Below are 70,649 nucleotides of genomic sequence, written 5' to 3'. Positions count from 1 at the left end.
CTACAGTTCTTATCCCAAGCCTGAGGCTGTAAAAGGCAAGAGAAATCAGAATGGTCCGGTAAAACGAGAAAAGAGTAAGACATCAGGACCTTTTGGATAAAGTTCTCCATTCCCTTGGAGGCTTGGGGAAAGTTACTGCTTGATAAAGCAGTCATTCTTATCTCTAGCAAGAGGAACTCATTAACACGTGACTGGTGGTGGTGCCTACAGTCCTACAGTCGCTAGATTCCTCAAGGCCTGATCTCAAACCACACCCCAGCTCAAGTCCCCTTATCTCCTGTCCTGGTTCACCTTCAGTGTCTGCCTCCAGCCTCCCGCCCCTCTCCCCTCCACCCCGCCCCGCTGAATCTACACATCCTCTTTGGGTCTCTCACCCCCGAAACAGGTCTCCACATCACAGGCCTTGTGGAGCTGTGGTAATACTATCTTCCCCTGTCTTCCCTGTCCTCTGCTGTCCCAGCCTGCATGCAATTAGGTGGTTCCTCCGTGATGGTGGCAGCAGCAGGAAAGTGGGCATTTGGAATTGAGGAGGGTTCCTAGTCTGTGGCCAGAGCAACGGTGTTTCCAAGATCCTGCAGAGAATCCTCACTGCCTTTCCTCTCTGGTCTCTTGGTCTCTGATGTAGAATCAGGGTTGGGAAATTGCATGCCAAAGCAGAGAAAGCTCGTCACCTATTCATAGAGTGATAGGCAGGGGGCGTGCGTGTGCTTTCTCTGGAGTCAGTCCTGAATTCAGATACTATCTTTTATGATGGCAATGAAGACATCTTGGACAACTCTTCAGTGCCATAAATCTCCCTCTTCCTCTTCCTCTCTTGGAGTCACACTTGAGCAGGGTCCAATCCAATTGCCCTCTGCTGATGGAGAAGGCAGTTTGTGGCTTTTAGAGACCTGCTCTCACTGGTATGGGTGTGGCAGCAACAGAAACTGGGCGAAGGAAATGTGGAGCCTCTGAGGGTCAGGTGACTTCCTCCCTTCCCTCTCCCCCATAGACTGGAATAAGCCTTGATGTGTGAGCAAGAAGAAAACATGAGGCCTCAGACTCATGTGAGATATGGTGGAGCAAAATATCCCCCATAGGAGGCTCATATGTTTGAATACTCAGTCCCTGTTGGTGAGGTTTTGGGAGGTTGCAGAATCTTTATGAGGTAGGGCCTTACTGGAAGAAGTGGGTCACTGGGGGTAGGTTTTGAGTGAGCACAACCCCACTTCACACTGAGCTCTGAGTTCTATGTTTCCTTTCCTTTTTTTAAAAAAAAGATTTATTTATTTATTATGTATACAGTGTTCTGGCTGCATGTGTGCCTACATACCAGAAGAGGGCACCAGATCTCATTACAGATGGTTATGAGCCACCATGTGGTTGCTGGGAATTGAACTCAGGACCTCTGGAAGGAAAGTCAGTGCTCTTAAACTCTGGGCCATCGCTCCAGCCCATGTTTCCTATCCTTGACAGATATAAGCAAGCATGTGCTATAAGCCCCTGATGCCAGGAAGCCTGTAGGCTCAGAGTCTTCCCCTGCTAGGATGGGTTGAACCAGGTCAAATCATAAGTTAAAATGTATCCTTTCTCCCTTGCTGTCCAATCACAGGGAGGAGGAAAAACGAGTACAGCATCTTAATATCAAATTTTGGTTTTGGAAGCTTTAGTCACTCGGCTGTTTAAAAAATTCACCGAGGTGAATTCCCACATGCTGTTTCTCAAAGATGACTATAGGCTTTTGCTCTGGACTTGATGTGTGTGGAGGTGTAAATGAGAATGGCTTCCATAGGCTCTTTTATTTAAACACTTGGTTCCTAGTAGGTGGAACTGTTTGGGATGGGTTGGGGGATGTGGGTGGTCCTGCTGGAGGTTTGTCACTGAAGGTGAGCTTTAAGGTTTCAAAAGCCCACGCCAGGCCCAGTTAGCTCTCTTTGCCTCATGATTGTGTCTCAGGATGTGAGCCTTCAACTCCAGCTCCAGTGCCAAGCCTTCTTGCCTGATGTCATGCTTCCCGCTCATATGATCGAAACTATAAGCCTCAAATAAACACAAATAAGTTGGTCATGGTCTTATCACAGTATTGGAAAAGTAACTAAGAGAATGTGTTTTAGATTTTGAATGTTTTCCAGATTTAAAATATTTACATACACATAGTAAAACAATCTTGAAGATGGGACCTAAGTCCAAGCCAGAAGTTAATTTATGTTTCATAAACACTATATTATGTTATTTTATGTAATATTTTAGGACATTTGTGTTTTGATTGTGATAGTGTGATTTTTTAAGATTTTTTTATTATGTATAGACTCACCAGAAGAGGATACCAGATCACATTATAGATGGTTGTGTTGACTATGATAAAGTATGTCACATGGCTGTGACCACATGATCATATGTGGTCACACAATGAATTCTCCACTTCTGTCTAGAAATGAACACTGCACTCAACTTACCAGTGGTCAAAATTTGGGGGTTGGAGTATTTGGGATTTGGGGAGCACAACCTCTATGTTATTGCTAAGATGCACCTATAGAGGGCGCTCTCTTGGCCTGACTCTGGCAGATGCCACAGAAAGTGGGAAGACCTGTTAACAGCCACTGCTGTGTGACTAACAAGATGTGTGGACTTCCAAAAATATTAGCACTCACGTTCTCTGGCCTTAACCACACTGTCTGTGGGTTGCAAAGCTCAGATGTGGAGCCCACATCTTGACTTTGCAGCAGCCAAGGCTCAAAGGTGCCCAGAAAGCTTCACCAATGCACTGTATAAAGAACTTTGAGAAGATGGAATAAAATGTTTCCAGGCACAAAAGAGACACTTCTTTAGAGTCCCAAACATGTCAGTGTCTATTACTTAACTAAATAAAATACATGGGAACTAAAGAAAATACATTGGAACGATCTGGTACTGGAGGAGAAAAAAAAAACATTTGCCTGATACGTTAGAGCTGGTTCTGTGTTTCTCGGGTTGAAAGAAGTCTCTGAGTTAACTATCACTCAGACTTTTCCTACGTGTAGCTGAGAGACTAAAGGAGGCAGTGTTTCACCCCATTGTCTCTGGAGCTTAGTAATAGTAAATGACATGAAAAGAATGAGAATGTTCCTTTAAAACGTTTTTGTAGGACCCACAATACAAAAAAAAAACAATAAAATATATTTATATCAGCACTGATAGGTAAAAGACTAATTTATATTAACTAACTAGAAATACTGCTTTACTAATGTTAACTGACTACAGGAACTTGAAGTAGACTAACTTTTTTTGCCAAAGAAAATATGTATGCAAACATATATTTTCAGAATCTTGATCTTAAAAAACTTGTACGTTGATTTAAAATACAGCATAAATTAGTAATATACCAGAGCTGTAAGGAAAACCAATGTTGCCACCATAAATGATTTTGCTCTGAAAACAAAAGTATAAAAACAATGGGAGGAATGAATTATGTATGAGCTGATTCATGACTATTTCTAATAACATTTATAGTAGCAAAGATGAAAATAATGTAAACATTCTTAGGTAATCTTTGCATTAAAATTATCTATGCTGTGCTTCTAAAATGGAATACCGTGACCATGAAGAGCGGTCAGGAGCTTTCTGGGCATGGGGCATTTACCATCCAACCTCTTCACTAGAATCTCTGCAGAATGATTACAAATCTGAGAAGTCAGATTATTCTTTCAGCTACAATTTTTTTTTAAAGTTCTATATTGAAATAATTATTCACGGAGGTCGCCAACATAGTTGAGAATTCCCCTGGTACCATATACCTACTTTCTCCCATGGTGATGGTGCATATCAACACAGCACAGACCCCAAACACTGGCACTGGTGCTGTGGTGGTATGAAGAAGAATGGCCACCATAAGCTCTTATGTTTGAATGCTTTGTCATCTGCAAGCAGCACTACTTGAGAAGGACTGGAGGTATGGCCTTGTTGGAGTAGACGTGGCCTTCTTGGAGGAAGTATGTCATGGGGGTGGGGTGGGCTTTGAGGTTTCAAGGGCCCAAGCCAGGCTGAGTGTCTTTCTCTTCCTGCTGCCTGTGGATCTGGATGTAGAACTCTCAGTTACTTCTCCAGCACCAAGTTTGCCTCTATCACCATGCTTCCCACTATGATGACTAAATTTCTAAACTGTAAGCAAGTCCCCAGTTAAATGCTTTCTTTTCTAAGACTTGCCATAGTCAGTGTGCCTTCTCACAGCGATAGAGTAGTGACTAAGAATGAAGTTGGTACCAGGAGTGGGGTCTTGCTGTGATAGACCTGACCATGCTGCTTGTTGGTGGAATGTGGGCTTTGGGACTTTGGATTAGGAAAACAGTTGAAGAAGCATGGAAGACGATGGCGCTGAGAGCTGTGTAGATTTTGATGACTTGACTCAAAAAGTTCAGAGAAGAATATTAGTAGGTGAACCACAGACCATTTATGTCATATTTTGTTGGGAGAATGAGGCTAATTTCTGATCCTGTCCAAAAATTTTGTCCGAAGCTAAATTGAAGAGCTATGGATTAATGGCAGAGGGGATTTTTATGGATTAATGTCAGACAGCCTTGGGTTGACTATGTCACATGGTTAATGCAGATCTATAACTAAAAGGAACAAGCCGAGTAAGGAAAAAGACAAAATGTACAGTTTGAGGAGAAAAGGGGCACCAGGAAGTGTAATAGAGCTAAATCCAGTGCCCAAGGAGACAAAAAGTTTAAAGAAAGCCCGATGCTAAGTGGAATATAGGGAATGGTGACTTCAGGGCAGGACCTCATCAAGTTAAACTTTCAGCTTGTAAAACGAAGATAGCACATTATGCTCCATGAGGAAGGAGAGAGACAACACTTATGGTTCCAAAGATTTTAATAATTCACCACATAAGTGGGTCCCTGATTGGTAAGAGCTGCAGGACAAGGACTTGGGAGCCTTGTTTCTCCTGACAGTCCCTAGTAGGGGCAGAAGTGGGGTTTGTAAGCATAAAATTCTCAAACAGTTTTTGCCAAGTCACAGTTACAATTTTCACTAATCAGGATTTAGAGATTAGGGCCTTCCTTGAATGTTCCATCATCGTCAATCAACATACAGTGCAAACCTTTCACTCCAACCAATCAGATTCATTTGTTCTTTCTGTTGTTAGAAACAGTCATGTTTCTAAAGAACTAAAGATGTATAATGGCTATTTCTATGGGTTTTGCGAGGATATGGATCAGCCATGGGAAGGTTCTCAGCTCTCCTAGGGCTTGGGAACCTGAACTTTATTTCATCCTGCAGGGAAAATGGACTCTGAAGTCAAAATGAATACTCAGGCCAAGGTGCTTTTGCCTATTCCCTTCAGTAGCTAGGCAGTGGTGGCCCATGCCTTTAATCCCAGAACTCTGGAGGCATAGACAGGCAGATCTCTGTGTGTTCTAAGTCAGCATGGTCTTCAGAGTGATTCCAGGATAGCCAGAAAAACCCCATTTCGAAAAACAAAATAACACCAACAAAAAACCCCCACAAACAAACAAAAACAAAAATAAAAAACTCCAAAAACATTGGTGTAAATATAATTGAACAAGGAGATAAAGTTTCAGGCCCAGCAAGTAGTAGAAGTCAGAAGTTTTGGCCACATGGTTCTTCTGGCTTTGGAGTCAAGAATACTTGAAAGAGGTTGTGGAATCTCCCTCTGCAACTAAGGAAAGCTGCAGAGTCCAGACACGTGTCAGGGATGTCATTTTGTGAAGTTGTGAAGGTGAAGCCTGAATTGCCTTTGGAACCCTAAGATGTTAGAGAGTCATGGGCCCTGCTGAGAAAAGATGCTAACAGGGAGTACAAGTAGCCCAAGAGAAAGAAGTGTGTTGCAGTCAACAAAACCGAAAGCAATAGGTTTTCTGCTCCCTCTGTCCCAGACAATGTTTCTCCACCATGCAGTAAACCAGATCAAGTTGAACTGAAAAAGTATAACAATAGGTTTATTGAGAGAAACTCCCAGGGCAGATTTTCTGATCCCTGAGATTGAGGCCAGAGAAGTCAGATGTCTGAACTAAAGCAGGGAGATTTTATAGGTTGGAGGCAAGGGATGATGATGTGTCTTTCTACAAGCTGGGTTTGTGCCCAAGTATGGTCAAATGCTGAGCACTTAGGTGGGGACTTGGATGGCTGACAACTTTAAGGAGGGGAGCTGCAATAGCCACCAAGGATACAGAACTGGGCTTTGTGGTGCTTTTCTTTCTTTGGAGACTCTGAGATAGTAGGGTTTGGAGAGAGAGAGACAGAGGCAGAGGCAGAGAGAATGGGATTTTCCAGATTGTGCAGGAGGGAACACGAGGCTCCAACCACACAGAAAAGAGGTGGAGATCTGAAGAGTATTTTGACTTTAGACATGGAAATGTAGAGTTTTGAGTTTGCCCAGCTGGTTTTCAGTCTTGCTTTGGTTCAGTATTTCCTCATTATCCTCCCTTTTGGAATGGCAATGTATATTCTATCCCATTATATGTTGGAAGTATGTGACCTGCGTTTTGATTTTGATTTTATGGGGTGGTTATAGTTAAGAGACCGTCTTCAGTTTCAGAAGAGACTTTGAACTTTGGGCTTTTAAACAGTGCTGATACAGTGATAGACTATCGGGACTTTTGACGTTGGATCCATTATGATATGGCTACAAGCCTACAGTGGGGCAGGGAATGGGCTCATGTATTTGAATGCTTTGGCATCTGCAAGTGGTACTTCTGGAAAAGGATTAGGAGGTGTGGCCTTGTTGGAGTAGTTGTGGCTTTTGTTAGAGGTATTTTGTCTCTGGGGGTGGGCTTTGGGGTTTCAAAAGCCTAAGCCAGGCCCAGTGTCTCTCTCTCTTCCTGCTGCCTGTGAATCCGGATATAGACCTCTCCACTACTTCTCCAGCACCATGTCTGATTGCCTGTCACCATTCTCCATGTCCTGATGATAATGGACTAAACCTTTGAAATTGTAAACAAGCCCTCAATTAAATGTTTTCTATGGGTTTTCTTGGTCTTTGTGTCTAGTCACGGCAACAGAAGACTGACCAAGACCTCTTGTGCTACTGTGTTGCATCTGTGGAACTGGGATTAGGTACCCACCATGACAGTGACAGTGAAGACACTGAACAAGTAGGGCCTGCAAGATGGCTCAGTGGGTAGAGGTTCTTGCCACACACGCCTGAGGACTTCAGTCCCTGGATCCCACATGTGGACAGAGAGAATTGACTCTCACAAATTGTCCTCTAATTTACTTGTATGAATACACACACACACATGCACACGCACATGCACACGCACACACACACACACACACACACACACACACACACACACACACATGTACACACCCCCCACAAAATAAATTGTAAAGAAGAAGGAGAAGGAGAAGGAGAAGAAGAAGAAGAAGACATAAAAGTACTCAGTCACCGCAGGCATCTCCCTCATGCTGCCCTAACATAGTATACTGGTCCTTTCCTCTGCTATCCTTGACCCTGGAAACTGTCAATCAGCTCTCCAACAACATCATTTTGTTATTTTGAGAATATTATATAAGCGCAACATAGTATAAGTTTGGTTTTTTTCCCATGGAGGATAATGCCATTGACTTCTATAGCATCAGTTTTTTTTTCCTTTTGATTGCTGGATGCTGCGTATTTCCTGGCATGGTTATACTATCATTTAATTATTTACCTGCTGCAGAATTCTTGGATTGTTTGCAGCTTAGAGCTGGTACCAAAAAAGCCGTTACAAACAGTCCTGCCCAGGTTTCTGTGTGAACATAAGTCTCTGTTTCTCTGGGATAAATGCCCAAGTATACTTGTTAGGCTGTAGGATGATTGTACGCTTGGTTGTTTGAGAAACTGCCAAATTTTCTTCCCGAGTCTGTACCATTTCCACTCCCAACCACAGTTTTCTTTTTATGCAGAATGTTTCTGACTACTGTGAGGCACGGCACTAGGCCAGAGGCACATGAGGAACTGAGACACTTCTATGTTGTTAAGAAAATCAGTTTGATATACCTTAGATGAAGACGCAAAGACAAAGAGTCAAGATGAGCCCCTTTGCTTGCCCATGAGGTCTCACGCTCGACTCTAAGCTTATCAAAATGATCTCCTTGACATCACGCTAAACTTCTGCTGGCTAGCCTAGATAAGCAACACACTGCCCAGGTCACCTGGCTGTACCCATGACCTCTGACCCAGGTTCACAGTTGTTCTGAAGGTGCCTTTTGAAGCTCTGGCTGATTCTGGAAGGTTATACCCCAAATTCCCAGAATTAAAACCATATAGGGATCTTAGTCACTCCAGAACCAACCCATGGAAAGACTACTGTTCCTATCCATCCTAACTCTACAATACTGGGCTGTTATGCCAAGATCATGGGGACCCCCACAGATAACGAATCCTGTATGTAAAAGCAAAGAACCTTTATTCAAGTTTGAATTTGGACTCTCCATGTGTCCAGTGCATTGGCACTGTCAGAGAGCCTTGGGCTCAGTTGGGGTGGGTTTTTTTTTTTTATCATAGCAGAGGTTGGGGTGAGGGTTTTCTATGGTTCAGGACCCCCGATTGGCTGACATTTGTCTAGGGGTGTCTTGGTGAAAGGGGATGGGTGTGTGCTGGGCTAAGGGACATCAGGTGTTCCTGTCTACAATGGTTGGAACATTAGGAATTTCCTTTGGAAAGCTAGGTACTTTCCCTTTGGATGGTCCGTTCCTGGGTGGTCCCTGGGTAGTCTCAATTTGTGGTCTTTTCTGGAACCAGGTAATCTGAAACTCAGGCCTCTATTGAGCTTGTCATGGTTGGGCCCTCCATAGACCTCTTTGAATTCTTCTTGTCTGTCATCCTCCTCTGTACCTCAGACTTTCTGTTGAGAGCATAGGCTTGTAGTCATGCTTACTGCATTAGGAGTCTGGACTCTAGGCCATGTTGTCCTTTCTGGTGTTCATGATCAGGCGACTCCTACGTCTCTTTCTCACCTGAACACTCAAGTGATGGATAACAGCAACACTCCCTAACTGGGCCATTCAGTCACTCTAGGCCCCTGAGGAGAGGGTAGCCATGTTTGGGGCGACATATCCTGATCTCCCACAAACATTATTTACAGTAGGGCTTGATGGACATGTCCCACTGACTCAGAGTGCAACACATCCCTGCTTCCAGACAGTGTATGGTAAGAAGTAACTTGGAGCAGGTTTGCCACATCATGACCCACAGGATCACAGAGGTCAATAGTAAGAGACAGTGTTTAGTGAATGAACAGACCTGAGGCAGGGCTGCAATCACAGCTCAGAGGCCAGCACTCTGCAATGCGACTTCTTTGGTTGGAGTCCCCTAACTCCCCTCAGCCTGAGTTCACTGATGCATGAAATGCCACAATAGCCCGACAATTGGAGCTTTCCCCTGGCTCTGACCTTTGACCTTTCAGATAGATTTGCAACTAGGCGAAGAGAAAGGTACCTACCATTTTCTTTCCGGTACTTGAAGATATCCCAGGCTTTGCTCTACAAAAATGTCTGTCATCTCAACGACCCATTTCCCTGGGCTCTCAGAGTGTAAATGTCATGGTGATGAACCCACTGACGTCTAGGTTCTAGCTGCTCAACCTCAGAATGCACCGCCAGAGCCCAGGGCCTCCTCTGGGGCTTGAACCTTCATAAACTGGGGCTTAAAGGCTGTTGGTACTGCTTTAAAGAGATTTGCTTTATTCCCTGTGCTTCTGGGGAGGAACTGACATTCACAGCAGGGCTGGGGTTTAATGGTGAAACCTGAGCGGGCCACCCTGCGTGCTCAGATGGAGTCAGATGTTTGTACAGAGGGCTGTGGTGTCAAATCCACAGCTTCACAGGCCATATGCCTTCCTCGCTTTAAGCAGAGATGTTGCTGCCTCACAGTTTTAATTGCTAAGTCTGAGCTGCTAACCCGAATGTCTGCATTTAATGAGGTTTGAGTGTGAACAGAGGCAAACAGCAGTCAGGCTTCTTTGTTCTCTCACGCCCACACTTGTTTCCTTTGTTTGTACTCAAACCCGCACCAGAGAGCGGTCTCTCAAACAGTAACTTCACCTTCTCTGATAACCTCTTGCTGGGATCTGTTACCCATCCTGTTTCCTAGAGCTAGTAACTCAGAATTCTTCATACTGGCTGAAAATGGTCTGAAGCCCAATCCCCAACTCCAGTGGGTAAGAATCAAAGCTGGCTTTTCTAATGTAAACTCTGAGCAGGCCTCCATCATGCTGCCGAGGTAAGAGCTCTCACTGAGGGCTTTCCTGTGAACATGCGCACAGGTGGGTTTCCCATGGTCCTGGGACTGAGGCAAGGCCAAGGAAAGGGAGAAGAAAGTGTCCTCTTTGGTCATCAGTCCACGTAGCCGGTTGAAGAATCTTTCGATCATTCAGTGAGCCTTTTGGTTCTAGGGTCCCCTGCTACATTGCTGACATATTGAAGCTGCCCAGATAGTGCTTGCAAAACCCTTTACAGGCTTCCAACTCTAGACAGTGTCCTAGAGCCAGCTCCTTTCATTGCTTCTCTCTCACTCCTCTCTCCCTCTCTCCTCCCTAGGTTTTGCTATGTAGCCAAAGATAGTCTTTAACTCAGTGTGTAGCCTAGGTGCTGACCTTAACTTGTCCTTGATTATTCTTCCTCAGCTTTCCAAGTGCGATAGAAATTTAGGTGTGAACCACCATGGCTGGCACAACTTTCTTCTCCTGCAAGGAAGTAAGGAAGGCAAACACAGAAAGAACCAGCAGTGTGGATCAACACCTTCCACCATGTTCCAAGTCTGATGCCAGCTCTTGCTTTGATGCCAGCTCTGTGTTTCTAGAGGGGCACAAAATAAAAAGTAATGTTTTATATTGTCTGTTGAATTTAAACTGGACTTGGAGCTGTAGGCTTTTGGATGAAATAGTATTTCCATTTTATAGAACAGAAAAATTGATGCTGAATAGGATAAGGAACCCATTCAAGGTCATACAGCAAATGGTGAGAGCTTGGATTTGAACACCAGGTTTTTGCCTATTGAAATTGAAATTACAGGTGGGTTTATACACTTACAGCTGGCATTTATGTGGGTTTTGGGGATCGGAATTTTAATCTTCACACATGTGTGGCAAATGCTATCTTCCTAGCTCCCCCCAACACACACACACACACACACACACACACACACACACACACAAACACATACACTTTTTTTATGCTTACCATGCAACAAAACCTTTATTAACATTTTTTAACAGGTTCAGCTAGTACTGAAACTTGTAATTTCTAAACTTAAATTGGGACAAATGGCCATAGTGCAGAGTAATGCCACCATTGCCCACTGGGAATGCAGACTGAAGAATAGCCACCCCTGAGACGGAGGACCAGGTGCAGGGTGGACTCTTTCTGGATGTTGTAATCAGAAAATCAGAAAGAGTGCGGCCATCTTCCAGCTGCTTGCCGGCAAACATGAGTCGCTGCTGGTGAGGTGGGGGGGATGCCCTCTTTATCCTGGATCTTGGCCTTCATGTTCTCGATGGTGTCACTGGGTTCCACCTCTAGGGTGATGGTCTTGCCGGTCAGGGTCTTCACGAAGATTTGCATTTTGACCTGTTAACGAATGTGATGAACCGACAAAACGCCGGGCGCGCAGAAACCCCGGGACGCGAAGACCTCCAAGCCGCACAAAGCCTCTCGTCACTCCACATACACTTTTTTGAGAAAAGATCTTACAGTGATACCTAGGTGTTGGTGGTGTATGCCTTTAAACCCAGCACTTGGGAGGCAGAGGCAGGTGGATGTCTGAATTGAGGCCAGCCTGGTCTATAGAGTGAGTTCTGGGACAGCCAGGGCTACACAGAGAAACCCTGTCTCAGAAAACCAAAACCAAACAAAAGCTTATTATATAGTCTAAACTGGCCTCAAATTCATGACAGTCCTCCTGCTTCAATCTCCTGAGTACTAAGATTATAGACATGTGCTATTATGCCAAGCTTCATAGTTGATTTGCATCATTAATTTAAGAACTATTTAAAATGTAAATATAAAAGGACGTTTAAGTAGACTTTCTAAGTGAACATTTCTCTAACACATAGACAGCACTTAATGAAAAATGTCAAAATACCTAAATAAACATAAAGTTTGGATTATTTTTTATTTTAAAGATTTACTTATCTACCATTTATCCAGGGTTCTGCCTGCATATGTGCCTGCCTGCCAGAAGATGGCACCATATCTCACTACAGATGGTTGTGAGCCACTATGTGGTTGCTGGGACTTGAACTCAGGACCTCTGGAAGAGCAGTCAGTGCTCCTAACTGCTAAGCCATCTCTCCAGTCCCCTGGATTACTTTTTCAAGTCTATGTATTGATGATTGCACAATTTCAGGTCTCACGGGAGCCATTTTTTCTTACTGAATGTAAGCTTACTGTTTTACTGGCACCAATCACTTGCAGAGAAATTTATATCTCATTTTCTATCTGTGTTAGTATGCATCATGTTGCTTTATGTGGATTAACATTTAAACACACTCTAGATTGAACAGTACTATTTGTGGCATCATGGACTCGATCTACTAGTTAGTTCATGTATCTTGTTAGAAATAATCAACTAGCTTCCCTTTTAGTTATAAAAATTTTCCCTGTTAGTTACTAAAAGCACACATCAGACTATCATACAATTGTCTGTATGCTATCTAAAGCTATGACATAATGACATATGCCATGCTTGGGAAATGCTAATTGACAGACTTTGTGATTAAAGAGCCAATTATAATACAGAAGACTGTGCGTGTGCTCTCCTATTGAAACCCTACAGAGAGAAAGAACATCAGCGTTAGCCTGGGGCTGAGGGTAGGGCCAGCCTGTACACAGAATAGGTAACTATGACCCAGGGAACTGTTTAGAATGGTGGGAAGACTCTAAAACTGGCAATGACGGCAAACAGTAGACGTTTAGAATGAAACTGAACCATTCAGTGTTAATTAGCTTCCTATCACTGGAATAAATGTCCAGCATTGCCAATTTCTAGAGGAGATTCAAAGCTCATGGCTTTGAAGGTTTTAGTCTGATGGTTTGACTGTGTTGTTTTTGGACCTGTGATGAGGCAACATATTGTGGTGAGGATGATTGGTGGGGCAAAACAGCTGTCTAGTGGCAAGGTCACAAAAGAGAGAAAGAAGAAGGACTTGTTGGAGGGAGTCCCTGGGGGAGGCAGGGCACGGCACAGCTCCTGATGGAAAGGCCTCCTGTCAGGCCATACTTCTTAGATTCCGGCACTCCGACAAGCTCAGGACCATGCCTTTAACATAACTCTGGGGGTATGTTTCCTATCTAAACTATGGTGTGTGCATTTTCAGTGGGTATAATTCACGGCTTCTGAATTGAAGAAGGAAGAGAAGGGTAGGAAAGGAAGGGAAAGGGAAGCTGAATGTGGACATAAATGTCTGTAATCCTAGCACTCTAGAGATGGAGGCAAGGGGATGAGGAGCTTTTGGCTAAATATAGAGTTGTAGGCCAGCTGGGCTGCAGGGGACCTTGTCTGGTGACAATATAAAAAGAAATGAAAAGGGAAGGGCATGATGGGGCTTCTGAACCACCAATGATGTTTTATTTCTTGACTATGACTATAAGGGGATGCTCACTTTTGTGAAATGTTATTAATGTATTCGTTTGTGTTTTGTGCATATTTCTTTCTCAAGTCTATCCCCATAACAAAATGTACTAAAAAATATTCAGCCAAACGAGGATGTCATTCTCCCAGTTACTTCTGAAAGTAGTTAATGAAGCTGAGTTATTACTTTCCTTCTTACTGTTTTATGTAATTCCATCTCTCTGACAACATAGTTTTATGATGGTAAGAGTTCAGGTTTTGTGTGGCTTACTAAAGAGAGAGTTATAAAAAGATACGTTTCTCTAATCACAGAAGGACCTCAAGAATGTCAGTGGAAGCCATTGTCCCTTAATTATTCATAGCAATTACCAACACGGACAACGTAACATTCAGTATGCAACCAAAATAAATGGATGTTTCAAGAGGTCTGCTTGGAAGAGGCAAGTCATCAGTACCTCTCAGCCTAGTTCCCCCGCTGCCTGCCAAAACTTCAATTCTATATTTATCTTCTCAAATCAACAGCACAGCAATTAGTTATTATAATAGAGCTACCAATTTACATGAAGTGGCACCCACTTCATGCCAGGAGCTGCATCACCAAGGTTTTCCGTACCTCAATTGTCCTATTTGGCTGTCAAAGCCGTCCTGGAAAGGAGTTGTTTATTCTGTTCCCCAGTTGAGGAAACTGAGTCTGATAAGACTTATAAGTGGGTCCTGATGGAGGAGGGTCATCCGTCTATGTGTTACTTTCATTGGTTAATAAAGAAACTGCCTTGGCCCTTTAATAGGACAAAAAATGAGGTAGGCGGAGTAGACAGAACAAAAGTGTGGGAAAAAGAAAGCAGAGTCAGGCAGATGCCTCAGACAGTCGCCATGCCTCTCCTCTCCGAGACAGACGCAGGTTAAGATCTCTTCTGGTAAGCGACCACCTCGTGGTGCTACACAGATTACTAAATATGGGTTAAAACAAGATGTAAAAATTAGCCAATAAGAGGCTAAAACTAATGGGCCAGACAGTGTTTAAATAAATACAGTTTCCGTATAATTATTTTGGGTAAAGTTAGCCGGGTGGCGGAAAGCGGCCCGCCGCTGCCGCCGTTCCATCTACAGGGTCCGAGTCTGAAGTGCTGATGACCGAGGCAGAGGACAAGCTGGGATTGCACCTAGTCATCTCAGGTTTGATGTCAATAACAGGGAAAAAGGGACATGTGTGAGACGACTCGGAAACCCAAACATCGTTCTTCACACGGTTACTATAGTTACTGTACCTCATGATGTTCTCATTGCCTGCGGAGATGACAATGGATCCACTGTTAGCCATTGAGGCGCTCAACCCCCATCACTCTCAAGAATCCTCAGGGACATTTTAATAGGTGTAAAATAGCCTTCTTGCCTTGCCATTGTACCTTTCCTTTCAGGGGCTCCTAGAACACTGACAGTCTATGCTATGACAGCTTCACATACATTATCTGTTGCACATTGTGGAAACATAGGTGACTGTAGGGGAGGAAAGCTCCTTTTTCTTCTGTCCTTTGTAGCAGAAGACATACTGATAGAAAAAAACAACCCGAAACACAAATTTATTTCATGTAAGCTTTCTGTGGTGGAGGGAGTCACTGAGAAATGAAAACCTGAAGGAATGGTTAAAGCTGAATTTCTGTGTTGTTTGTTACGTGTATTGATTGTGTGTGTGTGTGTGTGTGTGTGTGTGTGTGTGTACGCACATGTGTAGGCAAGAAGCTGATGATGAATGTCCTTCGGAAAGACCTTTTGTTTTCCTACCCTTTTTTGTTTTTTTAAATATTTTTTTAAAATTTATTCTTTGACAATCTCATGCATGTATATACAATGTGTTTTGATTAGAATTACAGCATCTGGTTTCTTATCCCCCTTCTGCTAACTCTGGAATTCTTCCCAATACATCCCCTTTCTAGTTTCATGCCTTAAAAAAAAAAATAAAACAAAGCAACCCACTGAGTTTAACTACTTGTTGCTTATATACATGGGTGTAGGGTTATTTATTGGCCCATGGGCAACTTGCTGGTGGCTGCATTCTTAAAGAAAAATGGCTCTCCCTCTGCAAGCCACCATTAACTATCAATAGCTCTTCAGCTAGGGGTAGACCCTCATGTGCCCCACCCCAAACCATCTGGAAATTTCACTGGTTTGATTGCCTGTGACTAACCGCAACAGCTGTGGGTTCATGGGCGAAAAAGCCCTGTAGTGGCCAGAGCGCAGCATTTCACAGTAGTTCCCCGTCCTGCAACTCTTAAATTCGTTTGCCCATTTCCATGGTATTCCCAGATCCTTGAGGGTAGGGTTTGCAGAGATATCCTGTTTAGAGCTGAGAACTCAATCTTGCCCCCTTTCCCTAGTATTCCCAGAGCCTTGAAGGTAGGGTTTGCAATAGATGTCCTGTTTAGAGCTGAGCACTCAACCATCATATTTCTCAGTGCTTTCACTGGTTTTGAGTCTCTGCACCAATTCCTGCCCACTGCGGAAACCAGCTTCTGGACCAAGAGTAAGAACAGCACTGAGCTGTGATTAACATGAACTTTGGAAGGCAGTTCTGCAGCAACTTTCAAAACAGTAGTAGATTTCTTGCTATGGCCTATGACCTATGACCTCTCTAGCTGTGGGGTTTTGATCTGATACAGTACCAGGCATGACTTCCCTCTTACAGAGGGTCCCTAACATCCAATCAAAAGATGGTTGGCTAACCCTATACCTTTCAAGCTATTTTTCACCAATTGATACACCTTGTTGGTAGGCCTGTGTTGTAAAATGCTGGGTCTATGTCTGAGTCAAACCACTGATGACTTTCCCCACTAGTGGTCTTCATAGGATTTTCTAGAACTGTGAAGTCTAGCCAACAGGATAGTTTCTAGGTTGGTTCCACATCGATTTCTCTTACCATTAATTTCCAGTGGGCAACCGAAATGATAAAAACCTATATTGTTTAGGGGCCTCCCTGACCAGTAACTCATACTGAAGTGTCCCATGCCTGGAATTTTTTTTTTTGTTTTACTTTTTAAATAATGTGGGAGGATATTATCTACCCATGATGATTGCCTCCATTTCAATTCCTCTAATTTTTTTTAAAAATTAGCTTACAAAGTAGTGGGTTTCCCTAGGACTTTTCGTGCAGCCTTAGCTTGGTTAATCCTTCCCCTACCTCTTCTTCTTCCTATTCCATCTCATCCCTGATTAAACCTTTCAAACCTCAGTATTTTCCCCAACTCCATCCTGTCCCCACTACCCCACTCCCACCCTATCCTCAGATTCCCTTTCTACTTATGTATTACTTGTTTTCTCTTCCCTTCCCTCTTATGGCCTCTTTCCCTTCCCACTCTTCTGGGCCTTTCCTAGCTTCTTGACTTCTATGGACAGTCTCAGTTAGGACAGCATTTTCCAGTTCCGTCTAATTTCCTATGAATTTAATGATTTAACTTTTCTTTGCATCTGAGTTAAAATTCCATTGTATACATATTTATCGGCTGATGGACACTGTGTTGGTTTGAATAAGAATGGCTCCCATAGACACGTGTGTTTGAATGCTTGTCCCAGATTGAGTGGCACTATTAGGAGGTGTAGCCTTGTTGGAGTAGGTGTGGCCTTGTTGGAGGAAGTGTGTCTCTGTGGAGATGGGCTTTGTGGTCTTATATGCTCAAGCTATGCCTAGTGTGGGCTACCATCTCTGCTTCTGCCGCCTGTGGATCAAGATGAGAATACTCAGCTCTTTTTCCAGCACCATGTCTGTGTGCACGCTGTCATGCTTCCCGCCATGATGACAATGGACTAAACCTCTGAACTATAAGCCAGCCCCAATTAGATGTGTTTCTTTATAAGAGTTGCTGTGGTCATGGTGTCTCTTCACAGCAAGAAAACCCTAGCTAAACAGACAGCTAGGCTGATTTCTTTTTCTCGGTATTATGAACCAAGTAAAGTAAAGGTAGACGGGCAAGTATCCTGTAGCAGGATATGGAGTCATTCAGGTATACATGCTCAGAAATGGTATGCCTAGGTCATAGAATGGTCCTGTTTTTAACTTTTTGAGAAATATCCACACTGATTTTTACAGTGGCTGTATCAAGTTAGTCCCATCATCAGTGGGTAAGGGTTTTTTTCCTTTTCATATCCTTGTCGGAATTTATTTTTCCTGTCCTTTGTTTTCTTGGTGATGGTCACTTGGACTTCAGTGAGAAGGTATCTTAAAGTACTTTTAATTTGTGTTTTATGGAAAGCTAGTGAAGTTAAACCCTTAAAGAAAATGCTTATTAGCCATTTGCATTTCCTTTTTTAAAATACTTTTTAATTTTATGTGAGTTGTGGGGGTTTGAATGAAAATGGCCCTCATAGGTTCATGGGGAGTGGCACTATTAGGAAGTGTAGCCTTGTTGGAGGAAGTGCGTCACTGGGGCGAGCTTTGAGGTTTTAGATGCTCAAGGAAGGCCCAGTATCTCAATCTTTTCCTGTTACCTGTGGAACCAGATGTAGAACTCTCAGCTACCTCTCCAGAACTACGTCTGCCTATATGTCACTGTGCTTCCTGCCAAGACAGCAATGGGCTAAGCTGCACGCCTTTAATCCCAGCACTCGAGAGGCAGAGGCAGACAGATCTCAGTGAGTTCAAGGACAGCCAGGTTTACAAAGTGAGTTTCAGAACAGACAGGGCTGTTACCTAGAGAAACCTGCCTCAAAACAAAGCAAAACAAACATACTAATAATAATGCACTAAACTTCTAAACCATAAGCTATCCCCAACTACATGTGTTCCTTCAGATTGGCAGTGGTGGAACACACCTTTAATTTTAGCACTTAGGAGACAGAGACAGGCGGATCTCTGAGTTCAAGGGCAACCTGGTCATTAGGGAGAGTCCCAGGACGGTCAGGGCTGCACAGTGAAACTCTGTCTCTAAAAACCAAAAACCAAAACAAACAAACAAAAAATGTTTTCCATGGGGCTGGAGAGATGGCCCAGTGGTTAAGAGTACTGACTGTTCTTCCAGAGGACTTGGGTTCAATTCCCAGCACCCACATGGCAGCTAACAGCTATCTGTAACTCCAAGATCTAACACTCTCACACAGAGATACATGCAGGCAAAATACTAATGTACAATAAATTAAACAAACAAACAAACAAATAAAAGTTTTCCTTCATAAGATTTGGTCATTGTGTCTCATCATAACAATAAACTAAGACATAAGTGTTTGCCTGCGTGTATGTATGTGCACCATGTGCTTGCCTGGTACCTATGGAGACCAGTCTCGATCACACAGTGAGTTTGAATTCAGCTGGACTACATGAGACCTTATCTCAAAAACAAAACAAAATGAATCCCTTCAACTAAAGTGCTGTGTCCTGAACTCCACTATAACAACCATGTTTGACACTCATGAAGAACTTCTTCAGTTGAGATGGAGGGCACGTATGGGTGGCCTTTGCTGGTTGAGGAAGGACTTAGACACACAGGCAGGAAGAAGCATGAAAAGGGGGATTTTCAGGCCTGGAGAGATGCAGCCTGAGAGGGGCTGGAAAGAACAGGCAAAGGCAGGGCTTTGCAAGAGAACTTATTCTTTCTAAACTATCAGACATGTGCAGAAGCATTTGGGTTGGGGAAGTGGCAAGAAGGCAAAGCAATACTGAAAATGTGGGACTGACTTGTGTGGGTTCTAAATCAGCCAGAGAGGACACTCAGAATCCACAGTTTTCACAAGCCTTCTGCAGGGCCAGCTGGTGATACCGTGACCAGGCAGTTTCGGTGACACAGAAGGCCTGTCAGGACCAGGAAACTTTTCAAAGCTGACGTGTGGAGACAGTCACGGGGCTCGAGACAGAAGCCGGATCTTCTGAGTCCTGGGCAGTCTCTGTAATTATGGAAAGTCATAATGGTGAAGAGGCTGATGACATCCGAGGACACCCACAAGCCTCGCTCTCATACCGGTGAGAACCAGATTCCTGTCTCTGGTTCTGTTGCTCCCAGCTGAGTTCTGGAAGCTGATTAAAAGAGAAGGCCAGGAACAGCAGGTAATTAGAAATCTTATAAAAAGGAAAAACACTCTTGTCAAACTTCCCTAAGTGGCTCTGTGGCTGGAAGTGGGGGAGGTGTTGGAAACTACTGTTACCAGGTCCCTTCTGCCAAAGGGGCTCCCTGCAGGCTGGGACACGTGTAGAAAGGGCTTGGGACCAGCAACTGGGTACGAAGAAGAGGAGGGGTCTGCTTAAGAAATTTATTTCCGAATTGGAGCAGCTAAAAGGGAACACTTACCAACCTTTTCTGGAGAAACCAGGAACAAAGAGATTGGGGAGAAAGGGGTGCAGGTGGGATCAGTGTGTGTGTGTGTGTGTGTGTGAGAGAGAGAGAGAGAGAGAGAGAGAGAGAGAGAGAGAGAGAGAGAGAGAGAGAGAGAGAGAGAGCAGAAGAGCTGCAGAGTAGACCTGATTTTCATGCTTGGCTAACGGGGAAACAGAACTATTCAGCCAAATCTGAGTCCAGAGAATGCACACAATCAGCTGCCTTAGTAGAGCGTCTACCACTGGTGTCCGCAGGGACACCTTCAACTCTGAGGGACTGTGGGAGGTAATGTGAGTCGCCATGAGTAGAGTGGCTTCAGCCCTCAGGTTACTGTCTTGGATTTCCGTAGCAGCTTGGCCCCCACATGTTCAACTCTGAGAGTGCCTCCCTGCATCCTTAAGACCTTGCTCCTCTTGGAGCCTAGCATTCTGACGCTCATGTGGCTGACTTTGAAAACGGAAGGGACCTAGACACATTCTTTTTGTGTCATTTCTGCTTCACAGGTACCTTGGTGCTCTGAGGTGGAGGGTGGTGGGACTAAGAAACAGAGACAAAGCCAGGAGAGGAGCTCTCCACTACAGGCAGCTGTCCAGAACATTCTGCCTGCTTCGCGTTTTCTTGGCAGCATTTCATTTGTGGATCATTTCCCATCTCCTTAACTCCGTTCTTTTTGCTTTCGTTTATCTTTTCTTTTGTTTGCTTGTTTATTTTGCTTCGTGTTGCTTTTTTTATGCTTCCCCTCTATGGACTAAGTTGTCCTGGATGAAAGAGGCTCCGAGGGAGACTTAACACGGACGGAATCCAGGCTATCAGATCTCACTGGCAACAGATGATGTCAGCTCATAGGCAGAGTTTGGGCTTGGTAGGGGCAAGCCAGAGGGTTAGTTTGGGAGCCTGGGGTGGGGGTAGAGGGTGAGTAGAGGATCCATTTTCCTTCTTCCTCTTTACCTCTACTGCCATTGTATTAGCCAAGCTGCTGGTTCGGAGGACTGAAGAGTTGTTGATTCCTGACATGTTGATTCTTGATGTGGCTGCCAGGTGGAAGACAGGATGTATTTAGTACAGTAGTTGGGCATACCTGTGTTACAAAGGTTGTTTAGCTCAACTCCAAATTGAACTGAGTGTCCTGTCTTCATTTGCTAAATCTGGCGGCCCACACTGCTGATGAATGGATAGGAGTTACCCGAATGAAGAGAGGGAAGGGTATATCTGCAAAGGAACGGCATGTGCAAAGATCCGGAAGTGGGAGTGGTGGGGGTAGGTAGCCTAGGACACATCTAACAAAAGGACCCCATCTACTCTGCTAGGGTGGGAGGCACCTGGGAGAAAAGAGCAATGCCAAAAGGCCCCAAATGGTCGGGTAATTGCTGAGTATGTGTGGCTTAATCCGTTTGTGTGGTGCTGTCCTAAGTCACACAGATGCTGCTTTTCCTTTAGGGAGTCCACAGTCCAACCAAAAAGCAGGGAGGAAAAGAGAGGGAAGGCAGGCTCATTGCAACTTAAAACTAGAGGACCCGAGCCTCTTGGGGGAGGTCAGCAAGTGACAGTATGCTCAAGGGTGAAGGAGGAAACAAATTCAAATGCTGGGACACAGTGTTCTGGAGACAGGGGACAGCAGATTAGTCCATGATGTCCCTGGCATGGACACGTGGGCAGTAGGTCTCCAAACTGAACTATGAGAGAGGCGAGGGCCCAGCCAGAAGGAAGAGGATAGGAGAGGAGGCTGGACAAGTGACCAGACTATATACCAGGGAGCCGGGTCTGGGGAACCACTGCAGGATATGAAGCAAGCAGGAAGACACAGCCAGCTCTGAATGACTCACACTGAAGAGAGAAGGACAGATGGAGGTGCGAGGCAGAGAAAAAACGAGGGAGACCAGCGAGAAGGCTTCCGCAGATGTCCGTAATGGAACTGTTGGTGGCATGGCCTGGCGCAATTGGTGATGCATAGGCAGGGGGAGGAGGAGAGACGGATCCTGGCTGTGCTTATGGGGAGACTTGGCAAGCCTGTGCTTCCTGGCACTGGGGAGTGAGGGGGAAGGAGGAGCAGGCATGACTCAAAGCTGTTGGTTTGGGCAGATGGTAGGACAGTGGTGCCATTTGCTGAGTTGCTGAGTTGGGGCTGAGGAGGTTGGAGGGTAGTGGGAGAGTGTGGTTTGAAGTTATCAAGGATGAAGCTGGGGGTGGGTTGGCAAATGGTGGGCTGCGAGCAAGGAGGAACCACGGGGAGCTAGGCAGCGGCAGCGGCAGGTGTGAACCTCCCTTCCTGTACCTTGTACAGTGGCGTCTTCCATGTTTTCACCCCTCCCATGTAGTTTTCTGATGTGTAGGGTGGGGAGGGGAGGCCAGTCAATCCTCAGAGCAGGTGTGGCAGCCTGCAGAGGGGGCCCTAAGGACCTTCGCTTCCTGCTATTCATACCTCCCATATTGCAAGAGGTTTGATCTGTAAGACTAGAACAATATGGGCATGTCACTTTTGAGGTTGGCTTACAGGGCTACCGTCTGGCAGGTCACTTATGCTGAGGATGCTGGTCGCCGTTTGTCAGGGGCAGATCATGTGACAAAGAACTAATGCTTTGTGCTAAAAGTCACACGAGTGAAGGGGTGAATTCTCTAGTCTTCTGATGACTGTAACCCTTGAGGACAGTTGGACTGTAAGCTCTCAGCCCAGAAACCACGAATGATAAATAGTTGCTGTCAACCCCTATTGTTGACAGAGCTTTCTGTCCCCCCTGGTCCCGCAGCCATTCAGTCCCAAAGAAACACACAGAGGTCTACATTAATTATAAACTGGTTGGCCTATTAGCTCAGGCTTCTAACTAACTCATATCTTACATCTTAAGCCATGATTCTTGCCTGTGTTCGCCATGTAGCTTGGTACCTTTTGTCAGCGAGGCATTCTCATCTTGCTTCCTCTTGGTGTGGGTGATGACTGCAGACTCAACCTTTCCTCTTCCCAGAATTCTCCTGTTCTTGTTGCCCAGCCTCTATTTCCTGCTTGGTCATCCTGCCTATACTTTCTGCCTGGCTACTGGCCAATCAGCATTTTATTAAAGCAATACAATATAAGTGACAGGGTACAAGACCACTGTCCCACAGCACCCTACATTTTGAGATGATTTGTTACCAAATGAGAGATGAGTAACTGTTGCAGAGGATGAAAGCACTTCCATAGGGTCTGGCACATGTTGGGGCTGTCATACATGCAGGGTCTTCTACTCTAGAGGTTAGAAGGAGCTTGGCTGGAGGTATGGACATGGGAATGTTTAGCTTAGAAACATCCATGAACGTCATAGAAATGGCTGAGCCAGTCTGGGGAGAATGACGGGGAGAGAGGGGAGGTTGCCATTGAAATGTGGGTGTAAAGGATGGAAAAAGAGGGGGTAGCCTATCCATCTTTAGAGGAAGAGATACAAAGGGAAGAAAAACAGAGAGCATGGCGCCTGAAGCACTGGGTACCTACCCTTCTGTAGAGGCCTGGGTCATGCTTACTCAATACCAAGGAAGGTCCTACTAGTTTTCGCAAGACTCGTTTAAGTAAGAGGTGGTCCCTATGACCAGATTGAATATTGTGGGTCATGGATTCATAACAGGAAGATGTATCACAAAAGAATAAGGGGAGGGGTCCCTAGGTCAAAGGAGAGGTCTGTTGGTCAGCATCAGATAGAGTTCTGTGGCTGTTTGTCTGGAGAAAGTTGGCAGAGGCAGAGTGGAAGAGCTCATTCTAGGGAGACTAAAGGGCTAGAAACAAGGACGGACCCTAGGTGGGCATCACCTGGCCAGGAAAGAGAATCCCTTAGCTATCCTAGCTAGACAGGACAGTGAAAGGCAGGTAAATCAATCCAGAGCAGGTAGAGGAGGGATCCTGAGTGCTCCACTGAAGACGCAACATTCTTTGACATGTGGGACCTGAGATCAAGCAACCCACAGTGGGGTAAGGGATAGCTCAGAACGGGAGGCTGAATTCCATTAGTCAGGTTTTTCAGCTGTGACTTTCTTTGCCCACTTATCTTCTCACAGCCTGTTGGTCTGGTTCCTTCCTGTAGCATTTGTAGCTGCCACAGTAGTGACCTCTTCCAGGCTAGGCCAGCCATGGTGCAAACAAGACCATCCAGACTCTCTTCAGCATAACCTAGAAGTTACTGGGAAAATAGAGTCCTAGGAATCACTGGAGAGAGTGTGGGTGAATGGGTGGGGATTTGCCAGCCAGGAGCCGGTGTTCCCCTACAGGCTGGCAACCCTGAGCTGTCCAGACTAGTTCCCAGGGTAACCTTCCATTCTCAGTCCCTAACCAAGCACTCTGGATGGGACTTACAGGAGAACTAAACTACAGAAACCCCTAGTCCTAGAGAAGCTGTTCAGATACACATAACCATTTCTTAGTTTAAGAGTCTCAGGTTAGCTAAGCGGTGGTGGCTCATCCCTTTAATCCCAGCACTTAGGATGCTGAGGCAGGTGAGTTAGAGGCCATCCAGATCCAAAAAAAGAAAGTCCTAACAAAACATTACCCAACAAAATCCAACAGTATAGTGAAAAAATAATATCTCATCAAGAATGAATGGATGGTTTAACAATTCAAGACTGCAACTCATTCTCTTGGCACCCATTCATAATAAAGCAGATGCTTTTTTACTCTACAAAGATTTCTCTGTCAGAATTGATAGCCAACCCCAAACTTAGTGACATGTTAGAAGCAAAAGAACAACATAATGATGCCTATTATCACGGGTGGTACTCAGCTCAATGTGGGTGAATTTAATCAGAATAAGGAAAACAATTAGATAAAGGCCAGACAGGGGCTATGAATTGCCACTGCTTTTGGACTCTATGGTTATTTAATTTTATTTTTTTTAGAGGTGGGGTTTCTCTGTGTAACAATCCTGGCTGTCCTGGAATTCACTTTGTAGACCAGGATGGCCTCAAACTCACTGAGATCCACCTGCCTCTGCCTCCGAAGTGCTGGGATTAAAGGTGTGTGCCACCACTACCTAGCTCGCTCTTCCTTCCTTCCTTCTTTCCTTCCTTCCTCCCTCCCTCCCTCCCTCCCTCCCTCCCTCCCTCTCTCTCTCTCTCTCTCTCCTCTCTCTCTCTCTCTCTCTTTCTTTCTTTCTTTTTGAGTGTATTGTTGGACTGGTGGTGTAGTTTAGCCCATAGAGGTTTGTTTAGTTTGTATGGTCCTGAGTTCAATCCTTAGTACCTCAAAGACAAGCATCCATACTCGTATTTTTTTTTCTGACTATAAATACAATATCTACATATTCTAGAAAATAAATAAAATTCAGAAGAACATTAAGAAGTAATAAATAGGGTTGGGGAGGTGGCTCAACAGTTAAGAGCACTGGCTGCTCTTCCAGAGGCCCTGGGTTCTATCCTAACACACACATAGTAGCTAACCACAATCTATAAGGCCAATCCCAGGGGATGCAACTCCCTTTTCTGCCTCCATGAGCACTGCACACAGGTAGCGATCCTTCTATATGAGTATCAATCTATGGTCAGAGCCCCTTCTGGCCTTCTATGTTAGGCACCATTCTATAAATTAATGGCCGTGAGGGACCACCTATCTGGCCTTTTGGGAAGTGAAGAACAGCCAATTAGAAGGGTAGAGCTAACATTATCTTGTATAAAGCTTCAGAGGCAAGCAGAACACCCATACACATAAATTTTTTGAGAAAATCTTCAAAAAGAAAAGAATAAATCACTGTCCACTGACATTCTTAGTCTATTACCTTGGAACATTATGTTCAATGGTTTATCCTTCAAAATTTGGTCATAAAAAAATTAACATTACCTGGGCATTGGTAGTGCAGACCTTTAATCCCAGCACTCTCGAGGAAGAGGCAAGCGGCTCTCTTGAAGTCAGTCATTACAGAGTGCATTCTAGGACAGCCAGGGCTACACAGAGAAACCTTGTCTCGAGAAAATCAAAACCAAACCAAATACTCTCCTCCAACCCCCAAAACAAATAAACAATGAAAGCAAAAACAAATGAAAATCAACATTAGGATGCTGCATACAGTATTTTGTGTATTTGCAGAAGCATTTCCCTGTGTCCTTACTTCGTTTCTATTTTCCCTTAGTGAACATGTCAGCGTAGCCCTTCATTATGTTGAAGCCCATGTTACTTATACCTATCAATTGGATTTTTGAAGAAAAATCAAATATTAGATATGACCCTGATGATCATATTCATAAAAACTAGATTCCAGAACCATCTAACCAACATGCGGATGTGTAAACCAGGTGAGTCTCATTTCTTTTGTTTGTTTTCTTTTTTTCTTTTTTTTTAGACAAAGTCTCATTCTGTAGCTTGGCTGGCCTGGAGCTTTCTATGTAGGCCAGGCTAATTTAGAACTCACAAGAGACCTGCTTGCCTCTGCCTTTTGAGTGCTGGGATTAAAGGAGTTTCTACGGCTAGTGGTTTTTCACCCGCGTAGAAGTGGACCGCGATCCGATCCGGCTAGCTAGAAGTGAATAGCTTTTGGAACTCGTCTGTGCACGAAGTCCAATTAGTTCTGCAGCCTTGGCCTCCCTCTTGAAGTGGGGACAGCATCCTTGCCAGCACCGGATGACATTAGCTCTGCCCTTATACCTGGCTGATTTCGCTTCCATCCCTAAAGACCGGATAGGTGGTCCTTCACAGCCATTAATTTACAAGATGGTCTGCCTACCTTTTAAGGCCAGGAGGGGCTCTGGCCATTTCGAGCCTCACTTCTGAAAAGCAGGAGCCCCTCTTCCCTAATTCTCCATCGCAGCCTTCTAATCGTGCCCCTCCCAACAGGATTCGAACTTGTCTTATTTTGTCTATTGGCTGCTTTCTTGAGTCTGGGAGGCTGCTGTCCTCCCCAAGCCCGGCATACGATGAGTTCTATCAACTCAGGGGAAACAGCGGAGGAGAAACAGCAGTAGAGACTAGTGGCCCGCACGGAAGGAACCGCCGGTGGCCCGGAGGAGCACAGACTGGGGCGGGGGCGGAGTTAGGGCGTGATCTGGGCGGAGCTCCTAGGCGGGGCGGGACTGGGCGGGCCAGAGGCGGGGCTTCGGGACTGCTGCAGAGCCCGCCTGACCACGCCGACCCGGCAGCGCCCAGAGCGAGCGCCCGCCCGCGCCCTCCCGGCCTCCGCCCCGCGCCGCCGATAGGGGGCGTCCGCGCTCTCGGCGCCGCGACTCCGCTGAGAAGGCGCCGCCCGCGCCCGGCAGCTGGAGCCTCAACTCCGGGCGCCGGCTCAGTCGTCCCTGCCGCTGCTGCTGCTGCTGCTGCTGCTGCTGCTGCTGCTGCTGCCGCCGCCGCCGGGCGCAGGCTCGCTCGTCCCCGCGCTCGCGCTCTCGGGCCGCCGGCGTCTCCCGGCCGGGTCGCCGTTGCGCTCGCGCAGTGAGTGGGGCGGGAGCCGGGCCTGTGGGGCCGGGGCTGCGGGGAAGTCGGGCTGAGGCGGACGGCGGGTGGCGGGCGCGCGTCCCGGGGCTGGCACGAGCCCGCGGCCGGGCCTGGGTGGGGGACTCCGGGGACGCGCGGCCCGGCGCCGCGGGCTCCGGCTTGGGTTCGGGGCTCGGTGCGTGTGGCTGGCCGGGCTTGGCTTGCGGGCGACCGAGGAGTGCGGCCCGGCCCGGGACCCGAGGGTTCTGCGGGGAAAGGATTGTTCTTTGGGGAGTGGCGCTTATTGGCCGCCACTGTCCTAGTTTTAAAGCCTTGCCTTTGGGATTTTCTGCACAGATTGCAGCTTTCTGCTGGGGTTTTGGGATGTCAGGGCGTTTTCGTGCTGGGTGTCAGAGGTGACCCATGGTGTGGTCGTGAGGAGCCCCTGCAGCACCTGCTGGGCTGTGGCAGAGGAGGCTGTGTCTGCGGTGGGACGGAGAAACGAAACGTGACTGAGATCCTGTTTGGATATTCTGCTGAAGTTGTCACGTTTCTGTTCACTACACCAGTTCACACAGCAAGTTGATAAACCCAGTTGTAGTACTCGGTGATGCAAGGTGTTTGCCTCACAAGTAGACCTGGGGTGATCTGGCTTGGCTGAGAATGTTTGGGATATCCCAAGCATCTGTCTCCAACGAATCTCCTTGGCAGGCTCATCTTTTTCTCTATTCTAGTATGGGAATAACGCTGCGGTAGCACAGGCCTGATACTGAGAAGTGTTTTCTAAAGAGCACAAGTCCAGGTGGGCAGGTAGGTAGGCTGGGAGAATAGCCTTTGAAAACCAGGTGCCCGCACGGTTTTTTAGTTGTGATGCCTTAGGGTGAAAGAAAGCCATAGATGATGGCATCAATAAGGTTTGTGGTTCGAATTCTCTTAAAGCATATTTGAGCGGAAACACTATCACATAAAGCAATCTTATGGTCATTCGTATGTATCTTTTGATGTGTCTTAGATTTTAATAGCTGGGGTCTGTTTTAAATGGAACACATAAATTTGTGTTCTGCTTTATCTTGGAGACAACCCTGAGTCATGCTTTCTAGAAGTTCCGAGAGTTCATCTTTACGTTTAGTTCTTCCTATTGTAGTCGCTGTGGGAACTCCTAGGAAGAGCACAGGCTGCCTTTCACCTCCATGTTTGCCCTCTGTGCCCGACTTTACCGCTCAAATTTTGTTTATGCTTCCAGGAGTAAAGAGCCATTTATCAGGTTCTTACTTACTCTCTGCTGGAAGGCCGCACAGTGACTTCAGAACTCCGTTCCTTTTCACTGCCCCTATTTTACCTATGCTGTGTTTACTTTTGGGAAGGTCATAATAGCCCACTTTAGTGGAAACTGAGGGGAAGTGGAATTTCATGTTTGTTTGTTTGTTTTTAATTTGACTCTGACAACACTTTAGCTGGAGAGTGTGTATGCTTCTGATTTGATACTTTAGAAATTTCCTAACTTCTTGTAAGTCTTTCTACTTTTCTGCCTTCATCTCCTTTCTTCTAGGCCACATGGTTGAGAGAGGGGGAGGAAGAGAAAAAAAAAATCCATCTCTGGTTTAGTTGTCGGTAATTTAGCTTTATAATCCCATTATCCTTGTGTGCCTGGCGGCTTGTGCTGGCCTGCATGTGGACTTTAACTCAGACGACTCCTTTAGATGCCACTGAACCAAATGCTATAAAAAGTATTTCACTTTCAAACTCCCACGTTTCCCAGAACAGAGAAAGTCAGTACAAAGGCAATTTGGAAGGTAAGTATAGGTGGAGAAAATTCACTGAGTCGTCTTTTTGGGATAGCAGGCACAAGGGTCTCAGTGGGGGGGGGGGGGGGAAGGCTACCCAGAACCCCTGGGAAGAAAGTGATTGCAGTGGCCTCATTCATTACTCCTTCAAACTTGGAGGTTTCCATTACAGCATATAGACTGTTGCATGGGAGAAGGACTTTTGCTCTGGAGGCGTCTCAGTCTACACCAGAAGTAAGTCTAGAATATTTGTGTTAACGTATTGTAGCCCCTAAAGCAGCTTTGCTGTGATAAGAAGGATACCACTGAGGGTTCTCACATGCTTTTAAGTTGTTAGCTTACTGAATTGTGCATTCTTCAGATTCGCTAGGTCAGTAAGTTCATAATTTCTCTCAGGCTTCTAGGAATTCTTCAGGATTTGTTTTTCGCAACTCCCTGCTAGCGTGCCGTCCGAGTTCCACACTAGTTTTAACCTTTGAAGCCTAAGCATGGGACCTCAGGGTTGCCTTAGAGTCTTTGGGACGTGGATTTATTTGTATCAAAGGTAAGATATTTTCAGGTGAACTGATTTTGCAAAGTCAGAAAGCCTTTTTTTGAACTTTATAGTTATTGTTTGGTTGTGGTCACTGCCCTAAAAATGATCTTTAGCGAGGGAAATAACTTTAAAGGAATTTTATGAGGAATGTCTCACAGATTTTATGAAAAAGTATTTCTTTACTTACCCCACTTGAAGGCCTTCTGTTGCCTGGCTTGTGGTTATTTAAACTTCTCATTAAGTCCTCCACTGGAGATGGTGCGGGATGGGAGAGAAGATGAAAAGGAAATGAATTGTTATCACCCCTGGGAAAGGGTTCATTGGAAGAGACCGAAGCTGTTTTGTGAAGTCTTGGGTTGTGTTTTATTGCGTCCACGTCTGAGTTGTCCCTGATAGTCATCAGTTCAGAACACGACTGTTGGAGAAGCAAGAATCTTGCCCCTCCCTGTCTCTCTAGATTTTTGTAGAGATGCTATGCTGTAGTAGGTGTTTACAAACGAGGTGCGGAGATCAACTTTAGATGAATCAAGATTGCCTTTGATTGCTCTTTGAGTTTATTAGTGAACAATTTATTATTACTGTTTTTTAGGTAGCTTAGTTATATTGGAAGTGACTAGTAGTGACTGTCTGTCTCGTTTTATTTTATTTATACTTACATACAAGTATAAGGCCTTGAGGTGCTTTTTTAAAAGACCTGGGCTTAGATCACGGAGCTAGCTCCATAGTAAAGGCACTCATCATGGCATGAGGGCCCCAGCCTCTAACTCCCATACACAAAGGGAGGGAGGAAAGGAGGGAGGGAGAGAGGGAAAAAGGAAGGGATGGAGGGAAGAAAGAGGAAGGGAGGGAGGGAAGGAAGGAAGGAAAGGTGGAAGGAAGGAAGGAAGGTACATAGGTTCCCATGACTGCTTTTCTAAATTATTAAGCTTGAGGTTTGTTATATGTTTGTAGCCAGACCTTGACTTTTGCTGTGGAAGAGATTCGAAACGTCTACTTTTTTTTTTTTTTTGCTTGTTTGCTTTAATGTTTACACAAGAAGTTATCTTGTTTTGATTTAGAAGTGAAGACATAAATATGCAAGGTTAGTCCTGGCATATAGCGGTGGCATTGCTGTCTGATTTTCTTCCGGCTTTGGGCTTCCATTCTTCATTAGCCATTTGAATGTTTATGAACTGGAATTCTTCCTGTCGCTTGAGATGGGACAGCAGCCATTAGTCACTAATGAGCAGGGTCTTGCCATTTTTATTTAGTGGTAGAAATTTTTTCATGACTCATTATGACTAGTTAATTAGCCTGTGTTTTTGTAAGATTGTCTATAAAGCGCCAGGTGGATGGGGTTAATAGCTGGCTATGGGGAGTATAAAGTTGATGCTTTTCAATTTGTTGTTTGGATTTTGTTCTTTGAGTTTCTACTCTAGGAGGTGCTTTTGGAAAAATCTTGACCAGGAGTCAGAAAACACAAGTTCTTGTTCAGGCACCCCTGCCTCTTTATTTTATAACTGCACAGGGGTGTGCTCACGAGCAGAAAGACTGCTATATTGGTTTGATTCTGGAGTCTCAGGTCGGGCATGTTGTCTTCCGGTTCACCGAGGAGCTCTTCTCTGGAGCCCGGCATTTTCCCATTTGGAGTCTTGGTCTCTTCCTCCTGAGGTCTCCCCAGTCTGTCCTGTTAATGGCAGGTTGGGATTATATTGTGGACTTCAGCTGTTGCGCATTGCCTCCCTGTGTGGATTGAAAGCTCCACGAGGTCAGGGTTCACTATCGTATTCCTGTGTATTTCACATGGGCTCTCCTGCCCCGTGATACCGGACCTAAAATAAGTTTGGTTGAGTGATTATTGAGGCAGTGGGGAAAGAATACTTTGAGTTTTGGGAAATGCCCTTTAATTCACTGCATCATGGATTTGTTGTTATCTGTAATGAAGCCAAAGATTGCTAAAGCTCATGTCTTCCATTTACATCAGATGGGGTTTGTGGAGTGAGTCTGAGTGAAAAGGTAAAAGGCCTCTGGTGTCACTATAGTAGGTGTCACTATAGTAGGTGTCACTATAGTACGGAAGGGGAAGGCTGACCGTTTGTACCCTGCGGCCTAGAGTAAAGAATGACAGCCGCCTGCGCCTCCTCGGGTCCACATTTTAGCTTGTTTGCTTTGAAGAATTTGTAAAGGTAGAGAAATAGCTGCTGCCGGCTCTGATTTCAGCCCCTGCTGTGCTATGCAAATGCTTTCGACATGCCTGAGTGACCTTTTGAGAAAGAGCCTTTGTGATCTTTTGTAGCCAGGGCTTGTTCTTGTCCTGGAAATGGGGACCAGATTCCACTAAAAGTGGAAAAATGGGCCTTCAAAGGCCACATACAAAGCTGGTGCTTTTCCTGGGGAAAGGACCCATAGGTATGTCCGTGTTTCTTGGCATCTCTGCTAGTGATTTTGAAATTGGCTCTGCAGTTTGCCTTGCGGGTTGATTTGGAGGACAGAGGGAGTGAGAGGAAACTGACCAACGCAGTTCAGTCGCTGGAGAACTAACTGTGGCATGCTCTTGAATTGGAGATAAAGGCAGATTGAAGCTGGCATCATTAGTACATGGGCCTTTGCCAGTGCCAAAGACTGGCTCTCCATGGTGCTGCTTGAGTGACCTCAGCCAGGTCTGTGAGGCTCTTTTTGTACCAAATTGTGCCTTACCAGTTTGACATTTGAATTGTTTCTGTTTGTTTCGCCTAATGTACAAAGAGAAATACTTCATTATTAAACCTGATTGGTTTTTTACATTATAAGGTAATAATATTCTGTTTTTTTTTTCTCTTGGAAAGTGACCATTACTTTTGAAGCCCATGATTTTAAATGCTTTCTGAGATGTTTAGTTTATACAGCTGGTATGCTGATCCAAAGGAATTCCCCCCCCCTCAAGTGGTCTTTTTGATGTAGAGCATCTTATAGGTCAGAATCAATGTAAGGTTGTAGACCTAATCATACTGTTCTCTGAAAATCTAAAAATTACATTTTTAGAAAATAGTGGCAGAACTTGTCAGATTTTTTTTTTATTACCTGTGGTTGTGACTGTGTGTGTGGAGGTCAGAGGACAAAGGTCAGAGGACAACTTGTGGAAGTAAGGTTTTTTCTCTTTCCACCACGAGGGTCCTGGGATCAAATTCAGGTTTTCAGGTAAGCTGCTTTACCTACTGGGCTGTCTTGCCAGCTCAGAGTGACAGACTCTTCCCTCCTTCTCCAAGTAGGCTAGTCCTTTGTGCCCAGTCGGCTCTGGAGGTAAGGACAAGCATGGCATGGCTTTCTTCCTCACAATTTTGCCCTGATGTAGGTTCCAACGAGCCATATGTGAGCGGTCCTTGTGAGGTCTGAGCTACTGCATTGGGCAGAATAGTGCTTATTCTCCATTGTCATGGTTACGTGCTTGTTTTCTTCCTCCAGAGTCTTCCTGGTTCCTGGCCTCTGAGGGACCGGTGCTGGAGCAGATGGATAATGGAGACTGGGGCTATATGGTGAGTGGTCCTTGATGTGCTTGGAAGGCTGGCAAGTCATTTGGACGTCTTTCTCTGCAAGGTCATAGGCTTATCTTACAAGGATGGAACTATGAATCTGCAGCTCCATCTAATCTGTGTGGATGTATTTGGGGTGTGTATCTTTATTTGGTTTGATGTTTTAGTGGAAGACTCAGTGCATATTATGTGTGGGTGAAGCTGTGAGTGCAGTGTTCTTGGAGGCCAGAAGAGGGCGGGCATATGGTCCCTGGAGATGCTGTGAGCCACCCAGTCATGGTTACTGGAAGTGGAACTCAGTTCCACTACAGTAGTACATTGCTTTTAACTCCTGACATCTCTCTGCCCACCTAATAGCTATTTATAACCACTAATGTCAGGTGGACCATGATGTTTTGGTCTTTGGTGTATGTTTAAATTCTCTGTTTAAATGGAATGTCCAAGGGCCCGGGGAGAATGGAGTGGAGGATGCTTTGTTGTAGTAAAGGAATTAATAGGTAGAAGGATTTTCTTCTCACATGCAGTTTTCACATGTGTCCATGTCTGCCTATTTTCTTCCTCATCAGGTAAGAAATATTTTGCTTTCTTAGAACCTGAAGATCATCTTTGATTTTTTTTTCTTAAATAGGATTTCTAAGGCTGGGGTGTGTTATTTTGAGAAGCTTCCTTCTCAGAATTAAAGGTCAGATTGCAGCATTAATGTTACTAAAGTGAATATACAATCAGACTATAACATTTGAAGCTGCTTTTAGCCCTTGGGTATGTGGTAGTTTGGGGCTAGAACATAGGCTAGATTGTGTCCACAAACCTTGTATTTCTCAGTTTAGTGTTAGGAACTTATTTCCTGGGCATGGTGGTGCAGGCCTGTAATGTCAACAACATTACAGAACAACAGTGCAGAAGGTTTGTGCATTTTTGACTTGCTTTATCTACGTAGTAAGATGCTGTCTCAACAACAATAAAAAGAAAAACCAGAAAAGAAAAAGGAATTGTTGCTTCCCTAAAAGAATTACTAAGATTAATTATAAATAAATTTTTGCCTTTAAGATACATTTTGGGACTGGGGGGTGGTGGCACACACCTTTAGTCCCACCACTTGGGAGGCAAAGACTGGTGAATCTCTGTGAGTTTGAGGCCAGCCTGGTCTACAGACTGTTAAACAGAGAAACCCTGTCTCGGGCGGGGGCAGAGAGGGGATACATTTTGGAGTTGGAGAGATGGCTCAGCAGTTAAGAGCACTTCTGCTCTTGCAGAGGTTTGGTTCCTGGCATCCAGCCTAAGATTCACAATCACTTGTAACTCCAATCCCTAGGCGATCCATACCCTTGGCTTACATGAGGTATACATACGTATATGCAGGCAAAGCACTCACACACAAAAGTACATACATGTATTTCACAACTGGGTGTGATGGTGCACTCCTGAGATCTTAGCACTGGGGAGAGGCAGGAGGGTCAGGAATTCTAGACCATTCATAGCTACACAGTGAATATAAGGCCAGTCAAAGTTATGTGAAACTTTGTCTCAAAAAAAATTACATCTCATGACTCCTTTGAGGAGAAAATCCCAAAGTTCATTAATGTTACCCTCTCAGATTACTTTTATTCTAGCTTCTGTTAAATTTAAAAAATCTGAAGGTCTTGTCAAGTGAGGTGGCACACACCTTTAATCCCACTAAGGGAGGTAGAGGCAGGCAGACCTGACTCAGAATCTCTTCTGATTCTGGACTTGACTGTATGACACTAAAGGTCACACCCAGGAGAAGTAGAGTAACTTTTAAAAGATTGGATTTATTTGATTTGAAAGCAAATGTTGAAGGCCTTCTCCTGGTGAGTTATTATTGAAAGTAAGACCATTTCCTCCCTAGAACTGCCAAATACATTACAGTGGAAACGGGTCTTATGCTGGGTGATCGGTATTGATCTTGTTAATTTGTCGAAGTTGCGATTTTATGGTTTCAGGTGACTGTTTCTTTGATTCCAGATGACTGACCCAGTCACGTTGAATGTAGGTGGACACTTGTACACAACGTCCCTTACCACATTGACACGTTACCCGGATTCCATGCTTGGAGCCATGTTTGGGGGGGACTTCCCCACAGCCCGAGACCCTCAAGGCAATTACTTCATTGATCGAGATGGACCTCTTTTCCGCTATGTCCTCAACTTTTTACGAACTTCAGAATTGACCCTCCCCCTGGATTTTAAGGAATTTGATCTTCTTCGGAAAGAAGCTGACTTTTACCAGATTGAACCCTTGATTCAGTGTCTCAATGACCCTAAGCCTTTGTATCCTATGGATACTTTTGAAGAAGTTGTAGAGCTGTCTAGTACTCGGAAGCTTTCTAAATATTCCAATCCTGTGGCCGTCATCATAACCCAGTTAACCATCACCACCAAGGTCCATTCCCTACTAGAAGGCATCTCAAATTATTTCACCAAGTGGAATAAGCACATGATGGACACCAGAGACTGCCAGGTTTCCTTCACCTTTGGACCGTGTGATTATCACCAGGAAGTTTCTCTCCGGGTCCACCTGATGGAATACATTACAAAGCAAGGTTTCACAATCCGCAATACTCGGGTGCATCACATGAGCGAGCGGGCCAACGAGAACACGGTAGAGCACAACTGGACTTTCTGTAGACTGGCCCGGAAAACAGATGACTGATTGCCAGTGCTGGGGAGGACTTCCTGTAAGCTCACGTTTGTTTGGGGACGTGGAAGAGACTGTTCTTGTTTTCTAAATCATAGTGTACCCCTCTTTTTAATATTTGTATTTATTTGAAGGCCTCGAGGACCAGAAGGAAGTTCCGTGTGTGAGCAGCCTTCTTGTTTTGTTCCAAATATGCATGTGCCTGTTCAGAGTCTCCAGAAACCTTTTTTATAAAAAGAGAGCTGAAAATCATTATGATATATAATCTACCCTTAACAGTGCTAAAATGATTTCTGGTTACGTGATCCCTAATTCAACTGGAAGGCTAAAAATACAGTAATGAAAGATTAAGCAGAGTATTCAGGTCTTTGAGGAAAATCAGAATATCATGTAGGGTGATCTCGGTTCCAGACCAATAGGCAGTGGTGAATTAAAGGAAGACTGGCCAATCATCTGCCGATCCTTGTAAGGACTGTCTTTCTATGCATATAAATCAAGCAACCAAATATCTGTAGCCATTGAAATGTCTGACTAGAAATATTTATATTGGATTCTCAATACAAAATGTCCCTGTGGTAGAAACCTTATGCCTGGTACAGTTTCATTCCCAAGTGTACTGTCTACCAGGAAAGAAAAATCTAATAAAAAATGGAGTATGAACATTAAAGGTTGTATTTATTACTATATAAGGGGAAAGTCATATTCTTTGTCAAAAGTATGCATTGCTTGTGTCTCAAACTGCTTATAACACATTTGTAATGGAGTTGCCAGAACTCAGTGGAGCCTTAGATTTTAGTTCATAAAGCCAGCTGTGCCATCGGAGATAAGCAGTTTTGTCTAAAGAGTGCAAAGCCATTTTCAGATAGAATTTTCGGGAATATTACAGGGTTTTCAACTGCCACAGCTATGACTATGACTTACTCCAGCTTCCTTTGCATGTGGGGGACAAAATGACTCTAGCCATCTTATGTATTGTGGTAGCCACAAATGTACGGTTTTGTCAGACATAAGTTCAAGTCTGAGAAGAAATAAATTGCAGTGAAGAATCAGAAATAAGAGAAAATATATGTACATTTGCTTATTTCATTGTTGTCTTGTTTCAGAGTTGATGGGCTTCTGTTGCTTGAAAGTTACTCATAGGAAGGAGTGTGTTAATTACGGTGAGGCTTTCTAGTTTGTGAGCATCGGATAAAAACGTCCCTGCTTTAAGGGAATAGTGGACTTCTGTGGTTTGGGCCCTATGGCAAATGAAACACTCTTTTCCTCTTCTCTGAGACTATTCTAAGATTCCCCCTTTGGAAGGAAGATTAAAATATTTACTTATATATCTCTTTGAAAATTTAATATTTGACAAATTACACACACACACGCACACACACAAAACATACAAAAGAAACCCGTAATTATTTCATCTTCAAACGAGGATTCTTCAATATTATTGACAGGTTGCTGTAGTTTCATTGTATTGATGGACAGGTGAGAAGAGGGTACTGTTAGAAACACTGACTCCTGTTGTAAATTGATCTGTGGTTTCCTAATAAAGACCCAGATCAGTCCTGTGCTATGGAGCTAGATGAAGCCAACATGAAGTAAGATGATTTGGGTTCAGATCTCTTGTGGAGGGCTCTTGGTTAAGAGCACTTGTTGCTCTTGCATAGGAATTTGGTGACCAACACCTACGTCACTGGCTCACAACTGCCTGTAACACCAACTCTAGGCAGATCTGACACCACTGGCTTACACACACACACACACACACGTGCACACTTACACTTAAACATATATATATTATATAAAATTTATATATATTTTAAAGCTGTGGAAGTAGGAGTAATACTAGTTTCAAGTTTAGGAAAAAGGAAAACTTCTGAATTTTCTTCCTTGTCCCCATTCTCCCTAAAGGGAAGATTGCTTTTGGCAAATTTTCTCTGGTTTACTAATTATTAGCAGGTAAATGATTGCCTATTTGAATAAAAGCAGCCAGCAGGATTTTTAAGGCTTGTTTGTTTTTTCCCTCATTCTTGGGGATTGACCTGGGTCTTATTCATGTTAGGTAAGTGCTTGTCACTTAGCTGCAGTCCATGCTGTAACTGTTTTATGTTGTTGTGGAGTTGAAAATAAAATGAAAAATATTGTTTGGGGGGCTGGAGAGATGGCTCAGAGGTTAAGAACACTGGCTGCTCTTCCAGAGGTTATGGGTTCAATTCCCAGCAACCACATGGTGTTTCACAGCCATCTATAATGAGATCTGGTGCCCTCTTCTGGCATGCAGGCATACATATGGACAGAATTTGTATACAGAATAAATCATTTAAAAATGTAGTTTGGTTATATCTGGATATATTGAGACAATTCTGTCTCTATAAAATTTTAAATCATTTTTACTGTGGAAGAACTGACTTTTAAAAAATGATATGCTACATTCTGAGCCTTTATATTTTATTTAGATTATAGCACATCCAGGTACCTTTGAAGGGCTGCATGTGTGTCTTTGTAAACCTGAGGGTAAATGCTAAAGGTAAGTGGTGGACCACGAGATAGCTCCATGGTAGATTTCCTGCTGACATCCCTCAGACTGGTCGATCCCGGTATATCCTAGATAAATACACCACACAAGTAGTAGCTAATGTGTTTATTGGCTTTTTCTACACTTAAAGCAAAGTCCCAGCATTTAACCAAATATATGCTATAAACGGACAAAGGGAAACTTCAAACACATTTCATTCACGTACCAACTTACTAAGCAATTTGAAGAACTAGTCACTCCACCCCCTTTGCTTTGACTTTAATTCTTTGTCTGTATATGCTGTGCCACCATGATGCTTCTTGATCCTGAGTTCTGTTGGCTTTTCACAGCTTGGGTCTCCAGCTTTGTAGCAGTGGTCGGATATATTTCTCATAGGCAGGGTTTTCCTGTGTTTATAGGAATCACATTATTAGAAGAATACTTCTAGAATCAATGGCTTCACTTTAAAAGAGTAGCATTACCTAAGATCCTGTTTTGTTTGGTTTTTCGAGACAGGGTTTGGCTGTCCCGGAACTCACTCAGTAATTTGTAGACCAAGATGGCCTTGACTTTACAGAGATCCGCCTGTTTCTGCCTCCCAAGTGCTGGGATTACAGGCATGTGCCACCACCGCCTTTCAATTACCTAAGATTCTTAATTTTTAAAATTACTTTTTAAAATTCATTTTGTGTGAACATATGGTGAACACTTTTCCAACAAGCCTCCTTTCTTAGGCAGATTTTAAACTGCGTGCAGGTGGCTGATTAAGAGAAAAGTCTACAGATTATTTTTTTTTCTGCGTTCAGAATTTAATACAAATGAAATCCTTCACTTTTTGAGACTCTTTGAAATTTTGAACATGAACCACAAAGCAAGCAACCAGAAAGTAGAATCAGGTAGGCAATATTCTGTGTCAGAATCAGCTTTCCCATCATTCTCTAGTGCCGTGTCTGAGTTCTTTTCTTCATAGCTAGACGCTAGTCTTCCATACTATTTTAATTTCTTTTACAGTAAAACTATAAAGTTCTGGGGACTGGAGAGATGGCTTAGAGGTTAAGAGCACTGGCTGTTCTTCCAGAGATGCTAAGTTTAATTTCTAGCAACCACATGATGGCTCATAACCATCTATAATGAGATCTGGTGCCTTCTTTTGTCATGCAGTCCTACATGCAGAATACTGTATGCATAATAAATAAATACATCTTAAGCAAAAGAAGCCTATAAGGTCCTAACATAGGTTTACACCCTATTCTTCACTGTTTCTTCAATCCTAGCACATTGCCATTGCACAGTGATTGTTCTTTGAATGAATGAACTAGATGTGTTTAACACTTCTCACTATTCCTTGGGCATATTTTTACAATATAGTTATTGAGAGAATAGAACGGGGTGTGATGATGTACACATGTAATCCTGGCATTTGGGAGATAGGAGTTGAAGGCCAGCCTGGGCCACACAAGGCCCTGAAACAAGCACTAAAAAAGGGGGTTCTTGGTCTAAAATAACCCATAATGATTCCTTCTTGCTTCCATAGGGAAATGCTTGGATATGATTTTATGCGGCTAGGGGGATCTTCTGTGGCAGTTTTCTAGATCAGTCAGCCCAAAGCAGACATCACAGAGTATACCAGGGTAGCGTGTCATCCTGATAGGAGAAATCTCAGCACAACCTACTGCAGACAGGAGAGACTCCTGTGGAGCTAAGAGGTGCAGCCTAGCACATAGCACTTTACTTCCGGCATGAGAACACTGTACATATATTCTCATTTGTACTTTTGTGTCCACAGGGCATGTTTCAGTATAGCTGCTGTTTTAACTTATTTAAAATACCCATAATGTGCCTTTTCTATTAAAATGTCTGCTGCACTTCAGAACTATTACAGATCAAAAAAGAGACTTTAAAAATGTTGAAGCTTTTCAAAGGAGCTAAAAGTATAAGATCACATGGCTGTATGTTACCGATCAACCAACTATCGTTTTGACTCCCTTTCCTAAACTGCCCTGCATGAAAAGGCCACACCTGTGACTTAACAAGGTCACATAAGGCTGGTTGATGAGTATCTGTCGTGACTGCTTTTGTATCGTTATGTAGGTCATAAGAAGCTCTATCCTTGGTCAAGTGGAAGGAAGTAGAGACAGAATAACAGTTTGAAGTATGTCAGAATTTTACAGCATCAGTGAAAAGACAGGTCAGCCACGTCTCGTTTCTACAAACTTGCTATTGTTTCCAGATTAAAGTGTTTAAGAATGAGGAAAGACAAGATGGCCCACTACAGTCTTCAGTGACCCCGAGGAATCTAGGGGAGTGGAATATTTTCTTGTGCTGCCAATGCAACAGGTCAAGCTCTGTGTCTTGGCATTTGCCGACAGGTGCACCGGGAGAGGTGTGGCAGCTCTATGGAGCACCAAAGGACGTAGGTCCCTCTCGAGACCATGGAAGCAGGCTGGATTGGAAGGACTGCTCTGCTTTTATGCCAGGATTTAAACATTAGCAAGGACAGAGAAATGGTCATTAGATAAGTAACATATTAGAAGCAGGTTAACCATAGGAGCAGTGACTATGTAGCAAAATTGTTTATATTTCCTTGAGCTAAAACCAGGTCTTCTTGTGGATGGCTCTTGGCTGAAGTGGGCTGACCTGTCTGGCCGCCATTCTGGAGGTTATGACTTTAGATCGTGGGAAGCTCAGCTCTGATGTGTGACAGGATACATACTGCCAAGAACAAGTCTAACAACACCTGTAAAGTGTGAGTGCAAGCCCGAGTGTTGGTCACTGCATTGTAAGATACCTTCCTGAAGTTGGACTAAAGAGAAAGTTTCACCATCTGAAAAACATATTTATAAAGTCTAATATGCCCAACACTGTGAAACGCCTTGCGTGTGCCTATAGATAGATACGTTTTTTTTGTTGGGGTTGTCTGTCAAATCTGCTCTTTACTACAGGCTCCCTAAATTCAAAGTACAGTACTGACTGATGTTCTTAACTTTGCCCAGTGAGGCTGGGATAACTGGAATTCTCATCTTCCCTCTGAGGACAGTCTTGCTACCATCCCCCTTATACTGCCCACCTATGACAGTACCTCAAATTTCCTATCACCTCTGGATCTACATAGGATGGAGCTAAAAAGCTGAAAGTAAGATGTTTTACCACTGCTATGATTTATCTTAGTTTCGCTTGCTGCTGTATGTGTGTGCCTTTGGGTATGTCAAGCCTTTCTCTTAATGCCCTTTCCACATTCTGAACTGTGAATTTTGCTGATTTCAGTTCCTGCCAAACTGCACCCCTGGTTTCTTTATGTGCTCTCTAGAAGTGTTTTAAACAGATGCTCTATGCCAAGTAATTTTCAACCTAAGCAGAATTGATTAAAATGGGAAAACATGGAGATGTATTTACTGCATGTTCTTTGCCATTTTACATAATTTATAATGGGTTCCACTCAATTACCTGATTATTGGCTGGTGACTTCTGAGCCCACTCAAACAGACGTTCGTAGACATGTCCATCATAACAGCCGAGTGCCGAATTTAAACAATTATCCGTGAAGTCAAAAGCATCAGTTAACAAGATTGCATCCTTCCTGAGAGAGAAGACAAATTGTGAGCATTGTCACCTTTGTCTTAAGAATCGAATTGATCCACAAGAAGTAATTATCATTATCTGCTGTTTGAACAATTCTTTATTATTTATATTTTAGTTTTTTAAACCATTCTTTTTAAAAAACTTTATTTAATTTTATGTTGTGTTTTGCCTGCTGGTATGTCTGTGTGAGGGTGTCGGGTCCCCTGAAAAAAGAGTCAAAGACATCTGAGCTGCCATGTGGGTACTGGGATTGAATCTGGCTTCTCTGGAAGAGCAGTCAGTGCTCTTAACTGCTGAGCCACCTCTCCAGCCCCCTGGGTTTTATTTTTTTTATCAGTTATGTATGCACAGGATAAAGAATCATAAAGTTCTTTAAGACTTGTTATCTAAAAAATCAGGCCTTGCCTACTGGGTGTAAAGTCCAGGATCCAATTCCCAACACTGGATAAAAAACATAAATGAAAAAAAAAAGCCTAATCTCTCAGTGTACTAGTTAATTTTTGTCAGTGGACACAAACTAGAGCCACTTGGGAAGAGGGAGCTCCAGTTGAGGAATTGCCTCCATCAGACTGACGGGTAGACATGTTGGAGCATTTTCCTGATTAATAATTGATGTGGGGAGCACAGCCCACTGTGGGTGGTGCCATCTCTGGGCAGGTGGTCTTGGGTAGTATAAAAAGGCAAATGGAGCAAGCCAGTCAACAGCATTCCTCCATGGTCTCTTCTTCAGTTCCTGCCTCCAGACACTGCCTTGGCTTCCTTCAGTGGTTGACTATGACCTGAGAACCAAAGAAACCCTTTCCTCCCCAAGCTGGTTTTGCTCAGTGTCTTATTATAATAGCATGCACCTTGCTTCTCCATTCCTGTCTTCTCCTTAGAGACATAGTTGGTCTTTTAGCTGATAATTACACAGATACCTCCTAATTTTTTTTTTTTTTTTGTAATGCTAGTAACTTCTTGATGCTTTGGTTTTAGATGTTACTCACTGTAATAAAAATGAGAATTTCCTTTTGGGCAAGTAAAAGGGACAAATCTTACCACACAGTCCAGGCTGGCCTGGAACTCTTTGCATCCCCAGGCTGGCATGCAACACTCCCCTCAGTGCCCCACCCCCAGACTCCTGATGCTGAGATTACAGGCATGTTCCACACACTTGGCTGGACTGAGCAGTTTTCTCTTCTCTTCTGTCTCCTCATCCCCAAGCTTCTTCCCCTTGGCTTTATGGCCAACTTGTAATTTTGACAAGATTAGTTAATGTTCAGTGTTGACATTATGATGACTGTGTGACATCAAAACATTTGAAGTGGCTAGGATAATAAACCTAATTATATTTTGTATTTTAAGATTTTGTTTTGTTTTGAGGTAAGGTCTTGTGTCAAGTCTGGTTGATCTGAACGTCTATGTAGATCAGCTTGGCCTTGGTTGTGCCACTGTGTAGTTCCTGCTGGTCTAGAACTGTGCAGTCCTTATGGAGGTCAGAGGACAAGATGCAAGAGTCAGTTCTTCCACTTGTGGGTCTCTGGATCAAGCTCACATCATCACCCTAGGGACTGAACTCACGTTGTCAGTATTGGCTTCAAGTATGTTTGCCCATCAAGTCATCTTGTTGGACTATAATACTGTTTTGACAACTAATGAGCCTTCTGGGTTTTTGTTTGTTTGGTTGGTTTTTGAAGACAGGTTTTCTCTTTGTAGCTTTGGAGCCTGTCCTGGGACTCACTCTGTAGATCACGCTGGCCTCGAACTCACAGAGATCCACCTGCCTCTGTCTCCTGAGTGCTGGGATTAAAAGCATGCACCACCACTGCCCAGCAAACCTCCTGTTTTAACAAGAGCTAATGAGCTGTACTCCTTGTTTAATGTCTGTTAATGACCCTGATGGTCTCAATTTTCTCTGTAGTCAGCTGAAATTCCATGGGCCATTATATTCTCCCCCCTGAAAATACATTCAGCAGTTTTTCTTCTTTTGCCATGCTGATGGAGAGCCCAGCTCTCTCCTTGTTTGCAGGGATTTTCTGCCACCACCTGTGTGACTATATGTGGCTGGAAAACCCAGCCTACGCTGCTGTCCTAAGAGTTCAGGCAGCTGAGCCACACGGCCTAGCAATCGTGCTCCATTGCTTTGGTTCACCGACTCGCTCACCTAGTGATTTTTCGGTCTCTTCCATCTTCAAGTCTACAGCACCCACCTCCCCCTCCTTCCCAGAGTGACTTCGCATCTTATTTCACTGGTCAGGTGGAAGTCATACGGGTTTCCCATAGGCTCCCACTTCTGAGCGTTGTGCTCAGCCCTCCTTTACACCCGTCAGCTCCATCTCCTGCTTCTAGTCTACCCAGTCCTCGGTCCGCTACTCTTCTATCCCTTACCTACAGGAAAAGGATACATTTTCTTTCCTGTATGGTGTCAGAAACCCATCTGGGGTCATTCCATCAATGTTGCTATCATCTCTCTCAAGACAAGCTGGTGGGGATTGCTGGAGAGATGGCTCAGCGTTAATAACACTTGCTGCTCTTAGAGGACCATGGTTTAGCTGACAACACTGGGTGGCTCACAGCTGTCTCTAACTCCTCAGGCATTGCATATACTTACATATATGGAGGCATGCTTGTAAAACTTAAAAAGAAATTAAAAGCAAACAGGCATTTGGCTCCCCTCATTTCCCTCATCCACCCTAGATCTTGGCTTCTCTTTTGACCGAATTTGGGAGTATTTTGTCTGTTTATCTCCAGTTATTCTGCTCTTTCTGGAGGACTGGATTCGTTTTGCTCTTACCTCAAGCACTTCCCTGAAATAACTCTTGTCTATGTCTCCTTATTGTTTTTGGAGGGTCCTAACCCTTCTCATTCACTCACTCCTAGATGACATCATTTCTCTCTTGGCTTTAAATATCAGCCACATGCCACTGACTTCCAAATTTATCCCTCCTTCATGTCACCTGCTTGCTGGCTTCTGTATTAGATTGCTAACAGGCTTTTTAACTGCATTGAATTCCCAAAACAAACTCCTGATTTGTCTGTCTTATCCAAACCTGGCCCTCCTATAGATTTCCCCTTTATGATAAATGGCCTGACTTCTTTCTGTCTTGTACCATATCTAATTGCCAGAAAACACTGTTCTGTTTTCAAAGCATGTCCACATTTTGCCTCCTTCCCACATCAGTTGGTGCTGCACTCAGGTCCAATCTGTGGTCATCTCTCACCTGGATTATTGCATTAGCTTCTAGATCTGTCCCCTTGCTACTATTTATTAACTTATTTATAATATTCCTTTTGGGGCTGCAGGTTAAACCAATGGCATCCTGCACACTTAGCAAGTGCTCAACCTTAGAGCTGTACTCCCAGCCCCTGCTTTATCGTATTCAAATACACACACACACACACACACACACACACACACACACACACACACACGCGCGCGCGCGCGGCGGGCTCGGTTGATAAACTGCTTGAGAACCTAAGTTTGAGTCCTAGTATTTATTTGTTTGTGTGTGTGTGTGGGGGGAATGTGCTGAGTGTTATGTTGTTTTTTTTTTTTTTAATTTTGTTTTGTTTCTGAGATAAGGTTTCAGGGTGTAACAGCTCTGGCTGTCCTGGAACTCTTTCTGTAGACCAGAACGGCCTAGAAATCACAGAGATCCACCTGCTTCTGAGTACTGGGTTTAAAGGTATGCACCACCATTTAGCATTGACGTTTGTAATCCTAGACTAGGCAGGTGGGGACAGGCAGATCACTGCTGGGCTCAATGGCCAATCTATCTAGCTTGCTTGTGAGTTTCAGGCCAGTGAGAGATGCTGTCTCAAAAAACAAAAAAAACCAAAAAGCCATTGGTGCTTGAGAAAGGACTCCTGAGGTTGTCCTCTGGTCTCCATATGTGCACACACACAAAACCACAACAGCAACAACAAACCCCAAACAAAACAAAACCACACAAAACCCACAAAACATGTACATAACCCCCAGGCACGAATATACACAGGGTACAGGGTTAGGCTGTTTCAGGTTGTAATAACTCTGCTATGCTCAAAACCTTCCCATTCTCACACACAGTAAAGGCCCAAATCTTCAGTTACACACCCCGTTCCTTCCGTCTCTCTGCGCACCCAGATTCTCTAACCTTTGTCTCCTCCGCCTCAGCCTTGCTTCCCTCCTCTGTGGCCTTGTTTCTGGCCTCTGGGTAGGTAAGCCAAGCGTTCTAGTTTCCTACCTCTGTGTGTTTCTACATTGTGCTCAGCTTGTCTGGTCCTTTTTTTCCTGGCAGCCACATGATTCCTCTAGGGTCCTTTCTGCACCCTCAGCCCTTTTCTCAGAAGGCACCCTCCTAGACAGGCCTTCTTTGGCCAGTTTAGACGCTGGGCGGTCTGGAGCTATAGTTCACAGGTAGAGAGTCCTTGTGTAGCATGTCAAGCCCGTGGCTTTGATCCCCAGCACCACACAGAAACTAAAACAAGAACACTTGAAACTGCAATGACCTGTCTGTCCCCCACCCTCTGCAATTCTTACCTTCCTTACTCACATGTGTGCTTGTATGTATGTGGGGCCTGTCTGCTTCTGCTTGTAGGCACTGTGGACTTCTTTAACCTGAAAGTCTGTATCTTTCATTTGAGTAAATTTTCTTAAATTATTAATGATTTGCCACCTTTTGGGGTTTTTTTTGTTCTTTTTTTTTTCTTGACCTGTCTTTCACGTGGTGGACTATGAATATGGGTTTTCTTTAAAAATACATTTTTTAAAATTTTTATTGCTTGGTCATCTTTTTAAAAATCATTTTATTTTATTTTTGCTTCTGACTTTCTCCAAGGTTGCCACAACTCCATCTTCCAATCCATTCACTGATGTTTCATTTATATTATCATTTTTTAAATTTCAGAACCTTTTTTTTCTGCCTTCTGTTGATGGCAGTATCTTGACCTTCTTAGCTCTTTGAAGATAATGGTGATTTTAAAAACATGTTTCTTTTCCATTTTTAAGTTTGATTTTTCCCAGCAGGTTTATTTGTATCCTTCAAGTTGTCTTGTTCTTGTGTATTTGGGTCTCCTTGCATGGTGATCCTAGGTGTCTGATCTTAGCTGATAGTGGGGTGTTAACTAGCCACACTAGTAGAAGCCTGGGATTACTTTTTAGTGGGGTCACTGTGGGGTGAGCTGGATGGATTATAAGTGGTTTGCATCTTTAGCTCTTTCTCGTTGACTGCTTGAGGGACTGTGTTGTCATCTTCATACATACAGGCTGCCAGCCTTCAAGGGGCCAGTGGGAAATGTGCTGAGAAGGGCGTGTAAAGTGAATTTGTAGGATGTGCTCAGCGCTCTCCAGTCCACTGCCTTGCTGTTTACCCTTTTCGCAGAACTGGGTCAAGAGGAAGGAGGAAACTGGGAATCCAGTACATTCTGTCATTTCACCTTTACCCCACTGCCAGAAACACACTGTCCTTCTGAGTTCTCTGCTGAACCTGTCTGCCAGTCCGTGTCCACATGTCCTCCGACTTTCCTGTTTCTTCTGTCTTCCTCTTTGTGGGTGGATACCTTTAAGTTAAAGGGTGTAGCCCTTAGCTCAGTTGGTAGAGTGCTTGCCCAGCACTGTGTAGCAAAATCCTGGGTTCAAACTGGAGCACTCCATAAAAACTGGGTGTGTTGGCTAATGCTGGTAATCCCAGCACTGGGAATATAGGGGCAGGACTGCCAGAGGTTCAAGGCTATCCTTGGCTGTATAGCAAGTTCAAAGCCAGTGCTACATGAGGTGCAGTCTCAAATCAGATATATACTTGATGTTTATCCTGGTGTTTTAGTAGGGCTTCAGAAATCAATGTGTGTGTTGAATCTGCCACCTTTACTCAGAAGTCCCTAGTGGAGGTTTTTAGCGCCACTTAAGGTACTCCGACTGAGCCAGTCAGTTCACTGGCCTCAGCCTGAGAGCTAGTTTTGGTGCCTCTCAGAATTGTCCTGTCCTGATTTGTCATCCCTGAAAGTTGAGGGCAATAGTGGCTAATCTAGGCAGAGAACCGTGACTCTGAACTGATGAGAGCGTGGGTCTGTTTCATAAATAATTACTGCAGTAGGAAAGGAAACTTAGGACCCAATGTAAATAAGTCAGTTTGTGGTTTCCATGTGTGTGTTGGGAGCTTAAGTCTGAGGAGCCAAGGCACGTATGCGCGTACGCAAGCACGCACGCATGCACGCACGTACCGTGCTTATGAGGTGTTATGGTTGTTATGTTTCTCTTTTATGTCTGATTATCACCAGCCAGGCCCAAGTGTTTTGTTTTGTTTTTTTCGTGTGTTTTTAAATGCTAATCATTTCAGAAAGACAGGCAACTTTAACTCTGTAGTACTAATTATACCCTTAGAGGTTCCATACTGGATCATCCTGCATTAAGGTAAATTTAACACCTGGTATAATTGTATTCAGTGTACATCTGACCATTTTTGTTGGTATTATTTCTTGTTTACTTTGGTGGGGATGCTATGGTTTGTGCTTGGAGGTTAGAGGATGCCTTTATAGAATTTATATCATTTATATTTATATTATATTATTTATATTATATTATTTATATTATAGCTGGTACTAGCCTTCTGCTGTTGGGGATCAAACTCAGATTGTCAGGTTTGGTGGGGAACTCTTTGACCCACAAGCCATCTCTTTGGCCCCATATTTGATGGTTTAATTGAACAAACATTTACTAGCGACTAGCTATCTATCAGGTGCTGATACATAGCCACAGGGGTTTGTTAATACTGCATTTTAGAAACAAGACACATTTGATTGATTTTTTTTAGCCTCTTATGAAACCCTGCACAAATTTAAAATCTTTTTACTAATAATAAGAACTATTGAAGGTCCCAGGAGAAAAGTCACTTCCCTCCACACATAAAAGGCTTCATATTTTTTACCCAGAAAGGTCTAGTTATGTGATCAGGATAGACTTTAGTTTTGATGTATTCTTAAAGCAATATTTACTTTATGTATAAAATAGCAGGATGAATGCCACTAGTATTCATGACTCTAAGTTGTACAGGATCAGTTCTACATTTAAAAAGTATCTGTATTATTGTTTTACAAAACAGTACATAAATTATTGAATCTAAAAAAGCATCTTGAAGGGGTGCAAAGGAAAAGGAGTAATAAACTACATTTATGAAAACTGGTAAGAATTTGCTTAAGGCAAAGTCATCAAAGACCTGGATATGCATAACACACACATAATAATAAACTCCCCAGGCACCTTACCACACAGGTGAAGAGAGCATGCTCAGTGGCCAGAAGCTCTGAATGTTCCCAGCTCCTCCTCTGCCTAATCATGCAAAGGTACAAAAGTTCACTCTCATACACCTAAGCTTGCTCAGTAGCACAGGAAGATTAAATCCAATTCAAAGGCTGAGTGAATTAAATGAGATGATGCATATAAAAGCTCCTAGCACACAAATCCTCATTAAACACTGGTTATGATTAAAATTGTTATTATTAACATGCCCATATATAGGAACCTTGATTTTATTCACATTTCTTAGACACTGATCCTTGCCAATGTTGGAGAGTTCAACTGAGGTAGCTAATTTATTCTTTAGCCCTTTGATTCTAATTTTCTCCTAATTCCTCTATTGATTTTTTCATTAAGCCCAATGCTTTCTGTTGGTATAATTGTGCTGGGCGCTAGCCTGTCTAAACCCCAAATTTACAAGGTCTTAGAGTGAGAAGCAACCTGGACACCAGAGTCTAACATGATTTCAAGTCCCAGTCACTCACCGGATCAAGGGAAGCAGGTCAAGAAAGGCTGTTCTAGCCATGTCCACCTGGGCCCCAGACAGGAAGCCATCATGAAGAAAGTCACCTGAGTTAGTCAGAATACCATGTAAGGCATAGAGGTCACAGAGGCGTCGGAGTACCCGCTGAATCTCTGGTTCGTTGCCTAGTTTCTCCGTGGCTTCCTTGAAATTCCTCACAGTGATGTAGTAGCAGTGGGCCTGTAAAGACACAAAGATGCATAGGCCACCAATTCTCATTCCCAGCTCCACAGGTCATTCTGGAGGCTTGGCAAGATGTTTGGAGTAAGTGTGCCTTCTAGAGGACTGGTGGCTATTTTTTGTCTGATGGAACCTTTTTGGTGGTGTCAATATGCGTATCTGTACTGGGGACTAGGTAGACTTGTGAAACTGGGCCTTTGGATTCCTCACTTAAGAGCATTAGAAAATAGAAAGAAATGCCTGGGGCAGATGGCCGGGAGAGCTGGCCCTGTGGTCATAAGGCCGGGAGAGCTGGCCCTAGCTCCCTTATGGGGAACCAGCCCTCCAGCTGCCCAGGCCCAGACCCAGGGCTATGACTTGGCCCGCCCCAACATCCACCCCATCTATGATCTGCTGGAGCACATGAAAGATCTGACCCGCAGACCCAAAGCTGCAGGGTCTCCACAACACAGAGCACTAACGGGTGTCCAGGAAGCGTCCTGGTGGGGGCCCAGCATCAAACAGGTAGTGGAGAAAAGGGGCCTCTAACCAGACCAATGACTCTTTGCAATAAACACTTGCAAGCAGAGATGTATGGACAAAGGGGTATACATCATGACTTGTTGGGTCACAACTGCACCGCAGCTCCCGTGACGAGATTTTTAATTTCTTCCGTATTTTTATTTTTCTTATTTTATTTTCTTCCTTTTTTTTTCTCTTGAATTTCATTTTATTGGGGGTGGTGAGCAGGGGTTGAGGGGGCATGCAAACATGGGGAATGAATGGGATCTATATATGATGTAGAAAACAGAATAAAGAAATAAATGAAAAGGAATACATTGCTGTGTTTGGATATTTAGTTAGATTCCTCTTCTCAAAGCTCTTGGAAATGTTAGAAAGTGTGTCAGGAAGGTGCTTAATTATAGTACAGACTTAATACCACTAAGTCTGAGAAAATTCAAATAAATATAAAGTGCAGCAATGCTAGGAAATTTCACCAGTGTCAAGATCAAACCAGCTACATTCCTGCTACATGTAAAAGTTCCATCTTTGATGTCAAGTGTGTGATTATGTCAGAATCACTAACTCTACAACAAAGAGTACCCAGAATGGGCTTATTCATGGCTTAATCTTGAAAAATGCATTTAAGTGATTGTATTCCCTTTTCACATTAAATTTAAAAAGAACTGTTGTTTACTACAGAAAACAACAACAAAAGACAGTAGAAAGAAAGACCATAGGAGTATTGAAGGCTAGCCTGGGGTACTTGGAGGGTGTCAGCCCCCCTTTTATCAAGAAAACAGCTACTTCCTGTCTGCCATGTTAAAGCATGAGGAATGTGTGTGTGAAATGTGTACTAGCAGGAGCATTGTAAGCAGTGCTGTTGTTCACTAGGCCGAGGTGCCGTGGAGGGCCTGACTCTGTGTTTCTTAACCACTTAATAAAGAGTGGGAATCAGTAAGCAAATAGCTAAGGCTACTAACCTTAGCCATTTGAGCTTCTTCCCTGGGGTTCCCTCTCTCCTCACCCCAACAACTAAAGTGTGCTGTCTGCGTCTGTGGGAGGCCGTCAGGACCCCTATTGTTTGTTAAATGACTGGAATGTGGGGCTGCTGCCAGGAGGAATCCCTTTATGAGGCAAAGTTCACCAGGTGCTTTCTTCCAGTGAGTTCTACCAGGGAGTGAGAGGCCAACAGCAGGTCTCTTCCTGGAAACTTCCTGAGGACGGACACATCTGTGCCTTCGTGGCACATGGGAAATGAGGGTGTCTTGGCTCCACTGTTTCACGCCTTCACCTTTGAAAGGATTCGGTTAGCCTCCCTTATGCTAACTGATGGAGTCCTGGCTGGTGTGTTTAAAGTCAGGGCACTAAGGTTTAAAGACAGACAAATGAACACCGGGCAAGTGTGTCTCCTTTCTTGTGATCTGGCTAACCCTGTGGTTCGTAGGGGTCTTAGCACAGCGGGTTGAAGACTATGTGAAACTCCTATGTTCAGAAGCAGAGGTCTGCAGGGTCCATGCCTGCCCCGGTTGCGTGGATTGAAAGCTAGATCGCCAGGTGGCGCTCGTGCTCAGTCTGCCTGACAGCCTGACCTAGGCGTGCCTCCGCAGGTACTTTTCAGGTCTCCTGAGAGAGCCGATTTTGGGGGCCTGGACTTTGACAAAGGGAATGAACACTTCCCATCTTCCAGTTGTTGATAAGCGAGACGTCTCCAGCTGCTTCGGCTTAGGAGACATTCTTACTGCTCCCCACCCCGTGACCTTGAGTCCCGTAACCTACGCCCTGTCTCTGCATCTCTCCAGTTTTACTAAGTCTCCACCACGCTCACGCTCACGGCAGAGCCACCCTCAGGACAGACCAGACTGCCTCTGCTTTCTTCTGATTGGCTTCCAGCCCTTTCTTTCCCCTGCAGCATGCATGATTCTTCTTGAAACTCTGATTACTCCTTCCAAGCTTGGCATTCTCCCCCTGCAAGGGAAGGAAGAACCAGCCATCCTACCAAGCTCCAGAAGGCCTAAGGCCTCAGGCATCGCCTCCCCTCTCCCGAACTCTCTGCTCGTCTGCCTCACCTTAGTTCAGTTCTTTTGCTTTGGCCTCCCAGCCAGCTAGCCTTTCCTACCTGCTTTGATGATACCTGCTGCACTTTTCTGGGAAACCTCTCCCAAGCTGCCACCACCCTCAGACAGCCAACTGCTGCTTGAAATCTTAGCCCATGTACCCCTTTCTTCTGGAGAATCTTTTGGGCTCTGCAGGGAGTGTAACCATCCTCATGCTTCCCTGATTATAGCTGTTTGTTGGTGACGTCTTTGCTGTTTAGTATCCAGCACTGGTGAAGAGTGGATGGGTCAAATGTTTATCGACTGGTGGCGAAACGCGCACAGACACAAAAGAGAATGTAGATTGGATCAGACAGCCTAGGATTGTGCGTGGGGCTAAGGGGAGACTTGAGCTGCTTTTCTCTCTGGGAGGAGCTATTTGAATGACCTGAATCAAATCCAGTAGCAATGCCTCATTAGATTTTCCTAAAGGCTGCCAGCAAGATGCTTTGGAGTTAAGTCCTTTAATTAAAATTCTCTGGACTACAGCCTTGGATGTAAGATGAAGGCAGTCTCTGAGGAGCAGGGGTGGGTATGGATGTGAACTTGATTTTTCATAGTATGGTGGTCTACCTGGGAAACAGAACAAACCCCTCACAGCTTCAGACATACATCTCACCTTAGCAGCCTGGAGGTGTATGGCAGCGGTCTGGTTCCAGGCATCGTGCCGGTCAACCCCGGATCTCATGAGGGTCTGTGTGTGGTGTGCAGCATCCTTTATGAGCCTGGGAACCAAAGAAAAGAGGCTCAGTATCCTGAATGAGCAAGAAAGAGAACTGATGGGCTGCTGGGGGTCTCTCAAAAATGGAAATGATCTCACTGATGTCTTATTTGCCATAAAGCTATAGACTCATAGCCTCTCTTTAAGGGCGGGCATTCCCAATTTACAGTGGGAAAAACTGTGTCCCAGAGAGGTTAATTAACTTGCTCAGGATCACACAGCTAATATGGAACTGTCTCTGTGGAGACAGTATTGCTGTATAGCCCAGAGTGACCTAGAACTTTAAATTCTCCTGCTTCAGCCTCCGGGAGTTTTTAAGCCTTAGGATCTACTTCAGGCCATTATGTTGATTGACTTCTTATGGCCTGAGCAAGGAGAATGTTTATTCTTCTAAGGCTAATCATGCTGCAAATTCCTACCTGAGGTACCTAGATACAAAAACAGAGACCCACCTCCTGGCCTCTGAGCATTAACTTAGCCATTTGCCGTTATAATAACCTTTAGTCTGCTTTCTACAGTGTTTATCTGGCCCTTGGAATTTCGGCATAAAGCAAACTGTTTATTAAGCAACACCGAGTTTGCTTTGTCATGGACTTGATAAGAGATGGTACATTGAGTTCCAAGGCAGGAGATGCAGAATGGCCTTTTAATTCCCCAGCTGCCTGTTTTTCTCTTCCCCAACCTTCCCAGCCCTGTGTGTCCTGTGTGTTTATCAGGCTAGCTTACAGATAGATCCCCATTTCTAAACACAGTACCTGGCATATTACAGGCATTTAAAAGTATTGTGGAATGAATAAGCAAATGTCTCAAGTTGCCTTTCATCCTAAGAAAGCTGCTACCCTCCTTGGGACACAGGTTGGAATGCAAGCCTTCTTGGTGAATGCTGGAAATATTTTCTCCAGTTTCTGGCTTTTCATTTTGGGGCAGAGTTCAGAAAGTTCCCTTCTAGATAGTTAAATCTCTTCAGTGATGGTGTTTGTATTTGGTTGGTTAGGGTGTGTCTCTTTTTCCAGTCTCTGGAATACTTAGTCATTTCTGACACATAGTATTTGGTGATATTTGTTAAATGACAGAACAGGCATTTTTTGGGGGAAGGGAGTTTGAGACAGGGTTTCTCTGTAGCTTTGGAGACTGTTCTGGAACTCCCTCTGTAGATCAGGCTGGCCTCAAACTTACAGAGATCTGCCTGTCTCTGCCTCCTGAATGCTGGGATTAAAAGCATGTGCCACCACTGCCCAGCAGAATGTGCACATTCTTGGGTGGTTTGTTTGTTTGTTTTTTAGTTTTTCAAGACAAGGTTTCTCTATATAGCAGCTCTGACTGTCCCAGAACTCGCTCTATAGACTAGGCTGGCCTGGAACTCAGGGAGACCCGCCTGCCTCTGCCTCTTGAGTGCTGTAATTAAAGGCCTAGCTGTTTTTTTCATAGAATTCATGTGATGGGTTGGAGAGTGGCTCAACAATTAAGAGCACTGGCTGCTCTTCCTGAGGACCCAGGTTCAAGTCCCATCATCTGCACGGTAACTAACAACTGTTTATAACTCTAATTCCAGGAGATCCAGTGCTCACTTCTGGCATCCATGGGCACCTCTTGTCTATGGTGCACAGATATACAGATAAACACTCAAACACATAAAATGAAAATAAATAATAAAAAATTAATGTTTTAAGCTAGGCATGGCAATGCACACCTTTAATTCTAGCACTGAGGAGGCAAGAGGCAGAGGCAGGCAGATCTCTATGAGTTTGAGGGCAGCCCAGTCTACCCAGTGAGTTCCAGTCCAGCCATGACTACATAGTGAAACCCTTACTTAAGAAAGGAACAACAAATAATATATGTTCTTGGGCTGGAGAGATGGCTTAGCCATTAAAGGCTAGGCTCACAACCAAAAGTATAATATATATTCTTTCTAAAAAGACATGTATTTTCATGTACTTTGTGCTTGTGTGGGTTTATGTGTACTATGTATGTGCAGGTGCCCATGGAATCTAGAAGAATATGTCAGTTTCCCTGGTAACTAAACCTGAGTCCTCTTTAAGAACAGTAAGTTTTCTTAATGGTTGCGCCATCTCTCTAGCTCGGAGTCCTTAGTTTTGATCATGTGCCTTGGACTTGACTAGACCCTGACTACAAACCAGTTCTATTCTGAGGTATAACTACACTTCTGAAAATTGTTTTTATGATTTCTTTGTTTATTTAATGTGTATGTTATATATATATGTGTGTGGCATATATGTACATGTGTGTATGCATATGTTAGCAGGTACATGTACTTGCATAGAGCCCATGAGGATGTCAGAAATCTTCCTCTATCCATCTGTGCCCTATTCCCCTGAGGTAGGGTCTCTCAGTGTACTTGAAGCCAGGCTGGCAGCCAGCAAGTTCGAGTGATCACCCTGCCTCTGCCTCACACAGCATGGGTATTACTAATACTTACAACTTGTGCCTGCCTGTTTTACATGGGTGCAGATAACAACTTGACTCTGAAAATTACTATTAGATTGTGGGATAGTTCAGACTTAAAACACTACTTTATTTGATGGCACTGATTTGTATATCAGTTCATGGACAGTGATTTATATATGAGTGCATTTGTTAGAATCTATGGAAATCACCATAGGCACCTAAAGGTTTAAAGGCTTCCTCTCACTAGCCAGAGAGGGGATACATTTCTACCATTGTGACTGGGATAAAGATGGCTGAGGGGTAAGGTGTTCCTTCTTCTACACCCACAATCATAGGAGCTGGAGGTCTGGAGAGGCAGGGGATGGCAGTGGTTGGTAAAGCACTGTCTGCTAGTGACCATCCAGCTGTCCTTGTGACTTCTCTGTACTGGCTTACCTGGTGGATACATGTGCCCAGGCTGTGGTATAGAGATCGGGGCAAAGGAAGTCAGCTGCTGTCTGGGCTGCACACCTGGCTGGCCCTGGTATAGCAAGATACATAACAGACGGAGGGAGAGACTTCTGTGATGTGGGGCCTGCAGACACCTGAGCCTGCAGGTAGCTCTTCATCAGAAACCTGGGAGGTGAAGATAGAGACAGATGAGGCAGTATGTGATTCTGTGGGACCCTCAGCCCAGCTCCCTCATTCCCAGGGTCACACACATTCATGCTGTGCTCCAGTGGGGAGAACCAGGGGCCTCTGCCTGACAATCACTCTTCACCCACCCTGCAGGTCTTCTGTAGGACCCTCAGTGAGATGTACCCAAAGTACTAGTTTCTTTAGCAAGTGACGGGAGCATGCAAAGCTGGGCTAGACTCCCTTAGATCCTAAACACAAGCCCTTTGGAGGTTTGTACCAACAGACGCTGCACTATCAGGATTGAGTGGGGACTTAGGATGTGAGTACAGTGTCTGTGGCCATCCAAAACAGTCAGATACATGAAAGCGTACTGACATAAGGAAGAAGGAAAGTGACTCCAGGCTGCCTCTGTGTGCGACAATCCAGGGGTTACGAGTTCTGTGCGCCGACAACCCTGGGCTCCCATTAGCTCTTCTGACACCACTGTCGGATGCTCTACAATTGTCTGTGCTTCCCTAGGCTTCAGTTTCTTCATGACAATGGGAATGATGTTTCTTGTCTAGCAGGTGGGTAGGTGGAGCTGAATGAGATACTTGCAAATTGCTTGCCAAATGCAGGGTGCAGGTTACCTAATGCATGCTATTGTATCATTTTTATAACTTGAAAAAGCAATCCTGGTAAACGCTATGTGTCATATTTGCCAGAGAGGTCCTTTTCTTCTTGGATACTGAAGCATCTACTCTGTTTAGTTGCCAGAGAATAAATGAGTATGAAAGCGTCAGTCATCAGAGGCAGCTGGCAAGAAGCAGCCTATTTGGAGGAGGCTGGTGAGGCCTAACTGTCCCTCAGGGTACAGCCTGTTCTGTGTTTCCTCAATGAGCAAGGCAGAAAAGTGTCTGCTCTCAGGGAAATCCTGGTTTAACTAGGAAGCAGAGCCAAAAAGCTAAACATAAGCCGGGCGTTGGTGGTGCACGCCTTTAATCCCAGCACTCTGGAGGCAGAGACAGGCGGATCTCTGTGAGTTTGAGGCCAGCCTGGTCTACAGAGGGAGTTCCAGGACAGGCTCCAAAGCTACACAGAGAAAGCCTGTCTAACCCAGTCTTGAAAAACTGAGAAAAAAAAAGCTAAGCAAAAAGTTGTGGACAATTATGAATTGTGATAGCTTCCAAAGGAAACATGTGGTTTTGAGTGGCAGGGGGCCAAGGAAAGAAGAGAATGATCAGCGGAGGCAGGAGGACCTGAGAGCAGGTTGGTCAGGCAGCATCTGGCTGAAAGAACATAGTGTATACTGTGACATTTTCCTTCAAGTAGAGAGACGCTAATAAACCATTTTAAACAGGACAGAGATGTAATTTTTCTCTAGGCTTTGAAGAGAGCCCCCTGTGCCTATGGAGAAGTGGGGACAGGAGAGAAGCGAGATCCCAGGCAGGAACCTGATGCTATTGTCTGGGTAAGACAGAGGGATGGCCTGGCTGGGGATAGCTGGGAATTTGGGGTAAGTGGGCAGATTAGGGACACACTGAGATTTGGGCAGCCCTCAAATGGTACTTTTCCAAAGCTTCCTTCTTCCATGGCATCAAATAGAAGCCTCCGTTAAAGCAGAAGCTTAGGGGACCCCCAGGATAGGGGCAGAGGTCTGGACAACTCTGGACTTTACCTGGCCACTTGCAGGTAGAGCACTGTGTTCTCACCCTCATAGGTGCAAGAAGCTGTCGCTTGAGTGACCAGCGTTGGCAGACCGCTCAGCTTCGAGTAGCCGTGACCACCGCAGGCCCTGCGACATGTCTCTGCCCCCTGGGTACAGAAGTCTGAAATCATGGCCTTCATGCCAGTGCTCAGTGCATGGAGCTGCAAGAACAAAGCAGTGTAAGGGTCCTATAGGACCGTCCAGACTTGTCACTTGGTACCTGCTGCATGCTGGCTACGGCTGATGCTGTGCTTAGCCCATTGCTTCTCAGGCTGTCAGACAAAGCAAATAATCAGAGGTCACACAGTTAGTGTGACTGTGTGACTGTAAGAATGAAGGAAAACCTGCCTGAGCCAGTGTCTCCAGGATCTCCAGAAGAGGGGCCTTCCTGGATTGGGTCCGCCATCCTACAAGAGTTATGGGAGCTTGCCAGCAGACAGAAGTTTGGAAAGGTGGCCAAAGAAGGCATCTATCTTCCCAGGCTGTAGGAGGGTGCTATGTTTCAACTGTCTGTCCTAACTCCTATGTGTTGAAATCTGAATCCCAGAGCAATGGTGTCAGGAGGCAGACCTTTGGCATGGATGGGGTCATAAGGGGAAACCTTCATGAGGCATGTTAGTGGCTGCAATGGCTGGGATGTCTTCTCCAAAACTTCTGTTGAAGTACAATTGAACAATTGCTACCTCTGAAAGCTTTCATTCCCCTCCCCCCACCATCTCTCTGTGTGTGTAGTGGGGAGGCACAGTGCATGTATGGAGGTCAGAGGACAGCTAGCAGCAGCCAACTTTCTCTTTCTAGCATGGGTGTTCTAGAAATCAGGTCATCAGGCTTGGCAGCAAGCGCCTTTATCCATGAGCCATGTTGCTAGTCCTACAGTTGCCACCTTAACTGTTTTAAGAGGTGACTGGGCCATGAGGGTTTGTGTGGTATGGATGAGTTCGTGCCCTTGTGAGACTGAGTTCCTTATTGTGGAAGCTGCTTTGCTATAAACCTGAGTCCCCTTTCTCAGTGTCTTCCCGCTCTTTCTCTTTTCGTATGATATCCTCTGCCATGCTATCACACAGCAGGAAAGCCCTTACCAAACAGTAGCGCCATGACAGAGGCTTGATATCACCAGAAGAGTGAGAAATTAGTTTCTGTTGTGTAAAAGCCACTGACTTCATAGACGTTTGGTAGAGCAACTGAACAGAAGTTGCCAGGCAGCGGCTTAGTTTAAGGTTTTGGTTCTTGAAAGCCCCTATCCGTCTTCCAGACCTTCACATCTATGGGAGGAAAGCCTCCTTTTCCCTTTCTGTCTCAGTTTCCTTGCGAAATAAGAATGCAAATGGTGTGTACTATGGAGAGGGTTAATGAAACAATGCTTTAAGAGCCCAGCATCTACACAGATGGAAGGTGTGTGAGTCACAGCCTCATCCTAGACTTTGGGAATATTGAATCAACACATAGCTGGGACCATGGTGCCCTCTCTGGACCTGACATGATTTGGGGCTTTTGAAAGGCAAAGCAGAGCCTCTGAGGTGTGTGATCTTTCTGCCTGAACACATGGATGGTTTTATATTATTTTGTAGCCAGTAGAATAAATCAGGTTAGTTCAGGTCAAACTGTGCCATCAAATGAATTCAGTTGACTTTGTCTAGGGTTGTTCTGGTTTCTCTCATGCACTGGGGATTGTGGCTCTGTGCCCCCTACACTCACATTACTGCTAACGTTCTTGGAGCGCTCTAGGGGCCAGGTGTCTGTGGACCTACATATCATGGTCTATTTCACCCCGATGTCCTGGGGCATTGGGAGACCGAGGGCCTATGGGAGCCGGGCTGTAGCCAGTTCCCAACAACTGGAACAGCATTAGCCACCTGCCACGAGCAGCTCTCAGCACACAGATTACCTCAGGCAGGAGGCTGAAGTCTCTTCTCAGAATGGCACTGTAGGCGCTGTGGAAGAATTCTAAGAGGCTGGTGGCCATGAAATGAAAGGCGTAACTCATGGCAAGCTGGGGAAAGAGTTTCTGCTGCTGTGTCTGGTAGTCCAGGATTTTTGCCTCTGGGTCACTGAGGGGAAAAGAAGCAAAAGGTTTAGAATTTCACTCCAAGCCATCTTTCCATATTCCTAATACTGTCAAAGCCGGAAGGAACATTGGACCGTTGAAAGGCCAACATGAGGCTACTATGTTTTAAGCCTCACCCATCACCAACATTCACTCTAAAAATATCCACAGTATATACATCCAATACCTTATCTGAAAATTTGAAAGGATCTGAACCAAATCGTCTGGACGCAAAGGCCAGGTGAAGGGGTGTGGCCCTGCCCCACTGATGACTAGAGTTGGTGACCTTTCACTGCCCATGACCAGGTGCTTGCTGCGTGACAAGAAATGCACTGAGCTTAAGAACTCTTAGGGTATGAACTTGGGCCCACAGATTTGTAAAAAAGGAACTATATCTTCCCCGTCCATTGCTATGTCTTCAGTACCTGGGGCTACCTCCAGCATATGGAGACCTGAGTCACGGGACTGGGAGAGAGTGTGTGCGTGAAAAATCTGCTGAAGTTGGTGGGAACCTGGGATCTCCTCCTCACACAGCGTGCACTCATAGTCAGCCTCGGGACCCTTTTGCTGCCCAGACAGAGGCATTATCACCTCTTGCCTCCAGTACAAAGTCCTCCAGGGAAGATGCACCCCGCCTGGAATTCAAAAGCCCAGGCTTCATTCTGAGGCTGTTGCGAGTTTCTAAAGGGCCTCTGAGATTCAAGCTTGGTACCCTTCCCATATTCCACCCTTACCGCCACCCTGGAACTCTGCCCCTGTTACCTCTATTTTGCAGACATGGAAGCTGAGGGAGATAGAAGTGCGTGATGCCTAGGTCTGCCTGGCATCTAGTCCTCAATGTGTTTATGGCAGGTTGGGACCCTTCGCATCAAGTAAGCTCAGACCTGGTGACTTCACTATGACAGGTGCGACAGGGACCTGGGAGGGCCTCCTCAAGCCCAGGGCCAGTCAGTAGGGCGGGAACAGAAACTCCCCTTGGCACCAAGGTTCATTAGGCTATGACATGCCCTGCCGCCACTTCCTGTTCTCAGTGCAGTTTGCTGCATCTTGAGAGTGTGTGTCCATTTGGGACTTATCCCAAAAGACTTGTTTCCCTGGATTTAAATTTAACTAGTGTATTCTTTCTGGAAATACACACATATACTCTCAGATGTCATATAGCAACCCTTGCCATTCTGTGTCATAGAATGGAGGGGATGGGAGGCAGATGCAACAGACAGAATGAAAAGAAGGGGTCTAGACTTAGCCTTCTCACAACTAGGCACCGAGTTTGAGCCAGGTAACACAAGTTTAGTCACGTGCAGACTAGGGCAATTGGCTTTTACCAGACACAACTTGACAACAACCAACCAGCCTCGACAATTGGCAGACACAAGCTCACTAGCTAGTCATAGCCATGCAGGACAAACTGGAACTCAGCAAAATGGCCTGAGTCACAGCAGGTGGCACAGGGTAGAAGACATGGTCGCCTAGAGCCTGATGGGGCCACACACTGATAAGAGACTAACAGGTTAGACCAGCCAGTCTGGTGATGGAGTAGAGAGAACTAAAGACCCCACCTGGATTGCATGCATGTGTGTGCGTGTGCATGTGTGTGTGATCGGCTCCAGCACCACAGCTCTGGCAGAGGTGGTGTCTGTGCAGACACCGTGGGACTGAATGTCAGCCATCTCTGTCAGGGTCAGCCTTCGGGGGCTCCTTGCCTAGGCCGAAGAGGGGACTGGTGGCGTATGACCGAATAGCGCACAGCAATGACACATGACTTCTGGAGGTAGGGTAGGATTCCTCTTAACAGCAGCCACACCCGTGTCACCAGCATGGCCAGATAATTGCTCTGTGGTGTCCCGAGCCTTCGGTAGGTACCATCTGGCAAGACCTGTGTGTAACAGAGACAGGTGCTGGGTTGGAGCCAAGGCTCCCGGGCTGCACTTCCATGAGCCTCCATCCCTGCAGGCGTCCCGCTTTTGCTCACCTAAAGCAGACCCCTTGTGCAGCATGATCGCCAACACGTGAACATACTTACATGAGACACCCCAGAAACCCCCACCTTTTACACCTCAAAAGGTAAAGGCTGGCTAACTGGGGACTTCTGCCAACACCAGGGCCATACCTGTTCTGCGACTGATTGTAGGGAAACAGTATGTTCACCCTCAGCCCCTCCCCTTTCTGGGGATCTGCTCTGAAAACCATGTGGTAAGTATTTACACATGGAGGAGTCTGAGGCTTAAAGTGACAAGATCTCCCCAACGCTGTTGTGCTCCTAAGCTGGGTTTTAGCCTTATCTGTGTGACCCCTAAACCTCTTTCTGGGGGAAGGGGCTTGGGGTTCAAACGCAGCTTTGCTGAGGTAAACCAGAGCTTGTGGCAGCTATGCAAAGGGTTAAGTGCTTAGGTGGTCTGGGGCCATAGCCTTCCCAGGATCTAACCTCTGCAAAGCGACTCAGCATGTTCTCTCTGGGAACCCTCACGTGGTTCAGTCTCAGGAAGCCATTGTCTATGTGTTCCAAGCCCATCTTGGGCCCTATGTCCCCGACTGTGATTCCTAGAAGAGGGTAGAGATGAGAAGGCCTGTCAGTTGAGTGCATGCAGTATGCCAGACACACAGACACAGGCACTCACACACACACACACACACACAGGCACACACACACACACAGGGACACACACATGCACACACAGAGTATACACAGACACATACTAAGGTGCACATACAGGCATGCATAGAGACACATATAGGCACATACGCAGAGACACAAAGGCATACACACAGACATACAGACACACAGACACACACCCCATGGTATTCAGGCTTCAGGTAAGCAAGCCAAAGTCAGGAAGATGCTAAATCTTGTACTAGTCAAACAGCCAGCTCATACTATATTAGCTCTGTCAATTGGATTCCTTCTAGCCAAGGGAGATATGTCCCAGCTTCTGTGCATCTCTTGGGGATTCAGGATGGGGAAAGCTGTTAGGAGCATCTTATGAGAGGGGTTCTTGAGGAAGCAGTAGAGCTTACCTGGCAGTGGGGTGTGATCCTGTAGGCTCCGGATGGGCACAATGAAGGCATGCATACCATGCTGGGCTCCTGAGCAGATCAACTGGGCAAAGACTATAGCATGGGTGACTGATCGTCCCACTGAGCAGAAAGATGAGAGGCCCATCACAGGAAGCTTATGTACCTTGTCTTGCCTTTGCTTTCTGGGCTTGGGGTTGCTGATAGACACCTTTGAGTTCTTAGAAAATCACTGATGACAGAAAGAATTGCCACCAAAAAAACTTAGCTAGAGTAAAACAGTGACTTGTCAAGGGAATTTGAAATGAACAAACTTTTAAAGAATTTTTGTGCCCTTCCTACCACAGCTGCTAGTGAATCAGTCTGCTGTCAGTCAGCCCCATACTGAGTACAACCATCCCCTATCAAAACCCAGCTAGGGCCCAGCTCTTGGCTGAGGTCTCCTAGTTCTTGCAGGGCAGGTCTTATTTTTCCAGATAGGGAGATCACTGGCCTGGAGGAGGAGAGCTGGAATTCAAACCACTTCAGCCTGATCTTAAAGATGGATTTCTTTGGCCTGCACATTTGATATTGATCACTCAGTCATCTTTGTTTCCCTGGCCCTCTCCTCTTTCTTGCCTTGCTTTCCCCATTCTGCTCCCTGCCCTGCTTTAGTTGAATTCAAATAATTTGTTTATTCACTGCCCATACCAGGCATTCCCTCACTGGGTCTCCAAGGGCTACAGTGAAGTCCTTAGAAATTATTTCTCAAAGGGACCTTCGGCAGAACCCTGTTTCTGAGTTCACAGATGTTTGTGTGGTTGCCACCTGATATCCACATGATTGGAGCTTGCCTGAGTATAAAGTGGCAGGGGCAGGGAGGATGTTTAGCCACTAACTAGTACCAGGGCATGTGCTTTTGTAGGTGACAAGCTTATTGTTAACTTGGGAGGCTAGAACATAGGATGTGTGGGGAGCTCTTGGAACAAGACTAGGTGGTGTGTGTGTATGACTATCAGTATATTGTGTATATGCACACGTGTGTCTGGGAGGGCAATATGTGTGTTCTATACATGGATGAGTGTCTGTGATGGGGCAGTGTGCATATTTTTGTGTATATGTTTCTAATAAAGGCAGTGTCTGTGTGTTGTGTACATGTACAGATATGTTTTTATGCTGTGTACCCATAAATGGCTGTCAGTGTGTGTTATGTACATACACATTTGGGGGTTTGTGTGTGTGGCATGTATATGCACAGGTGTGTCTGCATGAGGACAGTGTGTCTTGTGTACATGCATGTATGTGGGGGGGCAGTATGTGTATGTTTGCATATACATGGTGTCTATGTATGAGCAATGGTGTACATGATGGTAAGGGCAAAGTTTGTGTTGTGGGGCGGTGTGTGCTGTGTTTCTCTGTGACTGTAGGGGGCAGTGTGTGCTTATGTATGTTGTCTGCTTGCATAGCTCTCTGTGGGATAGTGTGTGCGCTGTGTGCATCACACGTGTTGTGTGGGGCAGTGCATATGTGATATGTTCTTGGCCCTCATCACCCACAGGTTGAGTGCCTTTCCTTATCTACTCAAAGTTCCCTTGGGACCTTCCGGTCACCTACTAAGTAAACTCTTTACATCCTACTTATTTCAGTCGGTTTCAAGGTGACCAGCCTAGAACAGAAAATCAACCTGATGCCTGTTGGGCACCAATGTTAGTGCTCTTCAGCCCCAGCTTTGTCTTCACGGTAGAGAGACAGGGAAGTAGGAAGGAGGATACTCACAGTCCCCAGGCCACCACTTGGTGGCAGTCATTGTAGGGCTGTGTATCACAAACTCCTGGGTGGCAGCATCATAGGTGGCTTCAGTCTCCAGGCCCTTCAGGTATGTCCCTTGGGATCAAGGGGGAGAGTTAGACTGTTGGGCCAAAGTAGGGTACTCACTCGGGGGTAGCTCCTAGATGGGCCTGGGCTCAGTGTGGGACAAGATGAGCTTCTGACTGCAGCCCTTTCTCCCTTTTATCTGTGGACTGTGTGAGGACATAGGGGTGCATACTGATGCTTCCAAAAGGAATGTCTTGCTCCTTTGGTAGCTCATGCAATGGTATGTATACACATTAGAAAAAGGAACTCCTTCCTCGAGACCCATGACTGCCATCTGCTGGGGTGTTTCCAAATTAACATGTATGTCTCTGAGCTATGAGTGGCCCCCCCCCCCGCCTGGAGTTGCCCAGTCTGAACACTGCATGCAAAAGCTATGGCTCACCATGTCCCAGCTCTGTCTGAGCATATGTTGTGATGATTTGGAAGTTTTTGCCGAGTTGGCCCCATTTAGCAATCTGCTCATCTGAACCCAGACTTCTGAGAGCTTTCATGGCAATACCGTGCAAGCTTAAGTTGACAAATCCAGCAAGTGCTCTGTGGGGAAAGAGATGCTACAGATGATGGGTGCATACACCTTCAAACTGGCTGGGGTGTAGGAAGGAAGGGGCATCTGGCACCCTAGGGTTCCAGTAAGTCCTCCCTTGCTGAGGGAAATGTCTTTTGGGCTTGGGGGTTTCAGGCAAGCCTCTTTGGTGGGTGGGGCTACCCTGGATGAGCACCTGGTAGCATAAATGCGTTCAGGACCGTCTTCTGACCAGCCCAGATGCCGGGCTAGCATCTCAAGGTGGAATGCCTTTTGAATTGCAGCCTCATAGAGCTGGTCTTGGCTCATGAAGTAATGGTCCTTCAAGTTGAACACCGGGTCACCTTGGAGGATGCTCTCTGCAGCAGAGAGAACAGAGGACTTTGGTGGCTTGGATAAGGTTCCTGACACCTTCAGATTTTCCCACCCACTTGCCTCATGGATTTGGGAGGGAAGTCAGCTGTCACTGTCATTTAACAGCTGAAATAGGTGAGACCCCTGAGGAGAGAAATGTGCTTTGCCCGCTATGCTCTGGTGGAACCAGAACCAGGATGTGGATCTTCTGGTGTCTGGCGTCAAGGACCAGTTTGTTACTTGAAAAAGAGACTAAACTTATAGAGCTCATTTGGTAGAATGGCTACCCAGAATGCACAGAGCCCTGGGTTTGATCCACACCACCAGTTCCCCAGTACCACAGAAACCGGGCACGATGGCCTACACCCTCAATCCCAGCATTTGGGAGGTGGAGGCAGGAAGATTGGAAGTTTATCATCCTTGGCTACATAGCGGTTTGAGGCCAGCCTGGGCTACACGTGGCCCTGTCTCAAAACAGCAAGCAACAACAACAGCGACAGCATTAGTTAAAGGACCATTAGTTAAAGGAGTACAGAATTAGTTAACGGGCTGTTCTAGAAAAAAGCATGTGGGTTCAAAGCCAGCTCTTGGCCTCCTGCCGCAGCTTACCAACTTTCCTCCTCAGCACAGTGTTTTGGACGCCTCCGTCAAGGATGTTGGTGAGCCGATCCACGCTGAAGGATGGTGTGCGCCTTTCGCTGTCTATGTCAGGGTGCACTTGCCTGCTCCAGGTGTCCCCCAGTGATACTCGGTGCACCGGGCTCCCCATCCTGGATCTGCCTGGTGTCTGAGGAGTCTCTGTTCTGAGCACTAGGAGGGGCCGAGAACCTGCATGCAAAAGGCATTGCTCAGGGCTCTGGTCAGCCAGAGGCCGACTTGATTACCCGCAGGTCACCACACTCGCGCTCTCTCCTCATGGCTGCTGACTGTGGTCCACACGTGGCTCTTGAGTGAATGTAGTTCACATTGCTCTGTCTGCAGTAGCCAAGGTCAGGATGATTTGACCACAAAACTCCTATTCTGTTCTCTGCGGCTTGTGTCACTGTGCAGTGCCTGGGACAGTCTTCATGAAAAGTCAGTGGGAGCCAAGCGGAAGAGAACAGTCCTAGAAAGGTTGAGCGTGTGGCTACCACCAGAGGTGGCTGAGAGCTGGCTGGGGTCTGACATGAAACATATACCCTGTTCATACTTTACCTTACTGGGAGGCTCACTGCAGGGACTCTGTGGTCCCACTCACCTCTTATCTTTTTTTTTTTCTGTGATATCCAATGAGCACTGTGAAATGGGGCCTGATGGCATAGGACTGTAATTCCATCTACTTGGGAGGCAGAGATCAGAAGACCTACCCGGAGTACAGAATGTGTCCCTAGGATGGTCTGGGTAATTTAGTGAGACCATGCCCCAAAGTAGAAGCAGAACAGTGGGAGAGTGTTTGCCTAGCACACACAGGCCCCTGATTCAGTTCCCATTACTGTAGACGAAGAGGGTGAAGGGGAAGAGGAGGAAGAAGGAAAGCTTGTGGAAGAAAGAAAGAGAGGGATAGAGTTTGCTCCCTTCCTGTGAAGTGTTCCCCTGGAGGCCCTGTAACCCCCACAGCTAAGGTGGCCCCTGCCTCCTTCACACCAAACCCTTGGCCTTTTAGAAATCCCTGTTCTCCCACAGCGAGTCAACAGTTAGACTCATCCATTTTCTTTCTTTGAGCACCCTAACTCCATGTGTGCCTTGCCATCTCCTTGGCTACTGCTCAGCTACCTTCACATCTCGCCTGGCCTCAGTCTCTCTTACCATGTTTTCTTCTCTTGCTTGTAAATGGGTCCTCAGTGTCCAGTCTGTAGAAAGGAGTCCCTGCACAACCACACTCTTCCCACCAGCTAACTAGCCCGCCTGCTCTGCCACCTTAATCCCAACGCCCTCTTTTCCTGATCTTTGCCCTGCTATTCCCTCTGGCCAAGGCTCAGCTTCCCAGTGCCCTAGTGTGAGCTCCAGCCTCTTGAGACTTTACACTGAACATTCCTGTAAGAACTGGGCATCCCTCTGGTACACTCTTGCCCAAAGCAGTAAGGGCTAGGAAGGTGACATTGTGTCTCCCTGATCCCAGAGTGTGGCTGTCCACCTTCCCTGCTGGCTCTCATCTGCTTTCCTTTTCTTCCTCTCCTGAGCCTGAGAATACAGTAAGGGCCTAGTCATTTTCTAGTGAGGACAGGACTGAGGAAGGAGGTACCCTTGTCAGGCCACAACTCGGGCAAGCTTCTGAAGTGGGGCTGTGGGTTACTGACGGGTCTGGCATGTACAGGGAGCTCTTTGTCTGCCTGCCTTCCTGGGAGGCTTCCTAGCTGCCTTTTCTTGCCTCTAGCTTTTTTTTCTATGTCAGATGTTCTTGCTGTTCCCCAACTGTCCAGCCTTCTGCCATGGCCAGCCTTCGCCAGGGCTCAGCCTCTGCCTGGACACCCTTTCCTCAGATGTCACTGTGGCTTCCTTTGTCTCACCTCAGTATCAAGCCTCAGTAAGACTCCGTGCACCCCCTTTAACAGCCCAAGCTCCTGCCTGCATTGCTAATACCCCCTCCTTTCCCTAACCGTCTAACAGGCAGGGCAAATAACTCATTGCGTTTTTATTGCCATTACCGGTTTCCCCCTGCTGAAGTGTAAACTGGCTGCCTATAGGAGGTGCTTGTAGTTAAGAGGGAAGGGAAGAAGGCAGCGCTCAGAGCCGTTAAGGACGCCTAAGCGCCTCCTGCACCCTTGCTAGGGTCTGTCAGTCCTCTGGGACTCACCTTGTCTCACTCACTTCTGTCCTGGGGCAGCTCTGTAGGCCCGGCCTGGCGTCTCTCCTACAAGCCCAAACTTTAGACTGTTGGCTCCACCCCTTTCTCCTCCCCCAAGGGCTGGGATTTATAGGCCGAGTCAGAGTACAGCTTGAAGTCCTGCCCTTTCCTGCCAGCGACCCAGGGCCAGTGGGGTGTGCAGCGTCAGGTGCTAGGCGGCGTTAAGCAAGATTCAGGCTGCAGTTTCAGGGCTAGGGATCCCTTAGAGGTGCTAAAACCTAAAGCCATGTTTCCCGGTGGTGTTCCCACAGGGAAATCCTGGACCCATCCTAGTGGCCCCTACTGTCCTGTCTGCAGGGAGGTGAGTTAGTCACATGAGCTGAGCAGGCGCTGTCAAAAGACTGCTCTGTCAAATGTGGCCTTGTCTGTGTCCTGCTTACCGTTGGTGTCCACATGTGGACACCTCCCCTGGCTCAGTATTTGAGGACTACTGCAATGTGTTATTTCGGGTACCTAGGAAAACCTGTCTCCACAAGTGAGATTGCCCTATACCTCCACCCTTTGCCCAGGGAGGTAGGGTGGAGTCTTCCTGTTCTGCGTGAAGAACTAGGTAATGCCATGTGCCCAGGTTGGGCAATAAGTAAATTACCAGCCTGAAATTTGAACCAAATGTCAGGTGGCAAAGGTGAACTCTTGGTTCCACTTGTATATTATTGGGAATGAAGGCACAAGAGCCAGGTCTCCTGGCAAGATTTCTGAAGCTTGATGATTCTGGGTAGGTGTCTTCCTATCTGGGGCCTTGTCCATTCTCCCTCTCTGTTGTCATACATGTGCATGTATGTATATGCGCGAGTGTGCTCGTAGCATGTATACTCTCACACTAAGGGACTGTACAGCTCCCCAGTGTATCCCCAAGACAGCGTCCAGTTTGTTCTACAGGAAGATGAAGTTCCCTGTGACCCAGGGTCCCCTAACCTGTCATACTGGGACTGTGTGGGCTGGACCCCTGGCTGTTGGTGGTAGCTACACACAGGTGAGGGTTTCAGATTAGTGTTGACCAGGACTAGTGGGATGGTTCAACAGGCTGTCTTTCCAGAGGTCCTATGTTCAATTCCCAGCACCCAGTTGCTCCCAATCATCTGTAACTGCAATCCTACAGTATGTAAAATCCTCTTGGAGATCCAGCACCCTTTCCTGGCCTCCATATGCCTTGTGTGCTCATGGTGTACAGATATACATGCTGACAAAATTCCCGTACACATAAGAATAAAATAATATAAAAGCACTGAGTGATATTCCTCTCACTATATATTTATATTTATTTATCAACCAAAGGCTGATTCTTTATGTTAGTTGATAAATATTGCTGCAGTGAACACAGGAATGTTACTCTCTGTTGAACAAGTATGTTTGGTTTTTATTTATTTATTTTGATAATAGATATTCTAAAAGGTAAAATTGTACTTCATTATATAATGTTTTAATTTTCATTTTTCTGATGATCAGTAGTGTCAAGCATTTTTCAAATATTAACCATTTCTATGTCTCCTTTTAATATTTTTCAGTTTCTTTCCCCATTCGAAAATGAGTAATTTGGGTTTTTTTTGGCTACTGAATTGTACTGTTTTTTATATATTTTATATATTAACTGCTTATTAGATATTTGATTCACAAATATGGTCTCTCATTCTGTTATTGTTTCTTCTGCTCTTCAGGAGCTTTTTGGTGTGATGTAATCCTATTTGTTTTTTCCCCCTTTTATTGGAAATAGATTTTTTTCATACAGTATCTTCTGATTATAGTTCCCTCCCCCCCTGTTCCTCCTAGTTCCTCTCCAACTCACCTCCCATCTGAATCCACACCCTTTTTGTCTCTCCTTAGCAAACAAATAGGCACCCAAAGAATAAAATAGGATAAATAAGATAAATAAAAATATACACATTGGACTATGACAGAACAATCAAACAAGAAAAGAATCCAAAGAAAAAGTACAAGAAACACATGTAGACATAGAGACACTCACATTCACACACACAGAAATCTCATAAAACCCTCAAACCAGAAGCCATAATATATACCCAAAGGATCTGTAAGTTAGAAGTAAAAAAACAAAAACACAGACAAAAACAAAGTAGTGCTCTGACTTAGCAGTGTGACACAGAGAACCTCCAGAGATGCCTTTGAGTTATTTTTCTGTTGGTCGTCCTACTGCTGGGTTAAGCCTACTGTTGAGAGTAGTTTGTTTTCCCGGTGAGACGCCCTTGGAGAAAACTAATTTTCCATTTGCAAGTGGTTATCAGCTGGACATAGCTTCTGAGTTAGGGATGGGGCATGAGTCTGCTTCTCTCAGCTCTAGGACCCCGTCTAGTGCAGACCTGTGCAGGCTTCTACAGTGCCTATGACT

The 70,649-nt window shown here is 45.2% G+C and overlaps 2 protein-coding genes across 16 annotated transcripts; one reads left to right on the top strand and one right to left on the bottom strand.

The window, feature by feature from the left end:
• The first annotated feature begins 27,063 nt into the window (after window positions 1-27,063).
• Window positions 27,064-36,313, top strand: Kctd6 (potassium channel tetramerization domain containing 6). Of its 14 annotated transcripts, none has more exons than XM_038349664.1 (5): window positions 27,090-27,202; window positions 29,141-29,202; window positions 29,365-29,512; window positions 32,924-32,994; window positions 34,975-36,313. In XM_038349664.1, the coding sequence occupies exons 4-5, from the start codon at window positions 32,968-32,970 to the stop codon at window positions 35,659-35,661; spliced, it is 714 nt and encodes a 237-aa protein (XP_038205592.1). In that variant the 5' UTR covers window positions 27,090-27,202; window positions 29,141-29,202; window positions 29,365-29,512; window positions 32,924-32,967; the 3' UTR covers window positions 35,662-36,313. The 14 variants fall into 14 exon arrangements, with proteins under 14 accessions (XP_038205594.1, XP_038205585.1, XP_038205592.1 ...); XM_038349659.1 differs by lacking the exon at window positions 27,090-27,202 and adding an exon at window positions 27,294-28,977; XM_038349661.1 differs by lacking the exon at window positions 27,090-27,202 and adding an exon at window positions 27,294-28,977 and having other exon boundaries at window positions 29,128-29,202.
• Window positions 36,314-38,263: 1,950 nt separating this feature from the next.
• On the bottom strand, window positions 38,264-68,375 carry Acox2 (acyl-CoA oxidase 2). Of its 2 annotated transcripts, none has more exons than XM_038349829.1 (15): window positions 68,255-68,375; window positions 66,091-66,309; window positions 65,324-65,486; window positions 64,987-65,138; window positions 64,506-64,613; window positions 62,754-62,873; window positions 62,164-62,279; window positions 61,442-61,614; window positions 59,580-59,742; window positions 57,665-57,855; window positions 55,825-56,004; window positions 52,882-52,987; window positions 49,469-49,686; window positions 41,597-41,729; window positions 38,264-38,559 (listed from the first exon to the last, which is right to left on the bottom strand). In XM_038349829.1, the coding sequence occupies exons 2-15, from the start codon at window positions 66,248-66,250 to the stop codon at window positions 38,497-38,499; spliced, it is 2,046 nt and encodes a 681-aa protein (XP_038205757.1). In that variant the 5' UTR covers window positions 66,251-66,309; window positions 68,255-68,375; the 3' UTR covers window positions 38,264-38,496. The 2 variants fall into 2 exon arrangements, with proteins under 2 accessions (XP_038205757.1, XP_038205758.1); XM_038349830.1 differs by lacking the exon at window positions 68,255-68,375 and adding an exon at window positions 67,267-67,289.
• Between the last annotated feature and the right edge of the window lie 2,274 nt (window positions 68,376-70,649).

The sequence above is a fragment of the Arvicola amphibius genome, chromosome 12 (assembly GCF_903992535.2).
Source record: "Arvicola amphibius chromosome 12, mArvAmp1.2, whole genome shotgun sequence".
Lineage (NCBI taxonomy): Eukaryota > Metazoa > Chordata > Mammalia > Rodentia > Cricetidae > Arvicola > Arvicola amphibius.
The sequence above is the reverse complement of the archived record's forward strand: the minus strand, read 5'-3'. Positions and strand labels throughout refer to the sequence as shown.

Excerpts from the sequence above, each read along its gene's own strand:
- Kctd6 (XM_038349666.1), top strand. The coding sequence starts at position 32,968 with ATGGATAATGGAGACTGGGGCTATATG. Across the intron at positions 32,995-34,974 it reads ATGGAGACTGGGGCTATATG|ATGACTGACCCAGTCACGTT; the intron begins GTGAGTGGTCCT and ends CTTTGATTCCAG.
- Acox2 (XM_038349829.1), bottom strand. The coding sequence starts at position 66,250 with ATGGGGAGCCCGGTGCACCGAGTATCACTGGGGGACACCTGGAGCAGG. Across the intron at positions 65,487-66,090 it reads TGTGCTGAGGAGGAAAGTTG|AGAGCATCCTCCAAGGTGAC; the intron begins GTAAGCTGCGGC and ends TCTCTGCTGCAG. Across the intron at positions 61,615-62,163 it reads TGCTGAGTCGCTTTGCAGAG|GTCTTGCCAGATGGTACCTA; the intron begins GTTAGATCCTGG and ends TGTTACACACAG.